The sequence below is a fragment of the Lissotriton vulgaris genome, chromosome 6 (assembly GCF_964263255.1).
Source record: "Lissotriton vulgaris chromosome 6, aLisVul1.2, whole genome shotgun sequence".
Taxonomy (NCBI): Eukaryota; Metazoa; Chordata; class Amphibia; order Caudata; family Salamandridae; genus Lissotriton; species Lissotriton vulgaris.
In genome coordinates, this window is record NC_141694.1 from 1,120,352,114 (window position 1) to 1,120,424,202 (window position 72,089).

A 72,089-nucleotide genomic window follows, 5' to 3' on the forward strand; every position below is an offset into this window, starting at 1 on the left:
GTAAATTGGTTACAACCATGGTTACATTTATGGAAATGATCGGTCAGGGGCGCGTTCTCCTTTTTGTTCTTAACCGATGACCTATGTTCCAGGAGTCTGATGCGGAGCTCCCTGCCCGTCTCCCCCACGTAGCCAAAGCCACAGGGGCAGATAGGTAGGTATACCACACTCTTACTTCTACAGTTGTTAAGTGTTTTTGATGCCAGAGTTTTACTATTGAAATTGAGTGTCTTTGTTTCTATGCAGTTTGGACAAATCGAGCAAGAGACACACTTGTAATTCCCTAAGGCTCTTTCATTGCTTAAGGTAGTTTGAATACTGCTTCCAGGATTTTTGTAAGTATTTACCAGGGCATTTTTTATTGTTTTGTTCCACCTGAATAAAAAGACCGGTTTGGATAAGGGTGTTGGTAAACCGTTGTTTAGAATTTTCCAATTTCGGTTAAGTATATTTTTAATTTTATTACTTAATCCAGAATACTGACTAACAAAAACGATCCTATCTTGGACTTTGTTGTTTTTATTTTTATTCATATCCAGAAGGTGGTCCCTGTCATAAAATCTTGCCAGTTTTAGGGACTGCTTTATCAGTTTTTGTGGATACCCTTTCTCTCTTAGGGCCAGATGTAGGTAGGACTCAGTTACCGATTCTTAATTACCGAATTTTACCGATTCGGTAATTAAGAACCGGTAAATAAGAAGGGGGGGTATCCAGATGTTCCTTTTACCGAATCGGTAAAAATCGGTATTTACCGATTCGGTAAATACCGACCGGTAATGCTCCATTCATTCCTATGGGCTTTGAAGCCCATAGGAATGAATGGGGCATTACCGGTCAGTATTTACCGAATCGGTAAATACCGATTTTGACAAGGGTGCAGGGGGGTGTCACTTTGACACCCTCTAGCACCCCCAAAAAAGGTTTGGGGGCCATGTGGCAGGCATACCTGCCCTAAGGGCAGGTCTGCCTGTCATATGGCACAGGTGTGCATGCACACATGTGCATGCACACCGGAATCGGTATTTTACCATCAAATATATTTGATGGTAAAATACCGATTCGGTAAGGGTTGTGGGACTCAGAAGAGTCCCACCTACATATCAAATTTACCGAATCGGTAAAAATACCGATTCTGTATTTTACCGAATCTGTATTTTACCGATTCGGTAAATTTACCGAATCGGTAAAATACAGGGCCCTACATCTCAGATTGCATTTACCGGTCGGTAACGGCCAAATTCGGCCGTTACTGACCGGTAAATGCCTACCTACATCTGGCCCTTAGTTTCTTATCCATGATTTCTGCATGGTGGTAGAAGTCTTTTAAGGTTGTGCAGTTGCGCCGTAACCTTAAAAATTCCCCGAAGGGGATGTTATCCTTCTGTGAGCGGGGGTGATTGCTCTGATATTGAAGGAGGGTGTTCTTGTCGGTAGGCTTTGAAAAAAGCTCAACCTGTAATGACCCCTCTGAGTTCTTAATCTTAATATCTAAAAAGTCCACACTATTGTTACTGTAGTGTGCAGTAAACTTTAAGTTATCATCTTCCAGATTTAGCCATTCTAGAAATAAAGTTAGTTCTTCACTGGCACTGTTCCATACAAAGATGATATTGTCTATGAAACGGTGCCAGTGGGACACATTTTCAAAATATGGTGCCATTTCATTATAAATATGCCTCTGTCCAAAGTGACCAACATAGAGGCATGCCAGACTGGGGGCACATGTGGCCCCCATGCTGGACCCCTTGACTTGTTTATATAGCTAATCTTTGAACAAAAATACATTATTTTTCAAGACTAACTCAATACAGCCAAGAATAAATTCTTTATGTCCGCCATTCAGATTTACTTCATCCAAAATGGAAGACATAACCCTGATTGTATCGTCTTGAGGGATAGTTGTGTACAGAGCCTCGATATCCAAGGTGACCAAAAGTTGGCTCACCTTGCCGAAGCTCTGCCCTTCGAATATCGAGATAGTGTGGGCAGTGTCCTTCAAATATGACCTCTGTTTTTGTACAATTGGTCTGAGGAAAAAGTCAGCGTATTTGCTGAGGGACTCTAAAAGTGAGCCAAACTGCTGACAATGGGCCGCATAGGTGGATTTGCTATGTCCTTATGGATTTTTGGCAATCCATAGATTGCTGGGATCATTGGGTTGTTGTTGAATAGGAACCTATAATCGTCCTCGCATATCATATTGCTTTCTCTACCATGGTTCAGGAAGCGGGCTACCTCTATTTTTAACCTATCAATCATATTAAAGGAGACAGGTATATAGTGATCAGTTACATTTAAAAGGGTCCTCATCCTATTGTCAATATCAGCACTACTAAGAAGCACCACCCCGCCCCCCTTGTCGGCGGGTTTTATGGTTATTAGATCACATTCTTGTCGTTTTTTAAGAGCCGATCTGAGGCATTTCGAGAGATTGTTTGCTTGTCCCTGGTCAAGCCCAAGGCTGGTTTTGAACTCTATTTCCACAATCCGTTCAAATAACTCGACATTTTTCTCTACCTGACTCAGGTTAGGGGTAAAGGTGGATTTAGGTTTGAAGCCTGTCGAATTGTATGTGGGTTCATATTCTCTATCTGCAAAAAACCTATTCAATCTAACCTTTCTGAAAAAGCTTTTCATATCCTTTTCAAGCTCGAATTTGTTAGGGGGGGCAGCAGGGGCAAAACTGAAGCTAAATCTTAAAACTTCCTGTTCCTCAACTGTTAGTGTTCTGTCTGAAAGGTTAATAATGGAAAACTCATCTACCTCCAATATCGTTGATTCCTGGTTTTTAGGTAGTTTGGCGTTGCCTGATTTGGAGGTGGATGGTTTCTCATTGGCTCTTCTCAAGTGTAGTTCCGATAACCTCTCAGGCCCCTATTCGGGCGTCCCCCTAAAAAATGATGGGGTTCTTGTTGGAAATTCGGGATAGATCTTCCTGCTTGTTCATTGGTGTGTTCTTCATCTTCACTGGACCCGGAGGACTCCGAGAATGTAATTCTCTTGTTGCCTCCTCTGGAATATACCTGTCTTGAGTATTGGGGTTTCTCCCATCTCTGTTCTTTTTTGGTGGTATAATAATCTTTGTGTAGAAATGGATACACAGATTCTGCACTAAATTTCTCTATATCTTTTCTAAGTTTTATTGAATTCTTATTTGTTAGATACTCCTGGTACCATTCAGTTTCTAGTGCTAGCTCTTCTAATTTCTTTTTAGCATTTTCAACCGCTGTATTTTGTTTTAATGCAGTCTCTAGTTCTTCTATTTGTTGGCGTTCCAGAATCATTACTTCTTGTGCCGTTTCTATTACATGAATCAACCAATCTCTACTGCACCGATTGGCAACGTATGTCCAGATCTCGAGAATTTTTTTATTTTCGGTAAAAATTCCATGTTCATTTCTAATACATAGTCGTAGTGGTATGACCCCGGCTCTCTTAAATACCTCATTAAAAGGATTTTGAATAATTCTTCGTGATTTCTTTTACTAGTCACAGATGTACTCCCTGTTCGTGGGTTTTGATTTAGGAGCCTGTTAAACTGATCCTCGGTAAACCCAAAAGTTTTAAAAGTATCCATTTTATATTAATTCTGATCATCGGGAAAGGTTGTATAGTTGAGCCAGAGTATGTATTAATTTTCTAGGGCCCTCTTAATATACCTCTCCAGTCCAACGGACTGTACCATAAATGCGTTATTAGTTGAGAGAGACCCCTTAACACACCAGGGGATTAGAGTACTTACAGACAGTGAAAGAAAGGGGGAAGATCCCTTGGTGGACACACTCGTATCAGCTACTTGATGTACTACTTACACCAATATTAGCCCATGTATTAGAAGTGGCCTCTAACACTATGAGATACACAATTGATGAGTTCTATGATTTCTTTTTCTTTTTTGATTAAAAACAACATCTTAGATATTACAAATTCTAAAAACAGCTTATTACAATCCCATTGAAACATGTACAATACCATCACATTTGTATCCATATATATCTCATCAATCTATTACAAACATAATATAAAAACCTTCATAGACACTATATCATCAAAAGAGAGACAAACAACAGACACTACTATTTGTCATAAGTATACACATCAGGGGAAAACCGGATTATCAAAACTAATCCTGGACACACTTAATTTTTCATGTCTGCAGAATAGGCTATGTCCCTTGATTGTGTGGATGTAGGCGTCGACGCGTTTCGATGGTTTTAAAAAGGATGGACCATCTTTGTCAAGACAATTTGATAAATCTCTCTTATAAGGGGCACTGGTTGGTTGCCACTTGCGATATTTTCCTGCAGATAAACATGTTTGTTTTTCGCATGAATGACACCTTAGTAATGTCTAATACAATACAGTTCTTTTTCTGGATACTATGGTTTTATCAAAATGCATTTGCAGGCAGATTCTTATAGCTTGTCCATTTGCTATACATTTCCTTTGTCTTAAGGCATAATCTTCTACTCATTCTCTCCCTAATTACATAGGGTCTGCTATCCTAATTTGCAAGCATCACATTTTCTAGGCATTCATTGTCTTATTTTGAATTTGGCTACTTAGACACATGCAGTTTTATTGTTCCAATTCTGATATATGAGCTCTGTCATTTTTGAATCAAAAAAGCCCCTCCCCTTGTTAACCCCTGCTTGCGAGAAAATATATATACATATATCAACCTGGCTGGCTACCATCAGGTACATACCCCTTATTCCTTTCTGGAAGCCAGGCCCAACTTCCAGAAAGAAATACAGGAGGTCACAGTCTGGATGACCAACAGCTGCCTTAAGCTCAACGCCTAAAAGACAGAAGTCCTCGTCCTCAGAACCACCCCTTCAGCATGGGACAACACCTGGTGGCCGGCAGTCCTCGGAAGCCCGCCGAGCCACTCGAACCACGCCAAAAACCTCAACACAGTACTCGATTCACCCCTCACCATGAACCGACAGATCAACGCCGTCACCTCCAGCTGCTTCAACACCCTCCACAAGACCTTCAAATGGATCCCCCCGGAGTCAAGGAAGACAGTCACCCACGCACTCATCACCAGCCGACTGGACTATGGAAACATACTATATGCGAGCCTAAACAAGTCCCTACTCCGAAAACTCCAGACGATACCGAATACCGCCCGACTCGTCCTCGGCAACCCCAACATGAACACATCAGCTCACACCTCCGAAGGCTCCACTGGCTCCCTGTGGAGAAAAGAGTCACCTTCAAAATCCTCACCCACGCCTACAAATGTCTACACAACACCGGACCCAAATACCTCAACGACAGAATCAACTTCGACGAACCCAAAAGAAACCTCCGATCTTCCAACCATGCACTGGCCAGTACCCTGCACATCCGCTGAGCCAGAGCAGGTGGATCATCCTTCTCCCACATTGTGGCCAAAACCTGGAACGAGCTCCAAGCAGACATCAGACTCGCCCCCTCCCTGAACACCTTCAGGACGGCCATTAAGACTTGGCTCTTTGGCTAACTGATCTGCGAACCCCTCAGCCCCTTGATACCCTCACGGGTGAGTAGCTTGCTTAACAACCCCCTGATTGATTGATTGATTGATTGAGCTGATTGAGCGGTCATTGTGGCAGAATGGTTGGGGAGTTGACCCTCATTGTGCCACAGTCCTCTCGTTTCTGGTGTGCTGTATACTACACAAGAAGAATAAACTATCTCCACCTTACCTGTGTGTGAGTAATTCTTCATAAGAATGGCGACAATTACAGCACATAAATATACCTGCACGTTAGCCATGAGGTAATCTTCACGCTCTGCGCTGTGCTACCCCAGCGAGGCCGTTTCCACGCTACTTGCCAGCACATTCCTCAGGTGTTGCTGGGAATTGACGAGCGTGCACCTAGTACGTCACCACCACGCAAGTTGCATTTATAGCTAGCCTCACATTTTCTGCAGCCTCCACGTAATTTTCCAGTGGAAACATCTGCACTCCCAACGCCCCCTTGTGGTCACGCCAGCATACGCACTTGCAAGCATACATTCTATTGCTTTTGCTCTAAGCTCTTCACAACATTCCTGAGCACCTTAGTGTATTATTCCAGTATTATCTGCCTAGTTCTCCCGTCATTATATCCTGTGAGAAAAGTCAATTCTCTTCAAAGTTGACTTAAAGGTTTTGTGTTTTCCAGTTGTCTACTTTTTAATTTTAACATCTCCTTGGCTTAGTGGACATTCACTTTTAGCATCACAATGTGGTTACTACCTTCCAACCTAACATTGTGTAATACACCCATGTACTATTATTTGTGATACTTTGAGGCTGGCTAAATACTTAGCCTATTTTTCAACAACATTTTCACTATGGCTTCAGCTAATATGTATAATTTATCACCACAACTGTTTTTACCCACAGCAGGAGAACCTGTATTAAAATGGGAGGTGTGGTGTGAATATTTCACTAATTACATTTCTACATTTGACAATGAGGAGGAAGACTTACCCACTGAGAAGAAAGCATTGCTTAGGAGCTGGTGGGTTCAAAGTGTATAATCGCATAAATAAGAAACTCCATACAAGTGATCAGTAAGATGTATTCATGAATGCATTGGAAGATTTAGACACTTATTATAAACCCACAGTTTGTGTGTCGGTAGAGAGATACAAATTCTATCACCGGAAGCAAGGCAAGGAAGAGTCAATAGAGGATTATGTTGCTGTCCTAAAGAATTTGGCACGCACATGTCGTTTTGGGGTACTACACGATGAACTGATAAGAGATCAGATTGTTATGCGCTCTGCTAAATCTGCCACCCAGGACTCGCTATGGGCAAAAGGTGAAAAATCCCTCCAAGAGGTAAATGACATAGTAAACAGGGCTGAGTTAACTGGTAGATGTGCCAAAGCTGTACTGGCAGAAAGCAAAGTAAAGCAAGATGAACCGTCAACCGTTGCCAAAATTAGTGTTGTGAAACCTCGCCCTCAGTCTCCGTTCAACTACAAGAATAAACACATTTGAGATTGATCACCAAAACAGCTCTAAAAGTCCATCACAAAGGAAGTGCCACAGATGTGGTAGTACCAAACATTTAGCTAATGACAAAAGATGCCCTGCACTCTCACAAAATTGTACCAGGTGTGGCATTGTAGGCCATTTCATGAAGGTTTGCCAGGGGAAAAAAAACGAACAGTGACAAATTAATTGAGCTGAATGAGGAGTATGACTCTGAGTCTTCAAATGACTCTGACATTTATATGTATGTTCTTAATGTGTTTGATGCGCAAATACTTAACATAGATACTGGAGACAAGAAAAGAAAGAAACATATATGCAATACAACCATTGGAGGGGTTAACATAGGAATTGTGGCCGTTTCAGGATCGCCATGTACATTGTCAATAAAGAGGTGTGGGATGAAAAATTCACGTATACTATGGGTCACAAATTAACCCAACCCGATGTGTCTTTAAAAACATTCACAGGTCAACCAATAGAAATGTTAGGTTATAGGAAACTGAAATTTGTTTTTAAAAATAGAGAAACAATGAGCAAGTTGTAGGTTTCTGTCACTGGTCCCTCAGTGTTGGGTTGGAGGGATCAAGGAAAGTTGGGTATCAACCTTAATCCCCACATGTCCCAAACCAATCGTATCCTCAGAATCGAACCGATGCTCAAAGGGTTCCACCTCTCGACAGCCCCAAGTCTGGATAAGAGTACACACAGACTTTAGGATGGTCAAGCTGAGGAAGGGAAGGGTGGGGACTGCGGGGAGGGAGACCTATGAACATAAAAGGAAATATTGTAATCCTCTTCCAACCTGGTGAGGTAATTATAACAACTCCCTCAAATGATATATGTACCCATCCTTTCAACAACATGTTAGGAAAGAAAATATTTTGTAACAGACAAGGGAGGTGAGCTGGTGACCTCACTGTATACTGGAAGAACAAGACAGAAAAATACATAACCTTGGTGTTCTCTATCTGTACTAAACAGCCCTGTAGTATGTGATGTAAATAACACTAGATTTCTACACCTACTCTTAATATTATTGAAAGATGACAAGAAACGTCCATAGGAAGGACCACCCACTGTTGACCACCTCTGTGGAAAGGAAAACACAAAACGTAACCTAATAGCGAATCAATGTTCACAGTAGAAAGGTTCATCGTAGTAGCAAAGCAAGCTATAACGTTTTACCCCAGCTTGGTAATGAGAAGAGTAAATTCCTTATACAATAAACCAAGATATCACATCCAGAGAATTAAGGATATGTGGTTGTATCCAGTTCTTTCATAAGCAAAATACATTACATCACATACAATGTAGCAAACAATAGTTAAGAGAGTTAGAAATCACTCTCCGTAGGCAACAAAGCAGGATTTTCAAATGAGGCAAAAACTCCCCTGTATGAGTCACTGCATTGGACTTGCCAACGGGGAAGTAAGGAAGATTGCCCCCCAAAGAGGTATTGTATTTCGTAACTAATGAGCAAAGGTTTATGCAACATCAACAAAGCTGAAATATTCCCTCTCATGAGCCTTAATAGCAAAAGGTCTCGCCAACGCAGGGAAATATGCAGATTTGAGCCAAACAGAAAAGACTCTCTGAGAAAGTTTGAATCGATAACTCCTTGGGCAAGAAATACAGAGAAAGCAAAGCGGTGCCGCAAGGTACCCTTATCTGACCAGATATTCCAAAGGACTGCTGAGAAACATGCCACAAACTGTCTGGAAACTACAAAAAAATCGGCAGCTTCTCCTGCTGGTGCTCCTCTTTTCCGTGTTGCTGTACGTCACGCACGACGATGCGTCCGACGTCCGCTGCTGCTGGGAAATGTGGTTCTCCAGAGCGCCAGCGCCGGCTCCTTCACCCGGTGCCTGGCAGTGGATGTCGTACATGTTCCCTGACACTACAGCCCTGAACCAGTTTTACTTATGCAGGCAGAAGAACATTCTGGTATTGTCATGTCAAACAAATTCCCCAAAGCTTTTAACGGAAGCATTCGTAAACTAAAAGGTTTAAACATAGAATACAACTCAATGCTAATACAAAGCCATGTATGCACAAGGTAAGAAATATTCTTTTTGCATTAAAAGATGAAGTAAGATTACAACTAGAAGCCTTTAATAAAGCAGGGGCCATAGAACCCACTGAATCCTCTGAGTGGGTTGCGCCATTAATTGTTGCAAGTAAAGCCAATGGAAAGGTGAGATTATGCATCGACTTGCGCGACCTCAATCAGAGCATCTAGGTGGACCAGCATCCCCAACCCAAGATCAATGAAATGCTGTCAAATACTAAAAACATGCAGTGGTTTTCCACCATTGACCTCACTGCAGTTTATCATCAGGTATCACTACACCCAGATAGCAGAAATGTAAGAAACTTTATAACACCTTTTGGTTGCTACAGATTTAAAAGAGTTCCCTTTGGTTTAGTGTCCGCAGCTGCCATGTGTCAAAGACTTATGCAGGTGATTTACAAGGGCTTTGAGAACCTGCTCATTTTTCAGGATGACATTTTGTTTGTGGATAAAAGCAAAGAAGAGCACGACCGAAATTTGTGTAAAGTATCAAGCAAATTTCAAGAAGAAGGTTTGACAGCTGAATACAACAAATGTAAATTCGCAAAAAAACAAGTGCCATCTTTGGGCCATGAAATCATGCAAGAGGGAATCAAACCTAAAACAGAATTGTTGGGGGCCATAAGAAATGCTCCTGTGCCTAAAAGTAAAGAAGTGCGGGCATTCTTGGGATTGGTGAAATTGTATTCCAAATTTGTGAAATGTTTTTCCACCAAAACAGATGATATCAGACAGCTGTTAAAACTCAAGAACTAATTTGAATGTACCCCGGAGTACTGAACATGTTTTGTCTCTCCAAAAGATGATATTTGCAAAGCCACCTCCTTACAAGGTTTTGATCCCAATGTACCCAGTATAGTCACCACAGATACCAGTGGAAAGGCATAGGTGCGGTGGTCACCCAGAAGAACATGTTGGGTAACGAGGGTACCATTGCTTTTGCCTCACGCTCTTTAACCCCTACTGAGGTGAAATATTCAGTAATTGAGCACAAGGCTCTGGCGTGTGTGTGGGATCTGGAGCACTGCCACCAATTTGTTTGGGGTAAGAAAGTCTTATTGTGGAGTTTTTACAATCCCCTCAATAAGGTGTTACCCACCAAAGGGTTGTATGCTGCTTCACCCAGACTGGCTCGCAGTGGTAAATAAAAAAATAAAAAATTGGGAGAATGTTTTTTCCACATTGAAGCAGAGGCACTTTCGGGTTGGAGTAAACCAAAATAAAGTAATTTTTGCCTTAAAAAATCAGGTGTTTCCTGACCCAAATCAGGTTTATTGGCATATATGCACTTAGAGATCTTTTAATCCTATGTCTGAAATACACTGCCAAGAAAAGAGGAGCTTACTTTCCCAACTAGGGCTGGCACCTAGCCTGTTTTATACCAGCATGGCCGCCATTTATATATCTGCCAGCAACAAAATAAGAAAAAAAGCCCATATTTTTCCCCTTATCAGTACATACTTTAAACAGTAAATGTTAGAAGAAACTGATTTAAGTAAACAAAGACAGATAAGGCTTTTTAAAAATGAGTACAGGGAGGCGTGGTCTCGATGAGAATGGTGTGAGACGTGCTTCGGGTGAGCTCCTGCAAGTCGCCGCTCTCAGCTGCCTGAATAGCGGGGTGCAGTGGTGACGGAGCGGCTGGGGCACCCCCTGGTGAACGGGCACGGTCTGGGGCTGACTCGACGAGGAGGTGTGGCTCTTCCTCCTCTCCTGGTTGCACTCGCCGGCTGCCGCCGCCATCTTGCCTCCCGCGGCCCCGGGCTGACTGTGCCTCTATCCGCTGCCAACCACCCTCCCTGGCCCTACCGAGGTTGCCACAGCCCTGCGGCGGACACTGGACCCTGGGTGGGGCCTCCTCTGACCGGATTTCAGGCTGCCCTGGTGAACTCTCCACCACCTTGGACCGCGCCAGCTGCCATCTTGGGCCTGCTCGTTCTCCCGGAGTGAGCACGGCAGGCTGACCTGTAGCTGTGCCCATTCATCATCGCGGCCCCTCATTGCGAGGGATAGCAGACCTTGGTGCCTGGTGGTGCCCTGGAGAGAGATTTGGTGACTTCTAGCTGCCCCTCAGCCTAGCCGGCCTGCGGTTGGGCATGGAGCTACTCTACACCCTGCCTCATTCATGCCACCTTTGTCCTTGACCCCAGAGTGGCAGACTTTTTGTGCAGGTGAGATGAGGGGACGTGGGTGTCCCTGTGCACTGTAGCCCACCTGGACTGGCTGGATTGGGCTGGGCCCTGCGCACCAACTCTTGGCCCTTGCCCCTCGCCCCCTGCATGTGTTGCCACAGCACTGGCGCTACCTGAGGCCTATCTTGAAGACATCCTAGGCCCCACTGCAGAGTGACCTCTGGGCATCTGAACACTTGATGACCTTCGGGGCGGGGGGCCCATAGTGACTGTACCACCTGCTGTTGGAGGGCTCTCCCTCAGCTCTAGCTCCCATTGGGCCGGGCTCCCCTGGGCTTCCACGCACCACTCTGCAACTTGTTGGAATCTCAGCTTGAGGGGGAGAAGCCGGGCCTGCGGGGCTCTCCTGCTGGCGACCACAGCACAGGGGAAGAACCCTCCTGCAACCCCCTTCTCCTGGAGGTCAGAACTGCCGGTGGTGGGTATCTCTGCCGCCCAGCACTATTTAGTGGCCCTGACGCTGTTGCCTTCCTGCAGTCTCACATACGGTGGCTTGTAGTGGATTCCTGACCCACGGCCGCCTTCTCTACGGCCTGCCTGCGGCGGGGATCCTGGCGGCTCCGGCCCCTGTGCTTGGGTTCGGTAAGTGGCTGGCACTCATTGTGACAAGGCCTCTGTGGTAATACCGCCTTTGGCAACATTGACTGTCGGCCTCCCCCCATAGCCTGTGGACCGCTGCTCGCAGCACCTTCTGCGTTGGATTGCACCTCATCACCTGGAGACCTCAGACAACCTTGGATGATCCTCAACGCCTTCCTCCACTCGCCTCCGCTACTTTGACGGGGCTGTCGGTGCTCGGTCCTGAGAGGCAATGACACACACTAAACCGTGAAAGGAGCCTGTGGCACAGCAGAAGGACAACCCAGTCACTGCACTCTGGAACCAAACAGGCCCCACCCCCCCTAAAGCAATGGCGTCCCCGGCCGATGACGACTTGGCGCAATCATGCAATCCTTCATGGTGAACTTCATGGCGGAGCTCAAATCTGAAATCGGCTGTCTGTGCTCAGAAGTCTACTCGTGTGTCCGGGAACTCAGAAAGGAGGTCACAGATCTTGGCGAGAGAGTTGATGGCCTTGAAAAGACAGTGGATGCTCGAACAGAGGACCAAGAGCACCTCTGGCAGAGACTGGCCACCCTGGAGGAGCAGCACATTGGCCTACAACTAAAACTGGAAGATTTGGAATACCGGAGCCGCCGCAACAAACTCCACATCAGAGGGGTTCCGGTCAGGGCCCGACATCATGACATTTGTGGCAAAACTCCTACATGACATCTGGGACGTTGACAATGCCTCCCCTCCCGCCCTCGACTGGGCGCACCGAATCTCGGGCCCCTCTGCCCGATTGGGCCTCATCCCCCACATCCTGACCCAGGTCTACTTTTTTACTGAAAAGGAGGCGATCCTCAAGGCGGCACGCACCAAACCAGAGCTCACCTATTAAGGGGCTACCATACAGATCTTCCAAGACTTTGCTCCTACCACGCTGCGCAGACGTCGCAACTTTAAGCCGGTACAGACAGGTTGTGGTGCCTCAACATCCAGTACCAATAGGGTCATCCCTTCGCGCTCTTTTTCCAGAGGGAATCTAAGCGCCGGATGGTGCACTCCCTTCAAGAAACAGCACAACTCCTACACATCTCCCTCTCACCACCATCGAGTCCGGCACGTTCATCCTCCCGTGTCCGGGAGCCGGCTAAACCGTCTTGGTCCCAGGTGCGTCGCCACAGGAGAGCATCCCACGCAGGGGGGCAATCAGCTTCCCAAGCCAAGCATTAAATCATTCAACACATCCGCTCCATGAGGAGAGGGCATCCTCAGCTGACTCCCGCCCTTCCACGCCATGACTGAACGAGCATACAACCCCACCTGCTATACCGTGACGCACCGTACATTCTTAAAGCATGGATCTGATGAGCCGTTGCCCCGCTCCAAGTCTGGCGACTTCCTGGCTCCACACTTCAAAGGTCAGTGACACAGGCTCACCCTCCTCGCCCTCACGCTCTGAGTTTGAAAGATTGCCCCCCTGCTCCAGGGAGAGTGACTTCTCCGGTATGATCTTTGCCCTTGGGCCTCGATTACCCCTAGAATGGAATAGGACACTGTGGCCCTGTTGGCCAATATTGTATTTTTTACAGTACGTTGATACTTCACCTTCTTTGCCTCTCTCTCTTCTGTTTCTGCTCCTGTATGTATCTTCGTTTTCTTTTCCTATTCTCCTTGGTGGGCGAGGGGCTCTTGGTGGCCTTTCTCCTACTCTCAGGCTCTCTTTCCCCATCATTCCTCTCTACTCCTCTATACTGTGGGCGGGGGTTCCCCCCACAACTGTCCCCCCTCTTTAATGGTAGCGACGCTCCTCTGCCCTTTTCATCCCATGCATCACACGTGTCCCTACACTGCCATGCTAGAATGCGCCTGTCCCCGTCATAGACATGCCTACTGTCTCTTACCTGAAGATCCTGTCCCTTAAAGTTAAGAGACTTAACTCCCCTAACAAATTAAGCCAGATTTGGCGCTACCTCCTGCTGCAAAACCCGGACATCATAATCCTGCAGGAAACTCACCTGTTAAAGGCTGATGTCTCCCGCATGGCTCACCCGCGCTATCCTCTCCAATTTTGGGCTACAGCCCCCACTAAAACAGCTGGAGTGGCTATACTTTGTAGGGCTGGCATTAGACAGGAGGAATACAAGGTATTTTGGGGAACTGACTGTCGCTTTATCAAGGTTGGGGTCAAGATCGGGCATCACTCCGTCACGTTGTGCAATCTATATGCGCCCAACTAGACGCAGGACCCATACATACAGGCACTCATGCGGTAACACATACCTCAGGCCGACCCTTCATTAATTTTGGGGGCGATTTTTACATGGTGTGGGACGCTGCAATGAACCACAGCAAGGCTTCGTTCCAGGGGACAGGAGCTATGTCCTCGGCCCTCAAAAGACAAATCTCGTATTTCGACCTATTAGATTCTTGGCGCTATCACTCTCCTGACTTGCGTGATTATTCTTACTATTCACATGTACACCGCTCCTACTCATGTATCGACCACATTTTTATCTACCACGCCTTGATCGGTGAATCGCTTTCGGCCTCCATGACCGACATATCTGTCTCAGATCATGCACACCTTGAACTTCTTCTATGAGATCCGGCAGTTTCCACCCCCTGGCCCCACATTGGCGTCTACCTCTGCATATCCTTTGGGATCCAATGGATGTAGAGAGCCTGCAAGATGCCATTGAGTCCTATTTTGTAACCAATGACATTCTTGAAACCTCTTTCTCTATAGTGTGGGACGCATTCAAGGCCACGATCCAAGGCCACATCACATCCCTTGCTATTACACGGGCATGAGAAGCACGTCTCCTGGAAAACAACCTATCTAGGCACATTAAGGCCCTTGAATGTCAGGACCAGGAGTGCCCCTCCCTTGCGAACAAAAGACGCCTGGCGAATCTCTGAGGCCAGCTGCGCACTCTTCGTACTAACAAAGCAGAACGGGCTCTTTTGGCGCTGAAACAACGTTACTTCGAGGGGGGAGACAAAGTGGGTACGGTCTTAGCTCGATGCTTGCGGGGGCGTGCTGCCAAAGCACACATCGCCAATGTTCAGACTGGCGAAGGAGCGCAGGCCATCACTGAAGCGGCTAAACGTGACACCTTTTATAAGTACTACTCTGCAGTGTACGACAGGGATATGCCACCTCCGGACAGGGTGCAAGCCATCATGGACAATTGCCCCAGGTCACCGATTAGTTACTCTCATGCTCAGCTGCTGGAGGAGCCCCTTACCCAAAAGGAACTTGCGGGCGCTCTGAAGAATCTACCTCTCGGGAAAGCGCCGGGCCCGGATGGCCTTCCCCTGTTTTTTATCGACCCTTTTTACCGCAGCTCCAAAAAGATTTACTGCGTCTTTTTAATTCATTCACTGACACTGAGGGACCGTCCCTCTCCATGGGAGTTGCGGAGATTGCCCTCATCCCCAGATCAGGCAAGGACCCCACACTCTGTTCTCCGTTTCGTCCCATCGCCCCTCTGAAATCAGACCTTAAAATATACATGAAAATCTTGGCTAAACGGCTTGACCCTCTCTTATCGAACCAGATCAGGTTGGTTTCATCCGCAATTGCCAGGGAGCAGATAATGTGCGCCGTGTTGCACATCTTGTGGGGAACGCCCATCACTGGAACATACCGGCATGTTTATTGTCACTCGACGCAGTAAAGCGTTTGACCGAGTGGACTGGACCTTCCTCCGAGCGGTATTGCACAAAGTCGGGTTGGATCCGCTCATGATAACTCGGATTATAGCTCCCTATATTTTCCCGCAGGCACTAGTACGGGTTAATGGTCAACTCACAAATCCCATATCTATTCGCAGGGGCATGCAGCAAGTATGTCCCATAATGATCCAACAGGCTCCCGACGTTCATGGCTTCCCTCTTGGGGGCCAACAACACAAGGTGGCTCTTTATGCTGACTGTCTGATTCTTACGCTGTCCCGTCCACACACATATCTCCAGGCATTAATCTCTCTGTTGCGATCTTCCAACTGGCGTCTGGCCTTAACATTAACCATGCGAAGTTTTGGGCCCTGAACCTTACGATTTCGAGGGAGGAGATCCCCACACTCCAATCCCTCGTTCCTTATAAGTGGGCTACCAGCTCCATTCGCTACTTGGGACTCCAAGTGACCCCTGCTCTTGCCACGTGGTCCGAAGTCAACTGGCGGGTATTCAGGCGGGCGGTTTTAGAGGACATATGCGATTGGAAACCTCTCACCCTCTCTTGGCTGGGCCGCCTGAATGCTATCAAAATGTCAGTACTACCGAAACTTTTATATCTCTTTCAATATCTTCCCACCCCATCCAGCAACTCCAGATTCAAACGCTTCAGTGAGAAATCACAAACTTTATATGGGGTGGAGGCAGACCACATTTCTCCAACAAAATCCTCATGCTCCCAAGGGACAGGGGCGGGATTGCGTGCCCCAATTTATTAGAATACTATTGGGCCTTCCACCTTTGCTTCATCTCTGATGGACAGCTTGGGAGAGTGAAAAGGTGTGGTTCCATGTGGACAGGGCGGTAACTGGGTGAACCATTTAGGACCTCTCCTGGCTCTCCTGGGTATCCTGCTCCGGCAGTGCCTATATTGCCCTTCCCACCAGGACGGTATTGGACATATGGGACAAAGTGGCTGTTTCTAAAGGACTCACTACCTTCCCATCCACCCACACCCCCTTCGCTAGAAACTCATTTTTCCTGCCGGCTGTTAATCCCCAGGTGTTTGCTGCCTGGCTGGAGGGTGGGTGCAGGACGATTCGGGATCTGTTTTTAGGCGACGTCTTTAAAAAGTTTGGCAATGCAAGGAAGAGTTCCGACTCTCAGAAGGAGCAAGACTACAGTACACGCAACTTCGTCACTGGATATTTACGCCCTCTCTCGCACAGGCCGCCACCCGTGCGTTCACTCCTTTTGAACGCTTAGTGCGCTCCTTTGATGATTCTGAGGGACTCATTTCTCAGCCGTACCAGATTCTACAGCATCCCCAACTCGTGAATCCCCATCCATACCAATGTCACTGGCAATCAACAGCTCCCTCTGACATCACCTCAGCCCAATGAAATCGCCCTTTGGCGAGACATCCTGAAGGTGTACTCCCGCGTCTCCCAACGGGAAACGGCATATAAGCTTATGACGCAGTAGTATTCCACTCCCCTTCGGCTGCACAAGATGTTTCCTCGTTCCTCCCCCTATGCTGGAGATGCTCGAGCGTCCCAGGACATTTTATTCATATATGGTGGGCCAGCCAGCTCTTGACCCTATTTTGGAAAGAAGTTCTTAGGCATATTAGGGTGGTACTTGGCTTCCCTCTGCCTGACACTCCAGTCACAATTCTCCTAGGCATCAAATCTGACAATCTGCGCGCACTCACCCGTAGTGATTGGCATATTGCTCTCCACATGCTCGGTGCTGCAAAACAGCTCATAGCCTTGTACTGGAAATAAATTGATCCCCCTTACATTGACATCTGGTTCACACGTTTGTGGCACATAGTAACTATGGAATTACTTACTGCGCACTTGCAATCTCGCGACATACACTTCACCAAAATATGGCAGCCATTGGTCACCTACCTTGGTAAAATGGAGCAAGCACGTCTTATGCCCCCGAAGCCTCGGGCTTTACACCTCCTTGAAGATGCAGTTTACCCTCCTGACTATGCCGGATCTCCCACATTATTACCGTGGTCCACTTCCTTGACCGTCACAACACTCCAAGATGGACAAGTTGAATGTACTATCCACAACATGGAAATCATCTGTTGCCTTTCTCAGCCATTCTTAACCTTTTGACTTTTGTAGATCGCCACCATACATTGTAACATTTTGAAGGAAGAAAGAGGGAGATTTTGATAAAAAAACATCAGGGGAATGTATTTTCCACATAGACTTATTTGAAGAGGAGGCAATTTCTGATGGGAGACTGTTATAACACAGCTGTGTTTTGGCTTTAAAAATCGTGGATCTGCCACCTGCTTTAGGTCTGTGGGTATGTTTGCCCTCACTGAATCACTACTGGAAGTAGGGGACCCTGGCCTGAGCAATTTCTACAATTTTAACCCCAAAACAATACACAATAATGCAGAAACAAGTATACTTCTTTCTAATACATAAAACAATAAATATTTAATTCACAAACAAAAAATAAATTGACATTGAAACTTTAATATTAATGGGAAGGCTGGATGTTTTCTAAATGTTTTACATTTTTAAAATACACAGCATTATGCTATACTTTAGCTTCTTACTTTGTCTTTTTTGCTTCTCATATCTACCTATGCACTTTTTTTGTGAGTAAATGCCAGTGCTTCAGTTGGGCCACCAATCATTTGTACTAGAGTCAGTTTGCTTTACTAGCACTTCTACACACAAATTAAGCTATGGATACCTGCATTTTTTGCTTTCATTTTAACATTCCTTCACATATACAGTGTTTTAACGATTCAAAGTTTCCATGTTGCCTTTTTATGTAAATATATTCTATTATTCTGCTAATATGGTTTAATTTTTTCGAAACTTTCTTAGACACCCTGAGTATGTTTTAAGGAATTCAAGTTTCTGGGGAACTCTTGTTAAGAACTGCTGGACTGTCTGATTTTTGGAATCTGTTAGTTTTCATGCCCTTATTATAAAAAAATCTATGGTGCTCCAGTGATTGTGAGTAGGAGAATTTGCTTGAGGTGGGTGAGACAATTAAAAGGGAGAGCCAAGCCGAGGGTCGGCTCTGGCTCGAAGAGCCCGTGCACGAGGAAACGCTTAAAAATGTTTGGCATGTAAATCGTGCACTAACAATCATGTTGAAGTATGCTAAGGTGTCTTCAATTTTTAAAAAATGTGAATTTCTTTAACACACAGAAGCGTTTTACCATGAAACGTCACAATATATATCACTGATTTGTGTAGTATTTATCAAAAGTGAAAGGTTTTAAACATGAACAAAGAAACATTTATGCTCAAGCCATGAAGACAAATATAATAATCAAACTAAGAAGCAAGTTCGGGTTCATGTGTATTCAATTCAATTCAATTTAATTCAATTTGTTTATTTTGGTTTGGAACTCCTACGGATGGCCTAAAAAACACATCAATAAATTTAAAAAAGAGACAAACTTTACACATAGAATGAACATCTTTCTTATTCATTGCTACATCCCAAGGGTAACTTTTATATCTGGCGTACTGTATAATGTGCAAATAGTACAATAAATACACAAGACAATCAAAAATTCGATCAGCTCACATAATATAACATTGGAATAAAACTACTATAAAAAATCTTTTTCCTAATAAATAGACAAAAATGTTTTTAAAAATTGATATTTCTTATGGCAAACCATTTCATTTGGGGGAGACAGAACCAGAGATCGCGCTTCCTGCGCAGAATGAATATTACATTTGAATAAAAATGGCTTTAAGAACACTCGCCTAGCACTTTGCAATTTTGTGCATACAAATAAAACATGATTTAGATCTTGAATTTGGTAATGGCACATTTCACAGATTCTTTTTTCTCTTGGTATTTTTTCCCAGATACTGTTAACTTCTTTTAGAGGCATCAAATTAAGTCTCAGTAGGATTATCAGCCTTCTAGTGCCATTAGGCATATTCCAAGATAGATAAGGCTGTGGTTTATTCCCCAAGGCACTCCCACTGACCACCTCATTACTGGGCCTGGGCAGACTTAAAGCAACATCTCTAGCCAAACTGGTGAAGGGAATAGACTTCGTTAAAAGCTGTTTCAAAACAGACTTGGGCATAGGAGAAGCAGGATTCAAACCAATACCAAGTGTTTAATTTGCAACAACATAAGAGCTAAAAAACGTTGATTGATCTTTTAATGTATCAAAAATCTCTGTTCTCAGGGTAGCCCTAAGTGTACCCTCCTCCCCCCAGGAGAGGGAATTTCCCCACCGCAGAACCCCTGCCAAGGATAAAGCAAAAGACGAAACTACACCAAATTCAACGTAGTACATATGAAGCGGACCAAAAATGTAAATGACAAATTTGACGCAAGATTCGTCCTTCTGCCTTATCAAAGGAGACGTTCAAAAAATGGGTCAGCAAGGGGTTTTGTTTGAGATTCTCAGTGTCAGCAAGTAAGGGACTCAGGTTAATTGGGTACCCACACTACTACCAGTTAGTGGCTGAATATGATTTCTCTAATACAGATCAATAATGTTACCACACTAACACAATGAAATGAAAAAATACAATACCCAGGTTTTTTAAGTCAAAAGATTGTTATTTTCTTTACGACAGAGAAATTCAATCAGTGATAAAAATAGGGTACAGAAAAATGCATTTGGGATATAAAAGGAGTGTCTTATATACTCCTATAATACATCACAAAGTAAGTCTACACTGCTAGCAAACAATAACACGATGATTTCAGATCAAATAAGTAAATGAAAATCAATGGTGATTGAGCAGAGTTAGACTTGGTAGTCAACGTTTCGGTCTTTAGGAGATTGTTTCATAAGACCATCATCAGGACATAGGCTTTGTGCATTATAATTGATGACCCTAAGAAAAAATTGAAGTTATGAAACATACACTTCCCATGAGGGTCAGTGATGCTGGTTGAGATGAATCGAAAAGCAACAAAACTCTGCCAGTTATAAGGTCAGGAGCTTCGAGGCAACAGCAATGCTTGTGCCTAAATTTCAAAAACGCAGTAGAAGAATTTCAGGTTTCAAATATGCATATGACTTCAGTAGCAGCTGGTGGAAAGTCACAATTTGTGAAGTAGAGGATACAAAGCAACAACGTTGATGACATCGGCAGTGACAGCGCATTTGTAAAACACAGCAAAGGAGAGCCAATAATTAATATCTAATACCTCGGCAGCATATATATGTGAGGAAGGGATTTTTACCTTGAAAACTGATAAAACATGGCCGAAATGGCGTCTCCCGCAAGTTTTGCAAACTCTATTTAATGCACTCGCCTGGGAGACAGCCTTACTAACACAGTGTTTAATGTGCTCCAAGTCTCGGCCTGTTTTTGAAAAAACTTTCCCTAAATAATAAGTACGAGTCAACTAATTCCAATTTTTCAAAGCCAAGCATCCATTTTAGACATCTCTTTATTCTAAGCCCCTTCTTACGAAAGACCAGAATCTTGCTCTTTGCAATATTAATTTTCAGGAAATGGGCCTCTGCATATTTACTTAGGGCATCCAGACGACATTGCAAGCCAATAGGCTTTAAATTAAATATTGCTACATCATCTGCTTATAATAGAGAGCGAACGGACACTGCGACGATTCTAGGGGCATCTCCCCTCACCGAGTTCAGGGCACAGGGGAGATCGGCAATATACAGGGAGAACAAGAGAGGTGCTAATAAGCAACCCTGCTTAAGCCCATTGTGTGTTCTAATTTTGCATGATAACCCCTGTGAACCTCCCATGTGTACACAGAGCAAATTTATAGACTACTAAAAGAAAGACTTTTTTAAACAGGCACAATTCACATTTTATTTCTGGCAGTTTTACATAGCAAACGTGGGTATCACAATGTTATTGCTCTGTCCTTAATTCTTGGATGATGAAATTAGGATGTGGAGAACAGGCATAAACCCCAATTTAATTCTGACAGTTTTACATAGTAGGGTGATTAAAATGAGGGCATCATAACAGATACAGAGTAGCTACTCATTTTTTTTTAGCCCATGGAGATTTGCCAGGATTCACACTAAGATGAGGCAGGCCTTAATCCTATTTCCTCATGTTACATGGTTGGCAGCTGTGCCCACTTGGCCACCTCAACTCCCATATAAGCCTGGCTCTTTTTGGACTCCAAAATGACATCGAGCTCAGCCTGAGCCAGGCAGCTGGCTTGAGTCAGTTTTGAGCTTTCAGTGGCTCTTCCACCTTTAAAATATGAAACTATCTAAACAGTGCACTTGTACTTTTCTTATTATTTTTGAGTTCTAATCACCATTAGGATGGACGTCAATCAGGGGTAGCAACTGCAACTCCTTCACCAACAATTGCAACCCCTACTAATTTGCTTGCCATCCCTGGCATCCCTTACTGTTTGTCAGGACACAGTTACATTTTTAGGCCCTTAATTAAAATCCTGTACATTCTGTTTACATTAGACATTTGGAGTGGAGATATTTGCTGCTTATGGTTCCAGACTTCCATTAGTATACAGCACTGGTGGCGTCATAGCAGGACAGGGCACATGCTTACAGCATGCACTTGTTTTCTGTGCATGTACTGACGTGGAATGGCGAGTCTGCACCGAGAGCATTTTCAGCTGGTACTTTGAAGTGAGCATAGAGCCTGCCTAGGCTAGTGGGCTTGACTGGCAAACTTCCAGGGGGAACAGTGGAACATTGAGCGCACCCCTAGCATAGTAGTGACGTGTCTGCCCTGACAGTGACTCTGCAGTGTCTTTTCAACCAGCCACAGAAATTCTCAGCAGTGTCATTTGCACATGGATGCCACAGTTGGTGTGCGAGCTACAGGAATCACATTGGGTGAAGGTGAGTCCTCGGTCAATGTTTTATTCAGCTATTGGCCTTTTTTCTGCAACTGATGCTGTTGTTACTAATTTTTAGAGAAACCGCATTATGGGCTTAAATGGCCACACCGGTATATTAGTTCCTATGAGTGTTTAAATCGTAATGCTCCACTTTTCGTAACCTCACTGCTATAGAAGTCACACTATACGAGCATTATCTTAAACTAAAGCAATGTCTTCTGGATTTTCTAAGGATTACTGCCTTCTATCCCTGCCGGTATCATATGAAGTCGTGCCCAAAGTACAGTCCAACTGACACAGACAGTACTTTGGGCACAACTTCATATGATACCGGCATGGATAGACGGCAATAATCCTTAGAAAATCCAGAAGACATTGGTGTGATTGGAATATCAATGCATATTTATATAGATCACTAAACATGTTTGGTGATTTACATGAACTGTTCCCAACTTGGATATATATTATCAACAAGACGTCACAAGATTCTTGGCTTTCAAGATTTCACATTCGTAGATTGCTTTGCTGATGTTCGTGATCTGATTTACATCCCTGAAGAAGACCATATATTGGATGAAAGATGTTGGCTGGGCTTTATGCTTCTGATTGGAAATGAAAATAAAGATTATACGGAGCAAAGACATTTTAAGACTCCTTGCACTTTAATTTTGTTTCAAAATGCATGAATTTGATATTGTTTATAATCTATACATGTACTACATGATTATATGCTCCTTTTCATTATTTCTTGATGCTGTGTTAAGTTGAAGCCTACCAGACAGCAGCGCTGTCTGGTTCGCCAAAGACAACTTTTGGACATTCGCACAGCTTCCCTGGGAATGCATTCTGTCCATTGGTTACAATTGGCTTCTTGCTGTGTAACTCACATCTGCTTGGTTTCTATTTACTGGCTTTATTTGTTTAGGGTGTGCAGCTTGAGGTATTTCCTCCTGTAGAACATTTTCTGTACATCCAACACAGAGGTCAAAAGTCAGGCTCTGTCTTCTGAGGGAGTTTGGTGTTTATCTTTCTTTCTCTGACTTCAAAGTGAGAGGATTCATGTGACAATCATGCTGGCTACTTTGGTAATCACCTTTCTTTCTCTGACTTCAAACTGAGAGGTTTTATCATGCTGGAGAAAATCTGTAGGACGTTCATTCCTTTTAGCACATATCAAAATGTAAATGTTTTTAAATGACCTGTGCAGATATTTAAGAATTTAACTGAATTAGGAAAACACAAATTAAGCACTTTTTTGTAATTCTGAAGTATGGTGGAAATATTGTTTGTGTGCTGTATACTTTAATCAATAAAACAATAATCCTGTGCATATATAATGATAATTTCAATTGAAGATGTGTTGTGTGTAATGGTGGTGCACTAACACACCATGCATACTACACTTTGCACCACTCCACTCTACTCTATGTCACTCCACTCCACGCCACCTCACTCTACTCTGCACCACTCCACTTTACGCCTCTCCATTCGCCGCCACTCCATTCTACGCCTCTCTATTCTACTCTGCACTGCTCTACTCAAGTCAAGTCAATCCATCTTTATTCAGCTTTATTGCCATGAAAGCATATAATAAACAACTTCCAGAAAACACACAGTTACGATTGATTAAGATGGTCATTAAAGTATTTTAAAAACAATCTGGCCCATGCATCAAGCAAAATTGACCTCGTTAAATTTGGGATTCGTTAAAATAGGGCGTTACTGAGTGCAAAACAACTTATTCCAATGCACCAAACCCAATAGCTAAAAAACTACATAATCGCAAAAAAAAGTCCCCGGTAATTTACAGAATCTCAAATTAGCGATTTGAAAATAGCGAAAACATCAACTGTGTGTGCCAATAGCGATTAGCATATAAAGAATCGCAAAGGAATGCATCAAAATTCGCAAATACTGAATTTCATCAAAATCGCAATTTAGCATGAGCAGAATAAGGAGAATCACAACCAGGAGGTAAAGTTGATGAAATAAAAAAAAATATATATATTCACAGGTGTAAACTATCTGAAACCCTTCAAAAATGGCACTGGAAACCCCGTAAGTGTTTCCTAATGGCAGCAAAGAGGATAAGAATAAGAATAAATGCAGCAGCACAGCGCAGGAGGAGGATCCAGGAGATGGTATTCAGAGTGCGCATTACATTGCTGGGCCAAAATGACGACGAAATATATGACAAGTACCGTCTGAATCGTGCCATGATAATGCGCCTAATTGCTGACCTGGAACCACTACTGCAGCACCAGACCCGTAGGACCAATGCCATTCCTGCGCACTTCCAGGTCCTATGCAGCCTGCAACTACTGGTGTCCGGAAGTTTCCAGGGGGTCGTAGCGGTAGCCGGAGGCGTCTCACAGAGCGGACTTTCACGCTTCTTCCGTAAATTCATTGATGCCATGCTGACAATGATACATACCCACATCACCTTCCCCACAACCCCACAGCAGTTGAACCAGACCAAACTGGAGTTCTACCAGGTGGCCAATTCCCCCATGTCATAAGATGCATTGACTGCACACATGTCCCCATCTGTCCCCCCCCAGCCAACGAGTACATCTTCCTTAACAGGAAGTCCTATCACTCGATCAACATCCAGGTCGTGTGCAATGCCAAGCACATCATTACGGACATAGTGGCACAATTTCCAGGGAGCACACGCAACTCATATATATTCCGGCACAGTGGCATCAACAGGCGTCTGCTCATCGGGGAATTTGGAGAGGGACACCTACTTGGTACATGTATAAACTTATTTGTAACATCATTATCCCATATGTAATTGCATTACTGCAGCTAACCCTTTGCTTCCCACCCTGTAGGTGACAGGCCATACGCCTTGCAGGAATATATCCTGACCCCCTACCTCAACCCAGCAACACCACAGAAACAGCGCTACAACGCAGCACATATAAGCACGAGAAATGGGGTCGAGATAACATTCGGGATCCTGAAAAGTCGCTTCCAGATCCTACATAAGGCAGGTGGTGCATCGTAATACAACCCAGAGACCTGCTGCAGGATTGTACCAGTATGTGCCATGCTGCACAACATTGCAACCAGAAGGGGGATACCCATTGAGATGGACAGAAATGACAACGATCGGTATGACCAACCATAGTCAGAGGAGGCGGACATACATCACACAACATCACTTCTGAGCCTGGTAAGAATGAGCCATCAAAAAATATCTGTGAATGCAAATGTTTTATTCACATGAGCACAGGTCAAAGTAAATATTCATGTTTAGGAAACATGACGGTGATTGCATTGATTGATGAAATGAAATATAATCGTTAACAGTACGGGAGTGCAATCACAATATTAAAGTTGTACATGGTTACACCACCATGGAGAAAGAGGCAGAAATGCAAGTCGAGCGCCTCTTGCCACGTCCCCCCAGCCTCCTGTTGCATGGCTCCTTGACATCACCCTGATGTGTGCCTGTGGCTGTTGAGCTGCGTGAACTGCAACTCCTGTTAGTGGTCTCCGGCACAGACACGCTACTCATACTCGATGCCTCCTCACTACCCTCCTACCCTTCCAAGTTGTTGGCACTCAATATCCCAGACTGTAGATGTTCCACAGCAGTGGTCACTTGGCCTAAGGCCTTAGCAACATTCTCGCAGAAATGTCCTAGGTCAATCTACAGGGACACGGAGTGGCGTGACAAGACAGCTGTGCTGTTGCAGAGCTTGGTGATGGCCCTAGTATTCGCAGTAAGACGAAGCATGCCCTGCCAATGCCTCCTGCGCTTAGTGATTTGTCCTGCTATAACGGCATGGGTGAGCTCCTGTAGGCTCTTGTTTATCTCCTGATTCCCCTCTGCGACAACTGTCATTGGTTACGCACACAGTCTGTTATCGTGCTCATGTTTTTGGCCAGCTTGGAGATCTGCAGGTTTATTGTGGCCATATGTCTCCCCTGCAGGCGCTGGACAGGTAGCATCTGCGACTCAACCCCAGCATAGACATTCGGAGCCTGATCTGATTCTCCCTCAATAATGCTCCTGGACCTGCGCTGTTGCCTGACTCGGCCATGTGCTGGTGTTGGAGCTGGTGAAGGAACACGTGTCTCCGAAATGATGAGGCGCTCACTGTCATCTGAGTCCACCGGAGATGCATCTGTGTGTGAAACAGTGCATTGTTATTTTAGTTTGTCTCTCTATATGTTTATCACTTAGCCTAATTTTTTACATATTAAATCACAGATTTAAACACACTGTCGGACATGTACTGCTGGTGTCTTTTCTTGCGCATTGGTGATTATCCATGCACACTTGGCTAACATGACGACAACTCCCATGATGCTATTCTAATGTGAGGGTATATGTGTAATGGACTTCTTCCTGCACACTGTGATTTGCATGGGGGATGTGCATGGGTATACAATACGCAGCGTATTGGCACAGGCATGCATCTTACCTTGTTGTGTGGTTGCTGCTGCGGAAGTGTCCATTTGGGTGGCTCCCACGACTGCCTCAGGCTCTATCGTCCCGTCAACGAGGTCCTCCAGGGCTGTGTTGGCGGGTACTCTGGATGGTCCCCCTCTTGTACCAACTGCTTCCTTCACCCTTTCTGCTATGCGCTCCTTGGCATGTTTCCTTAAGTTGTACCACCTTTTCTTCAGCTTGTCAATGCTGCGGTGCGTGACTCCCACAGCATTTACCTTCTCCTTAAAATGCGCAGCCATATTTTGTGCTACTCAGCTTCTGGAACCTTCAGGGACAGCTTGCCAAACAGCTTGTGGTGCCTGCTGCTCACCCCCTCTATCAGGTCTTCCAGTTCCCTCTCAGAGAACTTTCTCTTCCTCTTCCTGGGCGTGGCACTTGTCTGTGCAGCATTGTTATCCATCCTGTTTAGGTGTAGAGTAGCTGGATTGTGAGGGTGAAGTCTCTCAGGCCAGCTTCAGTCCTCTGCCTCCTCTGAGCTCCTCAAGGCACTAAATGAAGCATGGGCTGGATGTAATCTGCCTGCTTTTGGAGCGACCCGAGTTTTGCAATTTTGCTATTTCCGATTTCGCTATTCCCGATTTCGCTATTCCCGATTTCAGTATTACCGATTTCGCTAATACCGATTTTGCTAATACCAATAACGCAAATACAGATTTAGCTATTAGCTATTTTATTTTTTGCGAATCGCAATCGTGTATTCAGTATTTTTTAGCAATTTGTAGAGAATCGCTAAAAATTGCTGAATCTGTACATGCATCCCGAAAAGAGATTCCTTAGTTGCGATTCCTTATTTTTCGCTAATAAGGAATCGCTTTACCGAATTTTGATGCATGCGCCTCATTGACATTAATGACAATCTAAAAACTAATCTTAATAATAATTTCAAAAAAGTTCATCATAAAAACAGAGTTTTGCATAAAAACAATCATTAGAAGATTACAAGCTTGTAGTGTCTTCTGATTTGTAGCCCACTCAATATCACATTTAAACCTGCATGACATATGTCTATCGAGGATAGTTTTTGTAAAAACTCCATTGCTGTCAGGTATTACATAAACTATGCATTAATAGTACTAAAAAGGTAACTCATGGACATGAGTATAAAGGCCAGAATAATATAAAGTGGTATGTGCTCTGCTTTCTAAAATAGTTGCAGTGACATGAGTTTTATTCATGCTGCCATGTATATCATATTTGGAAGGTAACTTTAAAATGAATAAGAAGTCATCTAAAATATTTTAAATATAAACAGTAGGTTGTATTTTCGGTCCAAATCAAGTATGGTTCAACATCTTTAACCATTGGTATTTGAACATACAACTCAACAGTTTTTATTTTCAAGCCACTCCGCACTTTTTCATCTCAACAATGCTCAGCATAGCTTCGTTTCACAACGGCATTAGTGTCTGCCCGGAATTTTTTTTAACAGATTTTATTTGTTTTCATACAATGAATATTGTGGTCAGTACATCCAATTATCTGCAAGTAATATAGCAAACAACTCCCTACTCCCCCCTAGAGTCAAAACAGCATTCCTGAAGTGAAAGAATATGGAATGGCATGCATAAGGGAGGCTCCATTGCCCATGTTGAAATAAGGAAAGGTAAATACAGTTAAAAACAAAATATGAGAAAATAGTGAGGGGGCAATCAATATAGGGCGGAATATCACTAATCCAGAAAAAATCATAGCGATCTAGAAGGTGACTCCCTCGGACGTATCTGGTTGCGGGTTAGATAAGCTATTTACCAAGGTTCCCCAGGCTCTGGCCACTGAGATGATTTCAATGCCTCTCTAGGTGTCTTGTAAGAATATCCTCCCTCACAGCACACCCATTTAACTAGTTCTCTTCTCCACAGAGTGATCTGAGAGCCCCTCTGGGACTTCCAATTCCTTGTTATCTCCCATTTGGCAAGATAAGTGCGAGGTCCTGAAACCTACTTGTAACTTTTGTTCTAGGTGTATGGGGAAACCATCCCAGTAAGCAATGCCCAGGGGTGCAGAGGAACGCTCTTTCTGTAACCTCCTCTCAAGGGTGTGGATGGCCACGTCCCAGCATGTATCCAGTACGGAACACGCCCAGTACATGTGTAAGATGAGAACTCCTTCCTCTCCACATCTAGGGCATGCTGTATCAGTTACGTGAAAGTATCTGCTCACCCACTCCGGGGTTAGGTACGATCTGTGTAGAACATAGTAATTGAGGAGTGTAAAGCGTGTATTGAAATAGACCTTGAGTATCCTATCTAGGATGCAGTCCCCATCCTTAGTAGAAATAGACACACCCAAATAATCCTCCCAGCTGAATGCAGCCTTTCCAGCAGTTGTTGCAGGTCCGTCCGTGCCGCTCTATATAAATGTAAATGTAAATGTAAAGTATTTGTAGAGCGCACTGCTACCAAGCGGTTTCGTGGCGCTATTACTCATACCGCTGTGGAACCCTTCCTGGCTTTCCCTGTGAAGTGTCCACTCCTGGGCACCCCCAGGGTGAAGCCAGGCATCCTAGCGCTGTTGGGGCCGTTGTGGGGATTAAGCAAGCTATTGCCCAGAGTTGCAGCGTGGGACTCATGATTGGAATAGGCACTGAGGCGAGAATATCAGGTCCGAGGAATTTTTGAGCCCGAGACCCACCGAGGTGGGAATCGAACCCTGGTCCCGGGCCAGAGCTCTGCATCAAGGTCTGCCACTCTAACCATTGAGCCACACTTCTCCACAAGCAGGATACTGTTTTACCGACAAGGTAAATCGAATTCCGTGCGGAACTCCTCAAATGGGAGCAATTCTGTATCTCTAAAGAGGTATCCTACTTTCGTTGCCTCCACCTCAATCCATAGTTCAATATCTCGCCAGCTGCTGCTATGCGATAATGCTCTTAGGTAATCTAGAGGTAGTTCGGGGTAATAAGGAGTTTTAGTACGTATCTTCAGTGGGGCTCTACCCCAGCATTTTGCAATCACTCTAAGTTCTTGTGAGTCATTATTGGGTGATCTCCTCACCCGTAGGAACACCCTCAGTAGGTCGACTAATGGTGGTACAAAGGGACCCAGGGTCCAGTCAGGATTTTGGTGATGCCAAGCTCCTCGATCAACCATTGCAATTGGGCTGCGATATAATATGTTTCAAGGTCCGCGACTGCCAATCCTCCCACCGACATACTGCCTGGTCCTCAAATAAACCCAGTGATTAATGAGTCCAGGTCCTTAAAGAATGGTCTCTGGATCCACAGAGGGAGTAGGACAAAGAAATATAAAAGGCGGGGTAGGGCCACCATCTTCAGGAGCGCTATCCAGCATGCCACTGAGAGTGGCATTGTCCTCCAGAAATCAACAGCAGTCCACAGAGATCTCGTTTCTGTCTAGCAGGTTCGCACAATCATGATAAATCCTAACCCAAAGGTAAGTCAGGCAGCGGGGTTCCCACTGTAGCTGGGCCAGTCTCTCTGGAGGGGTCCTCGCCCTGCACCACAGGAAAGAGCCTGGACTTCTGCCAGTTAGCTCTCAAGCCAGACAACAGTCCAAACTCCTCCAGCGTGAATCAGGCCCCCCTCAGGTCTTCTCCCCTAATGTGCAGAAAGATGAGTAAGTCATCCGCATTAAGCACTATATGCTTGTGATGTCTACTGATACACAGACCTCTCCATAATCGTCCAGATTGAGCCAAAGCCGCCAAGGGCTCCGTGGCAAGGGCGAACAACCGGTGAGACAAGGGGCAACCCTGTTGCATTCCCTTTACCAATGAGCAGCTCACCGAGATGGCCCTCTGCATGCGTATTCTAGGCAAAGGCCTAGTATATAGCAACCTGGTCCAGGTTATGAAGCCCTCGGTTATTCCCATATGAGACAGTACATCATGTAGGTAATGCCATTCTAGGCTATCAAATGGTTTCTTAATGTCCACAGCAAAGAGCGTGGCCCCCTCTTGATTGGTCTTCCTAGTTTCCAAAATGGCCAGCAGACGTCTGATTTGCCCTTCGTATTATGGCCTGGTATAAATCCCACGGGTCTGAGCGGATTAACGTAGGCATTAAAGGTAGAAGGCACGCTGCTAGGATTTTGCTCAGTATTTTATAATCAATGTTAAGCATCAATAGTGGTCAGTAGTCTAATCATTCATAAGCAGGTTTACCCTGTTTTAGGATAGGGACTATTACTGCTTCTTTGCTGGTGTCCGATAGGGACCCCGTTGCTCTGGCCTCCATGTATAAATCAACCAATCTAGGTATTAGTTCCGCAGAAGACGTGGCATAAAATTTCACCAGGAGCCCATCGGTCCCCGGGTTTCAATTATGGACGTTTGATGCAGTGCTTATTTCCTGAGGGGTAATGTCGCTGCCAAGAGCTCTCACCTCATTGTCTCCAAGCTGCGGCAAGGGCAAGCCTTCCAAATATGTTTGTGTCGCTGTACTGTTTTGTTAAGTGGAACTAGAATATAGGTTTGAATAATATCTGGTAAATATGTTATTAATTCCTTCCTGCGCAAATATTCTGTTACCTCCCTGTTGTGGGGTAAGTGAATGCTCGAGGCAAATAATTATAATGCAGGGGTGTTTTATTCAATTTATACAAGTCCCGAAATGTACACAACAAAAATCCAATGGTTGACAGTCTTGCACTTTTCTTTGGGGAACAAGCTCTTTGCTTCTTCTGGGGTCGCGTTGTCTCTCATGGACTCTCCAAGCAGCGGTATGCAGGAGGGAAGGAAAAGAAAAGAAAACACAGCCTTACTATCAGACTAAATTCTTTTATGAGGGAGGGGGAAGTGAGGGAGCACCAGCATGGCCGGAACGTGAGGGCAAGAGGGAACCAGCACCAGGATCTGTGGATGACCCGATACGCAAGGGTACGGATCTCGCCCGTATTAGTTGTGTTGCAGCCCAGTAACTAAAATTCTTTATAAATGATGACACAATCCACTATCACACTTACCAATCAATACCAGGCCCATAAAACATAGAGAGTGAGGTGAATGGATCAGTATGTTGTATGACTTTAAGCAAATAAACTATCTACAATAAGCAAGGCCAGCTTGTCATTTTGAAAAGTTTCTTTTCAAAAATTCATAATTAAAAAATCTTTATTAACTCTCTTTATTAAAATCAAGCATTTAGTTTTATTAATTCAAATCACATAATCATTGGCACAATGTAAGCTGTCAAGTTAGAATTGATCAAAATGATGAACTTAAGAAATCAAAACATTTTCTCTAAGTTAGTTTTCTAACCTGAAAGAGAAACAAATAATGAACAGTTGAATGCTTACAATAATCCCAAGGCAATCCGGCAGCGCTTCGCCCCTCTGGAAAAGACAGTCCCAAACCCTTCAAGAGAGCCACTTTTATATCATTTTTCGCTCTCAAAAATAACTAAATGTAATATTTTAGAAAAGTTCAGCACTGTGATTGGATAATAGCTGTCAGGCCACCTCAGCTACCAGTCCAGAGAATATGCGTGTCACCATGCCATTGTCCATAGAGTGACATCAGCTTCCGAGGTTTTGCAACAAAAAGTTGCCAATCTGACTTCCACCAAAAGCTCGGCAGAATCATGCCTGTCACTTCCTCTGCCTTGAATAAGAACACCCAGAGCAGTCCATGAAAACAAGCTCCATTGTTAGAGCCTCTTTTTTTTAAAAAGTCAGAGCCACAAGAAGTAAGTTCAATAAACTCTTGTATGGAAAGATTCCAAACGTGTACACTTGGCTCCAGCTTCTGCTCAGTTCAGGCCGACCAACTTTTCTCCAAAAGCAAAGACTAGGCCTCATCTCACTCTTGAGCTAATATTTAAACAAACACAAAAAGAGTGATTAATTCAGGAAAGGCAAACCCTTCTGTACCACCCAGTCCCTTGCTAATTATTAATTAACCCACTAATAAAAAGACATTTAGCAAAAGCAAACATTTAAAGCAGCACATAAAATATCTACCATTCTTCATGTAATCCAGCTTTATGTTTCTGAAAGAATAAAAGATAATTAAATGATACACAGACAGACAAACACAACATAGGACATACATGTAAGCACATATAAAAAGCACATGCCATAAATGATCAGCTGCATATTAATAGTGACAAAGACAATAGGACAGACATAACAAACAGGACAATATTAATAATGTATTACAAAAACAGACTTGCAAATGCAACAAGAGCACATGTAATTAGTTTCCCGCGTGTGTATGTGTGGTGCAAACTTAATCTAGGTTGTGTTAATTAAGCAAATCATGCAACAGCTCATTAATTGCTTTAGTTCATGTTATGGGGAATTGAATTCACAAGTCAGAATAAAATATTTTCTGAAGCCCGCTTCATCAGTTGCCACCCGGGGAGGAGAAAACTGCCCGTCTCCCTGACCCCCGGAGCCGATGACGCACCTGTTGGAGCTTCGAACCACCTGGTCCGTGGCCGGGCGCTAAGCGGGGAAAGCCTCTTGGCTCCTTGCTATCCGGTCCGAAGTCGGGATGCGGTTCCGCAGCAGCCATCCTTCTTCCTTTGAGTTCTGCTCCTCTCAGAGTCACCTGTACGGCGTCGTTCTCACTGTTCTCTTCCACTTCCTGATTGGAGGTCCAGCCTTTTGAAAGGGACGAATCCTTTCCTGCGCCGTCTTCAGGGGCGGGGCCTTGCTGCAGGCTGGCTTCATTGTTTAAGGGCCAGAAGCCCAGGATGTCTGACATCCGCAGGTCGCTAATGGCAACCTTCGTGTCCAGGAGCTGAAAACGAGAAGAGGAGATTACAAGAGGTGAGACCCCAGAGTGTTCCATGGGGCCGGGAAGAGGCAAATCTTGACCCACCCCTCCCCATGAGAAGTCCAGCTCGGAGACACACGGGATTCGGGAGAGGAAGTCCGCTTTAGAGTTATCGGAACCCTTTCCATGGCAGACATCAAAAGCAAAAGGTTGTAGTGAAAGTAACCAGCGCATAAATTGTGCGTTATTGCCTTTATTCCTGCTCATCCATACTAGAGGGGCATGGTTGTGTACAACTGAAAACGTTTGCCTTCCAGGTAATACCGTCTTTTTTCTATGGCCCATTTTTCCGCCAAACACTTATCGATAACTGGATCATTTTGTTCTCGGGGAAATAGTTTCAGGCTAACGAAAAGGATGGGTCTCTGTACCATCTGGTGTTATTTGGGACAAAACAGCCCCTATGCCGAGCTCAGAGGCGTCTGTCTGCAGAACGAATGTAAATGTAAATGTTGTAGTGCTTATATAGCGCACAATCACCCCAAGGGGTATCACGGCGCTGTACACATACCGCTCTGGAACCCCTCCTGGTCTTTCCATGTGAAGTGCCCACTCCTGGGCGCCCCAAGGTGAGGCCAGGCATCCTGGCGCTGTTGGGACCGTTGTGGAGATTAAGCAAGCTATTGCCCAGAGTTGCAGTGTGGGACCCATGTTTAGAATAGTCACCGAGGCGAGAATTGTCAGGTCCGGGCAAATTTAGCCCAAGACACGCCTGAGGCGGGAATTGAGCCCTGGTCCGGGCCAGACCTCTGCATTAGGGTCTGCCGCTCTAACCATTGAGCCACACTTCTCCACACTAATGGTAGGTCGAAGTTAGGAGACACCAGAACAGGCCCACTAGTGATCACTTTTTTCAGTCTAATTATGGCTTCTAAGACTTGAGGAGAGGGGTGTAGTAATGCGTCCTTGGGAGTGGATTTTTTTAGGAGATCTGTCAATGGTGCCGCTATCTCGGAGTAGTATGGGAAAAAGCGTCTCTAGTATCCTAGGAGACCCAAAAAGGCACGAAAGTCTTTCTTGGTAGTAGGGACTGGTGTTTCAGTGATAGCCTTGACCTTCTCTTTCTGAGGTTCAATAGATCCGTTCCCTAGCAGGTACCTGAGGTATTTTACACGGTGAAACCCTACACAAGACTTTCCGGCGTTGATGTGAAGGCCTGCGACTTGTAACTCCTCCACTACCAGACGACAGTATTTGAGGTGTTTTTCCCAAGTGGGACTGAAGATCACTATATCCTCGCGGTAGGCAGAGGAGTATGCCTGATGGGACCGTAGGACCTTATCATCAATCGCTGAGAGGTCGCGGGGGCACCGTGCAATCCAAAAGGTAAAACAGTGAATTCGAACAGGCCGTCAGTGGTGGAAAAGGAGGTCTTTTCTTGATCACTGCTTTGCAGGGGTACCTGCCAGTATCCCTTGGCCAAATCCAGAGTGGTGAAATACCGGGCATTTCCTAGTTTATCAGTCAACTCATTCTACCCGAGGCAAGGGATAAGCGTCCAATTTAGAGATGGCATTAACCCTCTTAAAATCAATACAAAACCAAATGGAACCGTCTGGCTTGGGAACTAAGATGATGGGGGATGACTATTCGCTCTGTGATGGTCTAATTACACCCATCTGCAGCATTTTGCGTATTTTGTCTGAAACGGCTGCCCGACGGTCCGCTGGGATTCTGTAAGGTTTTTTGTTACCACCTCCTCTGGGTTTGTGTCTATGTGGTGTTCCACTAGGCTGGTTCTCCCGGGACTGTTGAAAAATAGATTTCTGTAAGAAAAAGGTCTATTACCTCTGTGAGTTTCTCATTGGAAACGTCCTAATTTACTACTAGTTTTTCCAGGGTACAGGGATATCCTTCGTCAGGGAGAGACAAATGGATGGTTTGCGGAGGGGCCCCTAACCACTTCTTTAGGAGGTTGATGTGATAGGACTGGGTTTTATGAGGTGTTATCTGCAGACGGTATGTGGTCCGTCCTATGGTCGCTAACACTTTATAGGGGCCCTTCCATTCGCTTTTCACCTTGGACAAAGAGGATGGTAACAGAACCAAGGCTCAATCGTTTATCTATAAAGAACACAATCTTTTTCCTTTATGTTACTGGTGTCTTTGTTTCTCCTGACTTTTTTCTAGGTTTTCGTGAGCCAGGTCTTGTAGTTTACCGATCCTAGACCGTAAATGTAGGGAGTATTCTAGAAGGCTCTTAGTGTTGTTTTCTTCCTTTTCCAGGTCTCCTTCATCATCTCTAACAGAGTCCGAGGCTGTCTACCATAGAGGAGTTCGAATGAAGAGCACCCCAAACTGCTCTGAGTCTGCCTTCAGATGACAAGGAGAGCCAAGGGAGGGAGACGGTCCCAGTCCTTCCCTTCACTCGTCAACATTTTCTTTAGGGTCAGTTTTAAGGAGCCGCTATATCTCTCAACCAAACCATCTGTCTGTGGGTGGTAAACTAAGGTTTTGATGTGTCTAACATCCAGCAGTTTACACACTTGAGACATTAGTTTTGAGACAAACAGGGTTCCTTGGTCTGTCAGTATCTGTTGGGGAAAACCAACCCGGTAGAAATACTCCAGCAGCTTTTCCGCAATACCAGGGTTGTGGGGGTCCTACTGGGAAAGGCCTCAGGGAAATGGGTGCAATAATCCACTAATACCAGGACGTATTGATACCGTTTTGAGGATTGGGGAAGGGGACCTATAAGATCCATGTCTATGAGTTCAAAGGGCGGGCCTAATATGGGCATGGGTTCTAAGGGAACCAGTGGTGGACGATAGGGGTTCTTCAATTGACAGATGGAACACTCCTGGCAGTATTACTTTATCTGTGCATAGATACCAGGCCAATAGAAGTATCTCATGATGTTTTCTGTTGTTTTCTGGCCTCCCACATGACCGGCTAACAAGTGGGAATAGGCAAAGAAGGGTACCTGTTCCCTAAATTCCCTGGGTACTAGGAGTTGGGGAGACATTGTAGGGCTAGCGATTCTGTATAGGAGACCGTTCTGTATCGTAAAAACGGGATAGGTTAGGTTATGGCCAGGTGGAAGGTTCCTGGCCTCTTGCCAGGCATGGGAAAGGGTGGCATCATTTGTTTGAACCCAGTGGAAGTTCGTGTCTATTTTCCAAGGCTCCTGAGTCAAAAAGGCAGGGGTGCTGTCTTTATTGGCTGTAGTCCGCATGGTGTTCCAGAAGAGGAAAAAAAAGTCTGGGTTGTTGGTACCTAGTATTATGTCCTCAGGGAGGTTAGACATAAGGCTTACAGTGACAAGTGATGGGCCCTCTTTCCCTTGACAGTGAATGGGTACCCTGGCTGTGGGATAGATACGAACGTCTCCATGGACTCACCGTATTGCTACCTGTCCCCCTGGAATCCTCTGTTCTCGTGTGATCAAGTGGCTTCTGATCATTGATTGTCGACACCCTAAATCTAACAGTGCAGTAACAGAGTGAGTGTTGATGGTAACACTGACGTAAAAACAGGTTCCCCATTTGAGCTGTGTACATAAGATTGCATGTTAGGTCCATAAAAGCCATATGCTATGCATGGTGCCCTTCTTAGCAATTGTGTATTTCCCGACCCCAAGCTGCAGGTTAACACATTGATTGAGCGTCCCTTTGCCGTGCCTAAAACCATACGGTAGGTCAGAAATGACATTAAAATTATCTACACAAACAAATGATGGACGGAATGCTGAATAAATCATACATTCACCCCCAGTCAAGAGATCTGGGTTAAATCCATTGTTCTTTTGCTTACCATGCCACCCCAGTTTAGACCCAGTCATATGCAAATCAGTCTTGACCCTATCCCTCATGGGAACAGTCCAGACCGAACTGCCAAGCCAGGTCCTCCCTGGACGGGAAATAAGCATCCTGGGACCGGGTTCTGTGTATTAACCTTCATCAGCCAGGCTAGCTTGAATCCAGTGGCACAGTGAGCAAGGGACCCACGTCTGGGCATACCCATTCCACTTAGGATGAAAAGTGCAATGCAAACAAATGATGGACGGAATGCCGAATTAATCATACATTCACCCCCAGTCAAGAGAGCTGGGTTAAATCCATCGTTCTTTTGCTCACCAAACTGGAATGGCATGGTGAGCAAAAAAACTATGGATTTAGGCCCAGATCTCTGTACTGGGGTGAATGTATGACATTGTTCTGCATTATGTCCATCAATTGTTGTTTTTGCATTTGTCACCCTGAGTGTGACGGGTATGCCCAGACATGGGTCCCGTGCTCTCCATGTCACTGGAGTCAAGCTATCCTGGCTAATGAGGGCTGAAAGCCCAAAACGGGGCCTAGGATGCTTGTTTCCAGCCCAGGGAGGACCTGGCTTGGCAGTTTGGGCTACACTGTTCCCATTGGGTGCAGGGTCAAGATTGATTTGCATATGGCTGGGTCCAAACTGGAATGGCATGGTGAGCAAAAAAAACGATGGATTTAGGCCAAGATCTCTGTACTGGGGTGAATGTATGACAATGTTCTGCATTCTGTCCATCAATTGTTGTTTTTGCATTTGTCACCCTGAGTGGGACAGGTATGCCCAGACGTGGGTCCCGTCCTCTCCATGCCACTGGAGTCAAGCTATCCTGGCTGAAGAGGGGTGAAAGCCCGAAACAGGTCGTAGGATGCTTGTTTCCAGTCCAGGGAGGACCTTGCCTGGCAGATTTGGCTGGACTGTTCCCATTGGGCGCAGGGTCAAGATTGATTTGCATATGGCTGGTTCCAAACTGGGGTCGCATGGTAAGCAAAAGAACAATGGATTTAGGCCAAGATCTCTGTACTGGGGTGAATGTATGACATTGTTCTGCATTCTGTCCATCAATTGTTATTGTTGCATTTGTCACCCCGAGTGGGTCGGTTATGCCCAGACGTGGGTCCTGTGCTCTCCATGCCACTGCAGTCAAGCTATTCTGGCTGATGAGGGCTGAAAGCCCGAAACCGGTCCTAGGATGCTTGTTTTCAGTCTAGGGAGGACATGGCCTGGCAGTTAGGGCTGGAGTGCTCTCTTTGGGCGCAGGGTTAAGACTGATTTGCATAAAACTGGGTCCAACCTGGAATGGCATGGGGAGCAAAAAGAAATTATGGATTTAGGCCCAGATCTCTGTACTGGGGGGAATTTATGATATTGTTCTACATTCTGTCCATCAATTGTTGTTTTTGCATTAAATTATCAAGCCACAGTGATAGTCGATCCAAAATCACTTTCCCCATGATTTTGGCAACCGAGTCTAAAAGGGAAATAGGTCGACCCAGGAAGGAGTAAAACCACACGTACAGGCCACATTAAAAACCTGTGCCAATATCCTCGCCTAGACCACAGGGTCTGCCTTATGCATGTCCAAAGGGACCCTATCTGGGCCCGGCGCTTACCCCAGATGTGACCTGTATAGATTTGTAAACCTCGGTTGTACTGAAGTGAAGTGGTGAGCTAGCTGAGCCGGGATCCCATTGTACCTCAGCCCCTTCTAAGTCATCACCACTGTACATACCTTCAAAATGCTGAACCCATTGCCCTGCAGCTATGGTGCCGTCTGTGCTAAAATTAGCTGTATCAGAAGAAAAGGGGCTATTAACCACGGTCAAAAATGTTGTGCTATCTGACATTATGCTTGCATGTCCAAGAGCCTCCCAGGCCTGTTCCCCAAAGAGCTTCTTCCTCTGTAGGGTATTTTATTTATTTATTTAATGAGTTTTCTATAGTGCTGGCTAGACCCAGAGGTATCGGAGCGCTTCACATGAGGTTCCACAAAGTTACAAAATTACATCAGGAAACAGGTTACATCAGTTGCTAGAAAAACATTTAGAAAATTGGATAAATGGAGCGAAGAAGGGTAAGGTGGTAGGGTGAAGGGGTAGGAGGGAGATACGACGGCGAGATGAAGGAAAGTCTGCCCCAAGTCCGACTGGGTAGGTGACAGCCTAAAGGGAAGTCCACGGCCCATCTCCTCTTTAGCTATCAGGTAGCTCCAATGGGCATCGGCCAAATAGCACGGTCTCGGCTGAAAAACATTTAAAGAGCATATGGAGATGAGATAAATAGAGTGTAGAAGGATAGGGGGGAAGGGTAAAGGGGTAGGGGAGAGATACAACAGAGAGACGAAGGAAAGTCTGTCCAAAGTCCAGCTGGGTAGGTGATGGCCGAGGGGGAAGTCCACAACCCATCTCCTCTTTAGCTAACAGGTTGCTCTACCGAGCATCGGTCAGCTAGCTAGGTCTCAACAGTCGGAGGAAGATCACATATTTATGTCATGATAGGAGAGCCATGTGCGGGAGGATGGTGGGGGAGCACCCCTAGCTTTGCTGGTGTAAGCTCCAAGAGACAGTCCATGGAGTCTGGTGTGGTTGGAGGGGCTTCTCTATTTGCTGCAGACCAGTGGAGCGAGAAAGAGGTGTGTGGTGTAAGGGCTTCAAGAGTGAGGAATAGTAGGCAGGAGCCTAGTTGTTTAGTCCATTTGGGTGGTGGCCATGACCAGGTCAGGCACCCAGGTATTCTGAGATTCCTCATCCGCTGCATCCTGGTGATTGGGGTTCGCATGGCCGCCATGTTGGAGTCAGGCATGCTACTCCATGAGTGTATTCTCACCTGACCCCCTTCGCCCCCACACGGTTTCACCGAGGGGTCAGGGACTGGGAGGAGGGGTCCTGGTGTAGACAGCAGCCCTCTGTTGCCCCCTGATGCCGTCCTGAATGCACCGCACAGCTAAGACGAAGCGGAGGGACCTCTCACCTCTGCTTTCAGTTACCAGTGTTTCTGGATTCCTGAGAACATGTCCGGTATTCACGCTGAGGCCGCAGGCTTCTTTTTACATGCAGCGGCCGGGCCTCACAAGCGGATGGAGGCTCCTGTACGCCTGGATCGGGTTGGTTGCAGTTCGAATGTTCAGGGCTGCACCATCAACAGACCTGTATGCCCTCCTACAAGTCCTTATCAATGAAAGGGTTTGGCTACTACGCAGCAAGGCCACAACACTATGACAATAAACAACTACAATTGCCAGTACTGCCACTTGTTTTACTGCTTCAGAACGAGGAAAAAGAATAAAACCAGTCCCTCTTAACCACTCTTTCAGTTCGAGTTAATCAAAGAATTTTTTCAAATTATCAAGAAACATTTTTTCCAAATACAATTCCTTACAAAATTTCCATACACAATACAACCTATACAAAATTCCCCATAGAAAATATCACACTTTTTGGAACCTAATTAGTGTCCCTTTTTCAACAAACTTCCATCAACATCCTCTCCTTCATACTCACATGTAGTGTCGCATTCATACTTGTGTTCAGACTCATTAACACATTAATACATACATTCTTCTTTCAATCACTCTAAACCCACCCTGGGGTACAAACAGCAAATCTTTTTCAATACAAAAGTGACTAAATTATTCAAAAATACAAACAACGGACGATAAATTTCAAATTTCAACAATAGGCCATCCGTAATTCAACATAATCGTATAATTCTTGAAATGATGACTTGATGGGCCTAAAATACATGGTCGACGCGTTTTGAATCCCTTTGTTCAAAGGATTCTCCTCAGGACCAAATGTCTCTCATCAACCATTCGGCATAATTTAGTATTATTAGGTGAATAATTTAGTTGAGTGCCAACAATAATTGCCTATAGGCCTTTGAACAGGTACCGTCAAACCACCTTTTACCCCTGGGACCTTTGGCCCTGCTCAATGTAGTTGAACAAGCGGCTATCTGTTTGGTTAGTTTGTCAAAAGCATCTAAGACAGCTCTGTCCTGAATGATAGTGTCCACGCATACTGAGATCTCTGTGGCACACTCAACATACAAACTACCCAGGAAACTTCCAGTATCACCTTCTCCCACTCCAGCCTACGTGCTTGATCTTTAGAGCCAATGTCCATGTTTGGGATGCTCCTGCCTCCTTCTCCATATAAGGTGGATGAATAGACAAGTTCAAGCATGAAGAGGTTGTGATCACTATCTAATAGTGCAGAGAGCATTATGAAATCAATAATACTGGAACAACCCCTGCCTATGAATGTGGGGACAGGGGTATTTGCTCCCCGTTGCTCTAAACAGCATAGGTTGTTGGGTGAGAATAGCCCTTCTATGTGAAAACCTGATTCTGAGTGCTCAAAGTGTGTTTGCCATTGATAAGAAATCCCCATGGTCCTTTGTGATAATGCAGTTGAGGTGGCATTGCATTGATGGATGTTAAAATTTCGCCCAGAATTGTAATCTCATAATAGGAGTGTTTCCTCTCCCCATAATGTTCAAGAAACCCCTCTAGGGCTGCTAAATGTTTGGTTTCAAAACTTCTAGTAAAGGAATTCTGAAAATGTACTACTAGCGGAGGGGTGATTCTTAAATAGCAACTCCACTGCTAGCAAATGGGGTGACAGACACTATACTAGTCTAGTTTTGCATACTAGTTCAAGTGAGACCAATAGATGGAGACTCCCCTGGCTCTGCCCACAGTTGAATAAATTGCACGCTTAAAAACGCAATAAATCTATGAAAAAAAAGTGGTATCCCAAGTTTCCTCTAAAGCATGTAAATTGCAGCTAAAAAGGGACCTCTGCAAAAGCACATCATCTCTTTTCAACCTTAAGCCAGCAATATTCCAGGACAGTAACTTCATACAAGGGGTCCCAGGAATGATAGGTGCTAGCTTAGGTGAGGGAGCAGATACTAACTTGAGGGGTGAAGAGGATGTTTTAATAGCAGGGTCCATGGGCCTTATGCCCTGCTGCTCGGCCTGAACGGATATTAGTCAGTCTATTCCAGTCTAGCCCCTGTGGGCTTAACAAGGGTTCAAATCTGTTAGCCAGAGGGAGAACGAATCTAGTATTGCTGCCCCGGGCAATCTCAGATGGTCTTAGCATGGACTGCCAGGGATCATTTGAGAAAAACTGTTTGGAGGGCTAAAAATACTGAAGGGGGATGATCCTAATCAATCTGAAAATGCGATTTTCTGTGAATCTCACTTTCGGAATCGCAAAACGGGATGTAGATAAAAAATCGCTATTAAATAGCGATTACCAAAAAATCGGAGAATCATTGTGCGATTACTCAAATAGCGATTCTTTATTAGTGAATTCGCTAATAAAGTGTACAGCAGGTACTGGGCACACGTAAGGTATAAACAACTTGATAAGTGATTTAGTCGATTGAGACAAAACAAGAGACACCGGTTTGTATGATGAAGACAATATATTAAACTTTATATACGTCTTCTTTCTTTTGAGTGTTTACAGAACGCCAGCCGACAAGTGTTTCATGAACAGGGCAGTGCCTGTGACTCATCAGGGCTGTGAGAGGCGCTTGTGTTCAGAGATCTCCTGAATACTTTCTGCCCGACTGGACGTTTAGCGACATCGGTCTTCCGAAGGAGACAACGCGACAGTCACACACGACTGTGCGGTTACTTACCAGTCACACTTGTGGCCATTGCCCTCAACTTTCAACCTGTGATTTCGACCTCCACCATTTTTCACACCGCCCTGAACACAAGCGCCACTCACAGCCCTGATGAGTCACAGGCACTGCCCTGTTGATGAAACATGTGTCGGCTGGCGTTCTGTAAACACACTCAAAAGAAAGAAGACGTATATAAAGTTTAATATATTGTCTTCACCATACAAACCGGTGTCTCTTGTTTTGTCTCAATCGACTAAATCACTTATCAAGTTGTTTATACCTTACATGTGCCCAGTACCTGTTGTACATTTTGTGTGGTGTTCTGGCTTCTGATGCCAGACCGCCCCTGAGAGGCTTCAGGGTTTTCCTCTTTACTGGCAGCACCGTCCTACGTCTGTTCTTTGTGTCCATCACTACCTACCCTCACTGCACTGTTTGAGCAACCTTGCTGTACAATCCAAACCCTCAGTAGAACTTCCCAATTCGCTAATAAAGAATCGCAAAAATGGGAAAAAGCAATTCAGGGGCAGAATGATGACATCACAACCAGGAAGTGTGACTGCCCATGCTGCACCTGATTGCATGCACCTGTTCCTGAGTCAGTTGCTGCCTGAGAGACAGTAAGGAGGGAGTGTGTTTTTGTCTTTGCAACTAATAGTAGCTGAAATGGAATCCCAGGGTGGGGACAAGCAGGCTGAGGAACTTAGCAGGAAGAGGAAGCAAACGTTCTCAGAGAGGGAGCTTGAGGTATTGACTGAGAAGGTAGTGAGGCAACTTGACCTCTTGTTTGGGAAAGCCTCACTCCGTGTTCCTGAGGCCAGGAAGAGAAAAATATGGACTGACATCCAAGAGAAGGTAAATGCCATAGGCGTAACCCACCGTACCACTGAGGACTTAAGGAAGAGGTGGTACGGCATGAGGCAGAGATCAAAGGAGAGGGTGGCCACCAGATTAGCAGAGGCAAAGGCAACTGGAGGTGGGACCTCCACTGCACCAGATCCGACGCCCCTGGAGGAGTTGGTGGAGGGCACACTCATTCCTGAGGCAGTGACAGGCGTGGCTGACCTTGACAGCTTCGACAACAGAGACACCAGAGAAGGTAAGAGACATATCAATATCCCCAAAACATACCCATCCCACTCATACCCCAAAATACCCATGCATGAATAGGAATCTGGTCCATGTTTTGAGGGTCACCCAGTATTGCATTATGGGAAATGTAGTCCAATGCACTGTAACTTCGTCCTGTGACACATACAAAGTGTACATAGGGAACAGTCATATTTTGCTATGTGCAAAATAGACAAGTAGTCATGTCATTTGTAGTATCAAGAGCTTTATTGTCATGAAAAAAAAATGACACACAACTTATGTGCTCTTTTTTTTCAGCTGGACCTACAACACAGGACACAGTGGTTGCAGTGGGGGAGACAGCACAGCAACAGAGGAGGAGCGGGCAGGGCAGGAGAGGCAGGGTGCCACACATGACACACCATCAGCACAACCAAACGGCGCAGAATTGTTCCTGCACTAACACCAATGGCATCCAAGTCTATGGATGTTGTAGAGGACACACAGGCTGCAGAAACACAAAATCCAAGGCAGGGCACAACACAATCCTGAGCACCAAACACAACTGGCAGTGGTGCAAGACAGAGGGCATGGGCAAACACCAGCAATGCCTCCTTGGGTACAGACTCCGTCTTCGCAGGGCTGGAGGGTAACATGTTGCGTGTTCAGCGCCTTCAAAGTAAAGGAATTATGTCAATCCAGCGCCAGCTAGCACAACACAACCGCCACATGTCGGAGCTAAGACTTTGGGTGACAGCAATTGCACAAGCTTCGGAGGAAAATCTGAGGGAAAACAGAAGGGATAGGCAGGCCCGGCGCAGGGAACATCGGCTACACACCCGCCTGGGCCAGTTCACTAGGGCTGTCAGCCGGCAATCCACAGCAATATCCATGCTAGCACGGAGAAGCATAAGCATGCAACATGAGATGACACACTGCTGCCAGGACGTTGCCAGGGGCCTGGTGCAGGTGACACATGCACTAGACCAACTGCGGGCTGTTGTCACTGGGGGAATAGGAACACCAGGGAGCCTGGACTCAGATGGGCAATCCAGCAAGAGCACACCAACTCCACCTATTCCTGCAGAAAGGCGTAGGAGTGGGCGTCAGGGCAGAGCTGTGGATGACAACAGCGAGGCAAGTGCACAGGCTGAAGGAGGGGCATCAGGGCATGCAGGTCGGAGGTGAAGGGGCGGCATGCATCAATGGCATGTTGTGAGGCAACACATGATATGAGGACTACCTAACTCACTATCATGATGGCACTGTGAGGACAATAACATGTGCTACCAACAAAGTTACAGTCACACTGTGTGACTTTTCACACCCTGCAGTTAAGGGAATACACCTATTTTCTTTTCATAACATTGGTCATTGTGGTCTATTTTCTCACCTAGAAGTAGTTCTTTGTGATTTAATCACGTCTCAGGCGCCCAGCATCTGCCCCGGCTCCACCTGCACGTCTGCGTTGGGGAGCTGGATCCTCCTCATCTGTGTCTGAATCTGTGAGATCCACTGGGGTGCCCTTCTTGGTAGCGATGTTGTGTAGCATTGCGCAGGCCACCACAATCTTGCAACACATCTCCGGGCTGTACTGTAGGGTACCTCCACTCTTATGGAGGCACCGGAAACGGCTTTTAAGGATTCCAAAGGTCCGCTCAATGGTGGCTCTTGGGGCTCTGTGGGCTGTTTTGCATCTCCGCTCAGCAGCTGTGGATTGATTGGGGTAGGGTGTGAGGATGTAGTCCCGCACAGCATATGCACTGTCTCCTGCAGGGATAAAGTATGTTGATGTTTAGTGAGATACTGCAAGTTCAGACATTTCATACTACTGTTTGTGTGTGCCATACAATTACCTAGCAGGTATCCCGGAATGTATGTGGTTGATCGGATCTCATGGGGTGGGGGCTTTGATCAACTCGTGGATCCTTTGATGGGGGAAGCTTCCTACTGTACAGGGGGGGGGGGGCAATAAACAGTATCCGCAGGGCCAGGTGGCGGCCTGGGAACGAGTAGGACAAACGGGCTCACAGGAAAAAGGGGGTGTTATCAAAGGATCCGGGGCCATGAAAGGAATGGAGGGAGGTGTCGCGCTGGGAACAGGATGGGGTTCCAGGGCAGAGCTGCGCTGAAGAGGGGTTTATGACCCAAGGCATGCGAGAGCGGGGGCTGTCAGCGTGCGGGGGATGCTTTGCGAGGTCAGGAGAGAGAGAGAGAGACACGCTGGTTATCAGCAATGGGCAGAGAGGCCATGGTACTCAAAATGGTTGCCGCTTACGCACACAAATGGGCTCGAGAAGGGGGCAAGATGGCACCGATAATGTTGATGCTGCAGCCTAAGTTTTAATAGTGGGTCTGATACTGCTCGAAGAGCAAGGTCTTGAGCTGTTTCCTGAAGGCAAGGTGGTCCTGGGTCAGGCGGAGGTGGGTCGGGAGGGAGTTCCAAGTCTTGGCAGCCAGGTAGGAGAAGGACCTTCCTCCTGTGGTGGCTCTTCGGATGTGGGGGACGGCGGCGAGGGCGTGGCCGGTCGATCGAAGCTGGCGTGTGGGAGTGTAGAAGTTGAGGCGGCTGTTGAGGTATCCTGGGCCTTGGTTGTGTAGGGCTTTGTGTGCGTGGGTGAGGAGACGGAAGGTGATTCTCTTGTTGACCGGGAGCCAGTGCAGATCTCTCAGGTGTCCGGAGATGTGGCTGCGACGGGGGATGTCCAGGATGAGTCGTGCTGAGGCATTCTGAATCCGCTGGAGTGTCTTCTGGAGTTTGGCGGTGGTTCCGGCGTAGAGGGAGTTGCCGTAGTCCAGACGGCTGGTGACGAGGGCCTGGGTGACCGTCTTCCTGGTCTCGGTGGGGATCCACCGGAAGATCTTATGTAGCATGCGCAGGATGTTGAAGCCCGATGAGGAGACGGCGTTGACTTGTCTGGTCATGAAGAGGGATGAGTCCAGGATGAAGCCCAGGTTGCGTGCGTGGTCTGTTGGTTTGGGTGCGCTGCCCAGGGCGGGGCGCCACCAGGAGTCATCCCAGGCGGAGGGTGAGGATCCCAGGATGAGGACTTCCGTCTTATCCGAGTTCAGTTTCAGGCGGCTGTTCATCATCACTTGGCTACGTCTGTCATCCCTTCGTGTAGGTTGGCTCTGGCGGTGGCGGGGTCGTTGGTGAGGGAGAGGATCAGCTGGGTGTTATCGGCGTAGGAGATGATGTTGAGGTTGTGTTGGCGTGCGATGGCTGCGAGGGGGCTCATGTAGACGTTGAAGAGGGTTGGGCTGAGTGAGGAACCCTGAGGAACACCGCAGATGACTTCGGTGGCTTCTGATCTGAACGGGGGGAGGCGGACTCTCTGTGTCCTTCCGGCGAGGAACGAGATGATCCATTCCAGTGCCTTCTCCTGGATTCCGACGTTGCTGGGGTACTGCACTAGGGTACGGTGGCAGACAGTGTCGAAGGCCGCGGAGAGGTCTAGGAGGATGAGGGCCGCTGTTTCTCCGTTGTCGAGCAGGGCTCGGATGTCATCGGTGGCTGCGATCAGGGCGGTCACGGTGCTGTGGTTGGCCCGGAAGCCAGACTGCGAGAGGTCGAGGGATCCGTTCGACTCGAGGAAGGCGGCCAGCTGCTTGTTGACGGTCTTCTCGATGACTTTTGCAGGATACGGGAGCAGGGAGATGGGGCGGTAGTTCTTGAGGTCGGTGGGGTCGGCTGATGGCTTCTTTAGTAGAGCGCTGAGTTCAGCGTGCTTCCAGCTCTCCGGGAAGGTAGCGGTGTCGAAGGAGGTGTTGATGATGTCCCGCAGGTGGGGTGCGATGACAGCGTCGGCCTTGTTGAAGACGTGGTGGGGGCAGGGGTCGGTCGGAGATCCGGAGTGGATGGAGTTCATTGTGCGGACGGTGTCTTCGGTGCTGACCGGGGTCCAGGTGCGGAGGGTGGTGGTGGGGGGCGGTGGTTCAGTCGTGGCGTGATCGGTTGAGTGCTGAAGCTGTTCTGTATGTCCGCGATCTTGTTGTGGAAGTAGGAGGCGAGTGAGTTGCAGAGGTCTTGTGAAGGGGTGATGTCGTTGTTTCCGGCGTTGGGGTTGGAGAGCTCTTTAACGATGTTGAAGAGTTCCTTGCTGTTGTGTGTGTTGTTGTCCAGTCGTTCCTTGAATGCAGTTTTCTTGGTGGCATGGATCAGTTGCTGGTGTTTTCGGGTGGCGAGTTTGAGGGCAGTCATGTTGTTCGGTGTTGGGTCTCTGCGCCAGGCTTTCTCGAGGGCTCAGCAGTTCTTCTTGGAGCTCTTGAGTTCGTCGGTGAACCATGGGGCTTTCCTGCTGCCGGGTCTGCTAGGCGGGGTCTTCAGAGGGGCGAGGTCATCTGCGCAGTTGCTGATTCACTTTGCGAGGTTGGTGGCCCCCTGGCTTGGGTACGTTGCGCTGGTGGGAGGGTTCATGTTCAGGGAAGTCGCGAGCTGGTCGGCTGTGATCTTGTTCCAGCTTCTGCGTGCAACCTGTTGCTGGTGGTGGTGGATTGTGGTCCTTTTGAAGCTGAAGTGGACGCAGCTGTGGTCCGTCCAGTGGAGTCCGGTGGCATGGCTGAAGGAGATGTCCTTGCTGGAGGAGAAGACAGGGTCAAGCGTGTGGCCGGCGTAGTGGGTGGAGGTGGTCACCAGTTTCTTAAGTCTGAGGTTGGCGAGGTTGTCCAGCAGGGTGGTGGTGTTGCGGTCGTTGTTGTTCTCCAGGTGGAAGTTGAGGTCCCCGAGGAGGATGTAGTCAGCGGAGAGGAGGGCGTGCGGGCTGATGAAGTCGGCGATGTCTTCGCTGAATTGTGTGCGTGATCCTGGGGGTCTGTAGATGAGGGTGCCTCTGAGGGTGGTCTTGGGGTTGGTGTGAATCTGGAAGTGCAGGTGTTCGGCGGGTGCGAGTGTGTCGTCGGTGTTGGTCGTGATGCGGATGGAGTTCCTGTGGATGATGGTGATGCCTCCTCCTGTCTGGTTGACGCTGTCCCTCCGGATGATCTTGTAGCCGTCCGGGATGGCGATTGCGATGTCGGGCGCTAAGGAGGCGTTCATCCAGGTTTCGGTGAGGAAGGCGACGTCTGGGGTTGTGGTGTCGAGCAGGCTCCAGAGCTCGACGGCGTGTCTGTGGATGGAGCGGGCGTTGAGCAGGATGCACTTGAGGTGGTTGCTGCTGGTGCTCGGCTTGGTTGGTGCTGGTGTAGTGCAGGTCCGGATGCAGGTGAACTTGCAGGAGTGGCAGCAGAAGGGTCCGTGGGTGCGTCTCGGGGTGGCTTGATAGCAGGCCGGGAATCGGCCGGCATTGAGTGCGTAGAGTTCGGTGGCGTTGTAGGTCCTGCAGGTGGGCTGGTATTGGCGGGAGCCAGGGGTCCTGGCACTGGGCGCGGTCCAGGCGCGGACGGGCGCAGACGGGCTTACCTTTGGCGCGCCTTCGGCGCACAATCGGCGCGCCCGCTGCGCGTCAACGCTGCGCATGCGCACGGTCGCCATTTATGGCCAAGTGCAGGGTGGGAGGAGCAGCTGGGAGGCGGGAGCGGGGAGGGCACCGAAGGGAAGGGGGCGTGTCCACACTCCCGGCGGCGGGAAGCGGAGAGCGGGGCGGGTGGGCACAGGGGAGACTGCACAGGGGGGATAGCAGACACAATCAAGGGTACAGAAATAAGCAATGGGATTACATACAATTACAGTACAATTGACAGCAAAGAGAATGCGGGAGAATACGAGCGAGGCCGGGGGGCGTGGCCAGAGGCAACGAAGGCTCAGCGAGGCTGAGAGCAGCGGCAGGCGGGGGGCACAGGCGACAGCTGGTGGCCGTGCGGCGCAGGGGTGTCCTAGGAATAGGTCACACTCACCTGTGCCGCACGGTCGCCATTTATGGCCAAGTGCAGGGTGGGAGGAGCAGCTGGGAGGCGGGAGCGGGGAGGGCATCGAAGGTAAGGGGGCGTGTCCACACTCCTGGCGGCGGGAAGCGGAGAGCGGGGCGGGTGAGCGCGGGGGAGACTGCACAGGGGGGGATAGCAGACACAATCAAGGGTACAGAAATAATAAATGAGATTACATACAATTACAGTACAATTGACAGCAAAGAGAATTGGGGAGAATACGAGCGAGGCCGGGGGGCATGGCCAGAGGCAACGAAGGCTCAGCGAGGCTGAGAGCAGCGGCAGGCGGGGGGCACACGCGACAGCTGGTGGCCGTGCGGCGCAGGGGTGTCCTAGGAATAGGTCACACTAACCTGTGCCGCATGGTCGCCAGTTATGGCCAATTGCAGGGTGGGAGGAGCAGCTGGGAGGCGGGAGCGGGGAGGGCACCGAAGGGAAGGGGGCGTGTCCACACTCCCGGCGGCGGGAAGCGGAGAGCGGGGCGGGTGGGCGCAGGGGAGACTGCACGGGGGGGATAGCAGACACAATCAAGGGTACAGAAATAAGAAATGGGATTAAATACAAATGGGATTACATACAATTACTGTTGCATTATGGGCCAGTTTAAATAGGTTGCACCTGATTACCACCTGGTAAGAGTTGGTGGTAGTAGAGAAGTGCAAAAAAGCTAATTTCGTAAAATCGCTATTTGCGATTTTTACCTACATAGCAAATTGCGAATTCGCATTTTTGCGTGACAGTGTTTGCGATTTTCGCAATTATTGGGACGCAGCTTGCGTATTCGCAATTTTATTCGCAGAATCCATTACACGCTAAATTGGTAATTGCAAATTTTGCATTGCACATTACTTACTTACATCGAATCACACGCTTTTGCGATCGCAAACACCCAGGATTCTACGAATTTCTGGGTTTGCGATCGCAAAACACCTACCTACATATGGCCCTAAATGAGCGCTTCGGTTTGTGCTGGCTGTCTCACATTAACTATGACGCAGTCCCCCCCATATTTTTTCCTATCCTACGACCTATCCATCCCACTCTTAGCTATAACGATGTCCTGGGATAGGTGTTGACCATTAACAACATTAGTATTATACCAGTGAGTGACCTTATGCATGAGATCCAATGTGGATTCCTTTGAGTCTTGTGAGATTGGTTAAACTCCCAACAAGATTACAGTTAAGAGTGCTCATTCAGGAGAGCTTTGCAGCATATTATGAGGGACTGTACGCGCTTCTGGAGTGCCTACCGGCCGAGACTTGTCAGCGGTTCATCGACGATCTCCCCCGCGGTCGGTCTCTGATGAGGTTCGAGATCTGTTAGACAGGCCCTTCACAGATGAGGAGCTGGGCTCTGCCGTGGGCGAGCTCAACCCGGGTAAGGCGCCGGGCCCCAATGGGTTCCCCCGAAAAATTTTTTAAATGATTTCATGTGCAGCTGGGCCCCCGCCTGCGCCCGGTGATCGAGGAGGTGAGGGAAAGTGGAGTGCTCCCACCGGATTGGAGGCACGCCGAGGTGGTGGTTTTTCTGAAGCCGGGACGGCCTCTGGAGAGCCAAGCATCCTACCGCCCGATATCGCTGATCAATACGGAGGCCAAGGTCATGGCCAAGGCCCTAGCCAACAGGCTTAAGCCCTATATTACAGACCTGGTCCACCCTGACCAGGCGGGCTTCATGCCCCGGAGGGCAACCCGACACAATATCAGGCGTGCCCAGGTGGCGGTCTCGGCCTGGAGGAATCTGGATGAGCGGGCTGCCTTGTTCCTGCCGGACATGGACCGTGCTTTTGATTCCCTAAGTTGGACCTACCTGTTTGCCCTGCTACGCCGCCTTAACATGGGTCCTCGCTTTCTGGACTACGTGCAGCTGTCATTCACCGGCCTCACGGCCTCCATGCGCGTTGGTGGGGCTGTGTCTCAGCCCTTTCCGGTTCAGAGGGGTACGCGACAGGGGTGTCCCCTCTCCCCATACCTATTCGCGCAGGCCATGGAGCCTTTAGCCGCGTGGGTGCACATAGACGCCCAGCTCAAGGGCTTTCGCTGGTCCCCGGGTCTTATGGACAAAATAGCACTATACGCTGACGACGTACTGTTCTTCCTTACGGATCTTCGGGGAGTCCTCCGGCCTTTATGTGAACCCGGGTAAATCCACCTTGTGGGTGCCGGGTGGTGGGCGATCGGTAGGTGACTGGGCAGCTGGCTTACAGTTGGCTTCCGGGGGAATGAAGTACCTGGGAGTCTTTCTGTCCGAAGACGCAGGCGTCTCCCGTGCTCGTAACCTTGCTCCGATTTGGGATCGCATGCGGGAGGATCTGAAGGTGTGGGGTCGCATGCACTTGTCCATTTTTGGGAGGTCGGCCATATTCAAAATGGTGCCGCTCCCACAACTTATGTATCAGCTACAGAATCATCCCTACCCTATTCCGCCTTGCTGGTTTCAACAAGTTAATTCTGCACTGGGCGGGTTCCTGTGGGAGGGTGGGACCGTCAGGGTTGCGCTACGGACATGCTTTCGGTCCACATACGTGGGGGGCCTCGCTACATCTGATATACTCTCGTACTATTAAGCCGCGCATCTTTTAGTCCTCAATGATTGGTGGTACGGGGACAGGGGGGATCCAACATATGCTGTTGAGCGCCACCTTATGGGCTCGTTGTCCATCCATGCCCTACTGTACTCGGCACTGCTTCGGCGGAGTCTTCCATCTGCCACGCAAGTGGCCTTCTCCATCTGGCGGCAGGCGCTGCGCAGGATGGGATGGTGGAATGTTCTTACTCGGGAGACCCCTCTTTGGCACAATGGTCGCTTGCCCCAATTGCTGACCTTCAGGGGTTTCGACGGGTGGGACGCAATAGGTGTCTCCTCTCTTGGAGACGTGATGTCGGGCGATACCCTGAAGTCGTTCCAAGATCTGCAGAATGACTTTGGGATGCCCCGTTCTCATTTCTTTCGCTTTCTCCAACTTCGACATGCACTGACACCTTACCTGACGGGCATAGACTCCCTTCCAGATTTTAGCCCACTTAAAGCCCAGCTGTTTATGGGGGAATTGCCAGACAAAAAACTGTCCCATATATACCAGTCCCTGGTGCGACATTGTTTCCCTGACCTACAGAAGTTGCGGGAGGCGTGGGTGGGGGATGTTGGGGAATTATAGGAAGAAGACTGGATAGAGGCCCTGGCGAGTCCAAGGGGGGGTGGCGATTTCCACATGACTGAGACTTATACATGTATTGTATGAAAATGTCTGACCCTGCGGTGCTCGTTCCATTGCTGTGTGCAACAGAACCCGGGGATCGGGGCTTTGCATTTATATTTGTTCAGACTAATAAAATGTGTTTTGAAAAAAAATGAGTGCTCATTCTGGAAGCAGGTCTAGGATACTCTGGCTTTCGTCTTGTGTCATAGCAAATCTATTTGAAGAGGGTGTGTCAGTTGAGTTCCTAGGGGTACTCGTACTCCTTGTGTTTGCGCCACCTGTACTACAATGTCCAAATTAATAAACGCGTGGGGATTGCTATGCCCATGAATCACCCCCTGGCTCGCGGGCATAGAATTTAGTGTCTCCTGTGTTGCCTGGTGCAGTCTTTTGATCGCAGCAGGAGATGCACCTGTGCCAGACAACCGTGCAGTAATGGGCCTGGCAATACGAAAAATCTCCTCCCCCCGCAGGCTCCGTCCCAATAGAATGACAAGGTGCTATTAAAGAGAGTGTCATGCCTCACCTCTATACCCTCCAGCTTTTGCCGTATAGGCACTATGAGTGTGTTAAACATAGTCTCTAGCCTAGGTAAGATAATATCTAAAAGTGGTTCAAAGTCAGTACTAGCTGGTGGTTTTGTATTTTTTAATGTTGTGATCTGAGGGGCTCTTTTACAGCCAGTCCTCTTCCTCTTAATAGGGTGGCTATCCAGGACTGAGTTATATTCCTCCATAATCAGGGCAGCCTCAGCATTAGAAACCCCAATTGTTGAAATGGCAGGTGGCGATAAAACTAGGACGGAGTTACCCCTACAGCTCCATAGTTCTCAACTGCGGTTAAATCCTGGGCGATTTTCCAAGTCACTGATGAGATCCTCCTTTCAGTCAGGGCTATCTCCTTCGATATAACATTAGCTGCCCTAGTTAGAAAGGAGTCAATGGTAGCCACAGTAGTGCCCTCTGTGTTACACTCTAATGCCTCAGCAGCCACTTTCCTTTTAACCATAGTTATTATATCTTGGGTCACAGGTCAGAATATCCAAGCTCCTTAGATGGTCCAGTGAGGGCAAGGCATTGGCTCACTCAGCAGTGATGAACTGCGACAAAGTGCTTATAAAGTAATTAAAAAGCAAAGCAGATCAAAGGAAGAGTATCTTAGCCTTTGTGTCGATCCGAGAGACCAAGGGATCTGGCTCAGCCCAGCCTCTGCTTACCGCTGACAGGTGCAGACGGGACTGCTCCTGGCCTAGTCTTTACCCAGGCTCGCCCCGCGCAGCAGGGGCCCCAAGCGTCTGAAATACACACCTCCTGGCCTGAGAATGCGGCATGGAAAGTGGCAGACACTGCTGCGATAAAGGCTGGTACTTGCAGTCATGTTCCCGATGTAAAAATGGGCTCTTTAATGTTAAATGGTTTATTTAATGAAGCTACAAGTCTCTAGTATATGGTACAAAATGTACGAATGGCCTGTAATTTAAATGTCACTACAAGACAGCAGCAACCTTTAAGCCCTACACTGCAGTGACAGTGTGAAACATGGCTTCAGGCCTATCGTTGTAGCCTGAATCTTGTAGTTAAACAGTGCTATTAGACCTGTCAAAATAAACCCTTTTGAAGGGTCAACGCATCCCTTTTAAATAATAATGTCACCATTATGTAGATCTTGTCACTCACAAGGCAGTGTTTGTGGTATTTAAAAGTAGAGCATGTAGAAATGTAATGTTAACATGCCCTTATAGTGACTAGCACCCAAAAGCTTTTTCCCTGTGGCAGGCCTAGCTATCTTATGAAGAAAACTAGAATACAGTTTAAAAATTCTGATACTGTTTCTCTGGAATGAGACTAGACTGAAAAATAATTAAACACCTATTTTAAATAGTTATTAAACATCCAATTCAATTGTGAAGTCTTTTTTAACAAATATTAAGGAAAAGTATATTTTAGAAAGTTACCTTTTCCCTGCACGAAGTTCCTGGAGGCTAATTTGCATTTGCTCTCAAAGTTCTCCTTGCCACTGATTAGCATTTAAATAGGCGTGAAATGCTTCACAGGAGCAAACAATAGGCTGACCTGAATGGGCAGAGATGACTCATCAGAACCCCACTAAATATGCAGAATGGGGGCTGTGAGCACCCTTTTTTCAATTACTGTGCCAAAGCCTGTTTGACAAGTCTGCTGGGTTTACACATAACACTTTAGAAGCAGTGGCTGCTGCTGTCAGAGAAAAGTAGTGGAGCAGCATGGGGGACAATAAAAAAAAAATATATATATATATAACTTACCTGCCACTCACCGCTCAGTGCTCTTCTGCTCCTCTGCTGGTGCACAGGTTCTCCTGCGGTAATCCAGATGCTGCTCTCATGCTGGTAATACTATTTCCCAGCATGAAAGAATCGCCAGGATTGGTTTGAGCAGGCAGTTATTTTGCTCCCACTGGGACTGGGAGCCTGTGCCTGCTGTTCTCCACCCGACTGTGCAACACAGCTTGGGTTAGAGTCTGGAGAAATCTACGTGCATATGTAGATTTGTCTGTTCTAAGACAGGCGGTCAAACTGACATGCACACTTGCAGTTCCCGCCACACCTCCTCCATGCTTGCTGCTGTCATTAGTATGGCCCCACCGCCAAGACTCGGCTCTGACTCTGTGATGGAAAATAAAATGATAACATTGTTTTCTTAGCAGTTTATTTTCATTTGCAGGCTCAAGCAGTGGGGCAACATTCCTCCAACATAATGGAGGAGCCGCCGCTTTTTGGAAGGCACTTGATATTTCTTGAATATCCACTTTCTGATTGCTGGAAGACTTGCTTAGTCCCACCAGACTTCTATCTCTGTATCTTAATATAACATAGGGGGCACACTTGAGAGGAAGGGAAATAAGATGCCAAAACGATTCTTGTGTATCCACAGTCTGGTTGCTGGAAAACCCTACTTTTGTTCTACCAGACGTCTGTCTCTGGGCATGTAAGCGGGGTGGTAGGGAGAGGCAAGAGACGTGTCTTAGTTACCACTGGTATATGTTTTATTTTAGACAAGAGCTGGTCTGTACTTTTGAGTCTGACACTAGATTTCCTCGGAGAGCGACTTCTCTCGGTCCGGCTCTTGGAAAGGACTCCTTCTGTCCTTCTTTTCTTTAGAGTCCTCCTTCGGTCTCCAGCGTCTGGCTCCGTCGTGTCGTCCTCCCAGTCGGTGGTTATGCAAAGAAATCAGGAAACGCACGTTAATATCACGGCCTTTCTGATAAGTGCCCACATCACCCGGGGGGGGAAGTGCAGTAAGGTTCGACGAGTGCTCCCAACAAAAGGTAATGACAGACAGTGATTCTGTGCACTAGAAGGAGAAGTGAACACCCAGCACAATCCCCTTCACCAAATACAGGGATGAAGAGCTCTAGCGCCTCACCCTTCTCCCTATCCAACCCGCTATACGGGAACGTACCTCGCGAAGCCACGCCCCTCCGGGGGAGTGGCTGGGCGAATCGCGATGCCGGTGGCCTCCTGGCTCCGCTGCTGCCTCCTGTCTCCCTCTGTCAGCTTCAGGCTGTCTTTCGCCGCAGCTTTCCTCCGCTCGCTCCTCACAGACGTCGGCCCCGTCCTCTCCGTAACCTCCCTCTGGCCTCGCCTGCGGTCTCTCTTCTCCAGGTGTGCTGTCCCACGAGCTCCGGTCCTGCTCCGCGTCGGATTCACGCCTGCCTTCCGGGTGTGCCGCCTGTCTCAGAGGATCTTCCCGCATCCGCTGAAATCCCTGGATAGTCTCCTCTTCCTCCGTTCTCTCGCCCTGGGGGGTCCGTCGCTGAAGTCTCCAGTCAGGCGAATCGTCCTCCCACCACTCGCCGTCTTCTTCGTCCTTGCTCCACGCCGCACCGCTCCTTCCACAAACCGCTCCTCCGGTGTAAAGACACACCTGGTCTGGCGCACCCTCCTCTTTTCTAGTTGAGTCCGGCCACTCCCCCTCAGAACCAGGTATCCACTTAAAGGGGCCACCGTCCAGATCCTCCTCCTCGCAGCTATAACGTTCCTCCACTCGGTGCCACGATGGAAGCTCCAGGCTGGGCTGTGGAAACATAAAGGGGGGTTCACAGGTTACTTGGACACCAGGGGGCCCCTCGGGCACCCCTTTACACACCTCCCCCCCTGAACTCTTCCGTTCGGGAAGGGGATAGCGAGAAAGAAAGTCAGCCCCAACATTGTCGGTTCCACGTTTATGTACCACAGTAAAGGCGTAGGGCTGTAGGGCCAGGAACCAGCGCATCACCCTGGCGTTATTCGCTTTGTTCCGGGCCATCCACTGTAGTGGAGCATGGTCAGTATACAGGGTAAACGGTCTGCCCTCCAGGTAATAAGAGAGTTTGTCAACCCCCCACCGAATTGCCAGACACTCCTTCTCTACCGTAGCATACTTCATCTCCCTGGGGAACAGTTTTCTACTAACGTATAGTATAGGGTGGTCTGTCCCCTCCTTTGACCTTTGGGATAGCACCGCCCCTATCCCATATTCCGAGGCATCCGTGTGCAAAAAAAAAGGCTGTGAGAAATTTGGGGATGACAAGACCGGAGTGGAGGTGATACACCTTTTCAAGGCAGTGAATGCCTCTTCCATCTCGATCGTTGGATGTAGTAGAGTTTTCTCTGGGGTCCTACTTCTCAACGCGTCAGAAAGGGGGGCCGATATCTGTGAAAACAAGGGTATAAACCTACGGTAATAACCTATCAACCCCAAAAATGCTCTCATATCTTTTTTTGTTTTGGGAAACGGGGTCTCTGCGATGGCTCGAACTTTTTCTATCTGTGGCTCTATCATCCCGTGACCTAAGACATAGCCCAGATACTTTACTTTTTGATAGGCCATTCTCGATTTCTTGGCATTGATTTTTAAGCCTGCTTCTCGCAGAGTATCTAACACTCTCTGAAGATGAGTTAAGTGGGTTTCCCAGTCCGGACTGAAGACGACAATGTCGTCTAGATATGCTGATGTAAAAGAGGACAACTCTTTCAATACAGTGTTCATCAATCTCTGGAAAGTGGCTGGGGCACCGTGTAGTCCGAATGGTAGAACTGTAAACTCATAATGACCGTCGTCTGTAGAGAAGGCTGTTTTATGTCGGTCGTCCTCATGGAGAGGTACCTGCCAGTATCCCTTGGTCAGATCGATGGTACTGATGTATTTGGCCTCTCCTAATTTCTCGATCAACTCATCAATATGGGGGATCGGGTAGGCGTCAAACGAGGAAATTTCGTTGAGTGCTCGAAAGTCCATGCAGAATCTTCTTGTTCCATCTGGTTTAGGGATCAATACTATCGGACTAGACCAGTTGCTCTTTGAGGGGCGAATTACGCCCAGTTTCAACATATCCTGAATTTCCTGTTTGATCCCTTGTCTTCGGATCTCGGGGACTCTGTAAGGCTTTATCTTCACGGTTTTTCCTGGCTCTGTACGTATCCGATGAGTTGCTAACGTGGTTCTTCCGGGTATATCAGAGAACACCCCTGCGTTTTTCTGTAAGGTGTACATCAGCTCTTTTCTATCTTTGTCCATCAGGTCTTCATTCACTACTAGTTGGTCTATAGTACTAGGGGACTTGAGGGGGAGATCTTCCGTCAAGTGTACCCCTGTGGGAGGGGGTCCTAGCCATTTCTTTAGTAGGTTGATATGAAAGACTTGGGCCTTCCTTTGTGAGAGTTGCAGTTTATAGCTCGTTTTTCCGATAGTGCTTATGATTCGAAAAGGACCTCCCCATTCTGCCTTAAACTTTTGAGTGGAGGAGGGTAGGAGTACCAGAGCCCAATCCCCTACCATCATCCTTCTCCATTTTTTCCCTTTATCGTAAAACATCTTTTGACGTTGTTGGCTTTTTTCAAGATTAGCATAGGCTAGTTCTCTCAGTTTTCCTATTTTGGATCTGAGATTTCTGGCGTATTCTAGGGTCTTCAGCGTCTCTTCTGGGGTCTCCTTCTCCCAAGCTTCTTTGGTCGTTTCTAAGAGGGATCTGGGTTGCCGACCATACAACAATTCGAATGACGAGAACCCCAAACTGCTTTGTTTCTGACCCCGGATGACATACAAAGCCAGAGGCAGTACTTGATCCCACTCTGCTCCGTTGATCTCCAGCATTTTCCGCAGGGTTGTTTTCAGGGTTCTGTTATAGCGTTCCACTAGTCTGTCCGTTTGGGGGTGGTATACAGCAGTTCGGATTTGTTGTATGTGTAGGAGCTGGCAAACCTCCTTCATTAGACGCGATACAAAGGGCGTTCCCTGATCTGTGACGATCTCTTTCGGAAACCCCACTCGAGAAAACATTTCCAGCATCCTGTCGGCTATTTGTTTGGTAGTGGTGACAGTCAAAGGATAGGCTTCTGGGAAGCGGGTGGCGTAGTCCACTACTACTAATACGTACTGGTAACCCTTCCGGGTTTTTGGTAAGGGTCCTATCAGATCCATCCCGATCCGCTCGAAAGGAGTCCCTATAATGGGCAGGGGTTGTAGAGGTACCGCAGGTGGTCGGGTCATGTTCTTTTTTTGACATACCTCGCACTCCTGACAATATTTTACAGTATCTTTATAAATTCCAGGCCAATAGAAGTGTCGGAGCAGATTTTGCGTAGTTTTTTCTGCTCCGGTGTGTCCGGCAACCAAATGGGCGTGGGAGTAGAACAACACCTGCTCATGGAAAGACACGGGTACTAGTAGTTGTTCGGGATCATCCCTTTGGACCTGGCGATAGAGCAAGTCGTTTTTCACCAGAAATCTGGGATATTGAAGGGGATGTTGGTCCTTGTCTCTCTCTGCCGCCTCCCAAGCGTTGGAGAGGGTAGCGTCATTGCATTGAGAGAAATGAAAACTATGGTCGAGCACCCATGGCTCTGCAGTCACTAAGGCCGGGACGTTTCCCTCACTCTTTTTTGTTTCTGAGGGGGGGCCTCCCTTGTATAGGCTATGACTAAACATACTTATAAAACCTGGGTTGTCAGTCCCTATTATGAGGTCCTCGGGGAGAGTGGCCAATACCCCCACCCTTATCGTGTGGGGGCTCCCACCCAGAGGTTCTATGGGCAACATCGCCACCGGATAGGCCCTAACATCTCCATGTACACAGCGTATATTCACCTGATTCTGTCTTACTATCTGGGAGGGTCTTACGAGCCGTGCGTGTACCACTGACTGGCGACAGCCAGAGTCTAACAGGGCCTGGAGGGAGGTGCCGTTTACCCCAACACTTACTCTGAAAGCTTGACCCATTTCACTGGAGAACATCACCGCCCTTGGAAGATATCCGACTTCCATTGGTTCTTCCTGCTGCTTCCGTCGGGGACACAGGCGGGCTATATGTCCCCACGTGCCACAGTCAAAACATTGCGGCCCGGCAGGCAGGGGCCCCTCCGTTCTCCATGTTCTTGTCCTCGTGGTCTCTGGAGGTTTCACCGGCTTCCTTTCCGTTTTTCCTAGTGGTTTGTGTTTCTCGCTCTCCCAGGCCTGGGAGACCCTAGGTTGAACCCTTGAAAACGTGGTCGCCATATCCACGGCTTTTTCGGTTGTGAGATGGTGGTGCTGTCATAACCACCTCTGCGTGGCGTAGGGCAAGGCCTCCAGGAATTGTTCTAGATATACTCTGTCCATGATCTCTTCCTTAGTACTGACACTAGGGGTCAGCCACTTGTCGGCTGCCATCTTTAGTCTCACAAACAAGGTCTTTGGGGACTCGCCGGGTACTCCTCTCTCTTTTCGAAACCTGAGTCTGTAAGCTTCTTGGTCTAGACCTAAGTGGTCTAGGATTATCCGTTTCACCTCGGCATACGCTGTATCACCCGTGGGGTTAGCCACCTGATAGGCCGCCTGGGCCTCTCCTACTAGAAGTGGCGCCAGAAAAAATGGCCACTTGGGCACCGGCCACCCACAAGCTCGGGCCGCCCTCTCAAAGTTAAGAAGGAAGGCGTCCGGATCCTCACCCGGCTGGTACTTTTGCAGGGACACCCCGCTGATATGTGGGCTAGATATGGAAGCTGTGACCGGTCCGGTCATAACCGGATTTTCCATTACCCTGGCGGTCACTGCATTCTTCATTGCTTCTCTGTCCGCAGCCGCTGTGATAATCTGTTGCTGAATAGCCCATTCAAGTCTCTCCTGCCCCTTGACCAGTGATTGTACCACCTCATCCATCTTGGGGTTACAGATGGTCACACTGCCCGCATTCTCCACCAGTGTAAGCGGGGTGGTAGGGAGAGGCAAGAGACGTGTCTTAGTTACCACTGGTATAGGTTTTATTTTAGACAAGAGCTGGTCTGTACTTTTGAGTCTGACACTAGATTTCCTCGGAGAGCGACTTCTCTCGGTCCGGCTCTTGGAAAGGACTCCTTCTGTCCTTCTTTTCTTTAGAGTCCTCCTTCGGTCTCCAGCGTCTGGCTCCGTCGTGTCGTCCTCCCAGTCGGTGGTTATGCAAAGAAATCAGGAAACGCACGTTAATATCACGGCCTTTCTGATAAGTGCCCACATCACCCGGGGGGGGAAGTGCAGTAAGGTTCGACGAGTGCTCCCAACAAAAGGTAATGACAGACAGTGATTCTGTGCACTAGAAGGAGAAGTGAACACCCAGCACAATCCCCTTCACCAAATACAGGGATGAAGAGCTCTAGCGCCTCACCCTTCTCCCTATCCAACCCGCTATACGGGAACGTACCTCGCGAAGCCACGCCCCTCCGGGGGAGTGGCTGGGCGAATCGCGATGCCGGTGGCCTCCTGGCTCTGCTGCTGCCTCCTGTCTCCCTCTGTCAGCTTCAGGCTGTCTTTCGCCGCAGCTTTCCTCCGCTCGCTCCTCACAGACGTCGGCCCCGTCCTCTCCGTAACCTCCCTCTGGCCTCGCCTGCGGTCTCTCTTCTCCAGGTGTGCTGTCCCACGAGCTCCGGTCCTGCTCCGCGTCGGATTCGCGCCTGCCTTCCGGGTGTGCCGCCTGTCTCAGAGGATCTTCCCGCATCCGCTGAAATCCCTGGATAGTCTCCTCTTCCTCCGTTCTCTCGCCCTGGGGGGTCCGTCGCTGAAGTCTCCAGTCAGGCGAATCGTCCTCCCACCACTCGCCGTCTTCTTCGTCCTTGCTCCACGCCGCACCGCTCCTTCCACAAACCGCTCCTCCGGTGTAAAGACACACCTGGTCTGGCGCACCCTCCTCTTTTCTAGTTGAGTCCGGCCACTCCCCCTCAGAACCAGGTATCCACTTAAAGGGGCCACCGTCCAGATCCTCCTCCTCGCAGCTATAACGTTCCTCCACTCGGTGCCACGATGGAAGCTCCAGGCTGGGCTGTGGAAACATAAAGGGGGGTTCACAGGTTACTTGGACACCAGGGGGCCCCTCGGGCACCCCTTTACAGGGCATTTTGTTGATTTTTGCAATTTTTATGCCATTTTGTTTATAACATTTTGTTCTATCTTTCTAATCCAGTTTGGGTTTTTTATTTTTTTGCAGTTTGACTTTATTACTTTTTTTGGTACTGCATAAATACTTTACACATTGCCCTAAGCCTGTCCGCATTGTGTTATAGTTAATAGGGGGTTGAGCTCAGGTTAATTTAGGGTTTGTCCTGACAAGGGCTGTGATTCCTCCATGAGTTTAGTAATCGCCCACCCTATTTCCTAATCCAATTTCTTGCAATGTGCAATATTTAATTCTCTGACAATATGTAAAAACCTGCATACGAGAATAAAAAACATATATTAGCATATGAGGCACACTCTATAAATATTGCATGAGAAATAAAATATAGAGAGACTAGTACAGAACAAACATTTACAATGCAATAGTCTCGGCATTATTAAAGGTAGAGCTATTGGCATTGCTCATGACATTTTTTTTTGTTGGTGTTTTTAAAAAAAAATCATAAATAAATGGCATTGTCATTTATATTGCCAATAACGTAATCGTTAAATAAATGGCATTGTCATTTACAATGCCAATAGCTTAATCGCTCGCAAATGCATGACCTATTGCATTTGCACCGAGCTACACACACAAAGCCACCCACACATACATACAGACCCACCCACACAGAGTTCATCACATAGAGCCACCCACGCACACCAGGGCTCTAAGTAGAAGTGTTTTCAATAATATACAAGCCATAGTTGCTGCTTATTTATCTTATGCAACTAACAACCATTGACAAAGCCAATAGTCCTGACTTGGTGTAGGTATTAAGTTACTTGGTGTATCATATATATGGATGCAATGACAGAAACAGCAAAATACAAGTTGGGTGGCACACTATGCTAAGCACAGATTATTAGCTTTCGTGTTTTTAAGCCACACCCTTAATTACATTGGCCACACCCCTTTGAGAGCCCCTCGAGTTTCTTCATCCCACATAAAGCCCTGCTCAAGGGACATAAGTCACAGAGACACTGTCACGTTTGAGTTCAATTCATGTGCCGAAATGGCTCTGTATGAGAAGGACGTTCACTTTCCGTGCACGTGGACCCGTCGGTAACATTATTCTATTTGGGAGTGATGCTTGGGTAAAATCTCTGTTATTTCTCCCATTTACCGGGCACAAGGGATTTTGCGGTGGAGCCAACCGTTCCAACCGCAACTGGTTACAGGACAAGCCAACCATTTTACAGAATATTTTACTCTTGAACTGACCACCTGTAAAGAAAATATACACATTATGCATAGTATTCAGACAGTGTTACAAAAGAGTACAGCTGCAATTAACATCCAAGTTTAGGTGACAGAGGATTGAACCTAGCTCCCAAAAATAAGTAATAATATTTGCAAACTGCACTGCCCAAAAAAAGTTTGAGCTATTGACATTGCAAATAACAATGCCTTTTATATTTATTTTTGTTTTTAAAACATAAATAAAAGGCATTGTCATTTACAATGTCAATACCTTTAACTCGTGTAACTGCGAGACCTAATGCATTGCAAATACTTGTTTGATTGAATGTGTCACTGAGAAATGCGCTTTCATCTCGAATGTTATGAACATCTTTGTAATATATATACATATATATTTTTACCCAGTAAAAGCGCTTCCCTCAGGACTTTCGCAGTACATATTGACTGTACTATTTTGAAATGCTTTCAGGGGTGTCGTTTGGCATTGTGTCCTTTTGTGGGTAGAAATACGTCAGCTTCATTTTAACATTCGAGATAAAAGTGTGTCTTCGCACCCTGCTGCCCTTGGAAAGGTTTTCGGACATTATTCATGTCCGTTCCAGGTTACTTATGATTTCAACCTTTGAAACGCACCCTTGCCTTGGCTCTGGACTCCAGGGAGAAGCTGAGGACATGGGCACAATCGGATTGGTCATTTTGTATAAATGATGTCATCAGCGATGTCAGTTACCTGCATGAAGCAATGGTGGCTAAAATAAACACTATTGTGATGTAACAGCGATAGCATATTTTATTTATTTGTCCTGGAAATGGCATATGTTGTCTAACCATGTTCTTATTTCACACTTAAGATGTAAAATAGGCAAAGCGAACCCTCTCTTTATATGCAAAAAACTGGCAGCGCAGTGAACAGCTGCTCTCACGGGACGAACAGTAATTAATGTTGCTGAATTTACAAGGATCCGAGTAGGTCCTTCGGAGTATCACGCTCGCCAACGGAACAGTTTTAAGAACAGAAATGGAGCAACGCTTTCAACTTAACTGCCCGCTGTTTAGAATCTGCCAAATACATTTTTCCATTCCCATATGCTGACAACTACAGTAACAATCTACTTTTTGAAAGCAATGTGTCCTTCGTATAGTTGTTACTAGACTATAGAGAAAGCGCTGCGCTGAGCTCTGAAGTTAACAAAAACTATTCCCAGGCTTAATAGGTTCGCGTCATCTCGTGGGAGTCCTATACACTCACGCATGCTTTTTGCTGAACAAGGTAAGAACGACTGTCCTCAGAAAAGACGTGTGTCAAACAGGAAATGAGATGCTGTGACACAAGTTCGCTTACACCTCCTTCTAATTAAGCCTTCTTTGTAGAAAATTCATAATGAAGTAGAGATGCCGTTGTCTGATTTATTTACATTGATCGGGTTCGTCTTTGAATAGCGCTTCATGCCAGAGCAGGCTACTTCCAGGGGCTCGCCACCGGACAGTTCCCATCAGACGCGAATCACCCTTCTTAGGCTGCTTGGGCTCACTCTGCATTTGCTCACCGGCGGGCACTCGTCCTGAACTTTTCCACCTCACCACCTTTAAATGTCCCCAGTATTTATTATTTTCATTATTTGCACACAAAAAGATGGACGACTCGGAATTAGGCTGCCAGGGGTTATTTAGAGGAGAGAAGTAACAGAACATCCACTGCAAAATGTGAACTGTGTCACCCGACACCCGAACCACATCCACTTTCTAACTTACACGTTGGGAGCTGGTTTTCTAACAGCGAAGTAGAGACCAACTCTGCCTTCATTTCTTAAATGTTCCGGTTGTGCCGCTTCTAAATCGGGCTGATAGGCAGAGTACTTTTCGCCATGAACCTCACAATAAAGGCTCCAATGAAAGCAGGTACGCACACATAGCTGCGCTTATGGGCTGATTTTTGACATTTTAGAATGATTTCGGGTTGCACCGCAACCCCCTTTTGTAATACAAGCCACGGGGAGAGAGCTGCGGCGGAGGGGGGGAGGCGAGAGCGCGACGGAGGAGGGCAGAGGGAAGGGGGGAGGCGAGAGGGAGAGGAGAGGGAGAGGGAGGGTGTAACGCCCACCACTAGAAAAGGGGCGGGGCTTAAAAAAAGAGAGAAAAACGCCCCCGAATCGCGTCAAGGCGGGCCCTGAACTGAGTGACGCTCCTCTCCTCCAATGGCTGGCCAGCATTTACGAGGCCAGCCAATGGAGAAGAGGGGCGTGTTCAGGCCCCCATACTACACAACATAAGATTTCGTCTCCGCCCACTGCTTACGCAGTGCGACGGTAGCCTCAACCGAAAAACGACTTCCTTTTGCATCATTTGTGAGATATCGAGAACCCAAAAAGGTCCACTGACTGCTGCCTGGAAGAACAGCATGGCAATCACTTGGTACTTTGGTCAACAGCCATTGGAAAATGTGTAAAATCCTGGATTGGGCGAGGAGACGGGACTATGATCTAGTCATGAAAACACAACATTGAGCAGCTATCAAGAGCTACATACTTTGATGATAAAATCAGAAACAGGAGCAATCCTGCAAAATGTGTATTTGCCTCGCCTAAAGATTTGAAATCTTCAGAGCAATCTACAGCTTCTTTCCTTTCCTCTAATCAGCAATGTTAGGCCCTTGCCACCTTCTTTATTAAGAAGCTTGATGACATCTATAAAACTTTCCCCCACACCCTGATTAGTACAGGTTCTCCCCCTCGGCCCAGTGGTGCCCCTATACTTTCTGTCTTCCAGACACTCTCTCAAGAAGCAATGTGCACCATCTGCAATAAACTTAAATCAGGATCCCCAGCAGACCCTCTCAAACCTGAGCTCTTTCAGAAATTTCTACCCCAGCTTCTCTCTCCTTTCTGCAATCTCATTAATCTATCTATGTCCTCTGTGGTGGTCCCCCTGGCCTGGAAACATGCCAAGATAGTTCCTTTGCTAAAAGAAAACCTATGCTGGATGCTTCTAAACCGGAGAATTTTCACCCCATTTCTCTCCTCTCGTTGGTATCTAAAATCACTGAAGCCTACATTCATTTCATCCTCACTACATTCATCAGAGATAACAATCTGTTGGACCCCTCTTAAAACGGCTTCTGTCCACGCCATAGCACTGAAACTACCCTCCTAGCTCTAACAGAACATCTCAGGTGCTCTTTGGATGTTGGACGGACCTCACCTACGATCCTATTGGATCTCAGCGCTGCATTTGATACAGTATCCCCTCAGATCTTACTGCAGCGCCTGGAGGATATTGGCATTGGCGGCCCTGCCCTGGGCTGGCTCACTTCCTGTTTATCTGAGAGGTCCTTCCAAGTATATGTCCCCCTTCTGCTGTCAGGTGCATGCTGTACGCCAGGGGGTTCCCCAGGGCTCTGTCCTGAGCCCAACTTTATTTAACATCTACATCAAACCTCAGGCATCAGTAGCCAGGAACAGAGGATTAACTGTGGTATCCTATGCGGATGACACACAGTTGGTGGTCGCACAATCTGACGACCCGGGCTGGATTTTCTTAAATTCAATGATGATTTAACAGCTATCACTGACTGGATGACCGCCAACTGTCTCCAACTTAACACCAGTAGATCTGAGATCTTGTTGGTGGGTAAAGATGCTCATCTGTGGAGTGAGCTTTGGTAACTTCCACGCTGAGCCTCCCACCTGTCCCAAAGCAAACAGTTAAAAATCTTGGAGTATGGGTAGACACCGCCCTAACCTTTCAGGCTCAAACAAAAGCGGTTGGCGGGGTCTGTTTTGGGCTCTTACATGGTCTTAAACCCTTGCTGGGCATCCTTGATCCTAATATCGGACAGGTGATAATCCAGACCACCATTCTATCCATGTTGGATTATGCAAGCTCCCTTTATCTTGGGGCAAACAGAGTAGAGGTACTCCGCCTTCAAAGAGCACAAAATGCTGTGGTTCGGATGCTCTTGGGTTTGCCAAGAACATGCTCTACCTCTGATTCCATCTGCAGATTACATTGGCTCCCGGTGAGGAAACGCATCCAGTTTAAAACTCTCTACCTCACGCACAGAATTATGAACTCTCAAGAATACTCAGAAGTATTCAACGCTACGCATCTTTCCGCAAATCCATAAAAACCTACCTTTTCTCCATATTATTGTCTGTTTATACGTTCACCTGGTCTGCCTTTGACACTTGTGTCTAGCGATTGGACGCCCCTTTGCTGGGGCAGCTGTGCGCTTTATAAAATTTAAAACATAACATATGCAAGTGTCTTCTAAGTGTTGGAGACACAGCATTAAATATCTAAAATATGGCTTAAATTCCTTCGAGAACATTGCAGACTTATAGAATAACATTGAAACATTATGGAAAAAAGCGCAGGAATAATAGAAGGAATTAATCAAGAAGAGTCTAAAGATGTGCGTTTCTAGGTCATTTCAGAAAGCAAGTCAATCAGGGTTTTGACTGATGTGCTCAGGGCACGATGTGCCCCAGAGAAAGTAGTTTGATGGGAAAAATCTATTGCCCAGATGGGCTAGGGAAAACCAAAGCTGAGACACCTTCTTGATAATAGATTGTATTAAGGTTCTTTCAAATTCATGGGTTTTAAGCTTATAATAGGGCCAGCTATCATATTCCTGTTTTCTCCCCACTGGGTGTGCAACAAGTGGTGCACTTGTAGACACTGCAGGCATGCTTGCTCTGTTGGTGTGTTCCCACAACACTTTTTTTTGTTTTTTTAATGTTTTTATTAAGGAAAAAAGAAAAACAGGTGCGTAATAGACAATAATCACATTGGCAAATAGATTGAGACAGCATAGTTTCAGGCAATCAAATGGTACATATGATAGTAGGTTCTATGATCATGCAGGTCCAGATAATTTGAAAATGCTCAAGACAGGCTGTACATCATGCATTACAGTTTGAAATCAACAATTTTCTTTCAACGCGCGCATAATTATTCCTCTATATCTTCCTCCTCTGAACTACCCACATCGTTTTCCGGCAGTAAACTGCATATTTCCCCCCTGTATGTGTTCCAAAGCGCCCAGATTTTGTTCCATTTGCGTGGGCTTCCCCTGGTTTCATAGACCGTGCGTTCCGGCACCATGAGTAGATCCATATTTCTACACCATAATGCCAGCTACTCCCCATTTCTGCGCTATATCTCTCTTAGCCACTATAAAACCGAGTGTAGCCCAGGTCTGTCCCTGTCGGGTGAGATCTGTGAGGTCCCATATATTCAGGATGCATTTTCGGGGTTCAGGCAGAAGGGAGATTCCCAGTGTTTGTGACATAGTGCGCAGAATCTGGTACCAGTATTTGACTATGACTGGACAGTCCCACAGGGTGTGAAAAAGTGTGCCCTCTTCCCCGCATCCCCGGAGGCAGAAGGGATGTGCCGCCCGGTGCATCCAGTGGAGGGTGGTTCTGGTGTAATACACTCTATGGACTATTTTAAGTTGCACCAGACGGAACTTAGTCGATATGCCCACCTCCTTAGGGGATGCTAGAGCCATCAGCCAGTCCGTATCGTCCATTTCTCCTATTTTTTCCATCCATTTTTCCCGAAGTTTAAGTGTGGGGTCGGACATGTTATTAAGTAACTTCTTATATGTGAGGGATGTTGCTCGCTGTGGCATGAAATCTGTGAGTAGGCGATCTTCCAGTGGTGAGGCTGCTGGAACGTCCGTGTCAGGTGGGAGTGCTTTCTGCAACGCTTGGCGAATCTGTACGTCTGTACATCTGAGTCTGACCCAGGTCATATTGTTGCTGGAGTTGTGTAAAGGGGATCACTGTCCCTTTATCCCACATGTCACCTACCGTGGAGATCCCAATGTTGTCCCATTGCGTAAAGCCCTTGCTGTTCCTTAAGTGTCCCAGTGCCTTGGTGTCTCACAGAGGGGTATGTTTGGTGATAGTATTTTTCCAACCCAATTTTGCCTGCGCTGTGTGCCATACGGCAACTGTCTGTTTTGTAGGCCCTATTAATTTTGCGCCAGACTTTTATTGTACAGTGCCGCCAGCAAGTTATTCGTACCCAACTGCCACCTATCTGTTCTATATGCTGGGTCGTCTTGGGGAGCGTGAATCCAGCTATTGATGGTTTTGAGTTGTGCCACCCAGTAATAAAATTGCAGATTTGGCAATGCAATACCACCATCATACCAGCTCTTATTTAACTTAGTTTGGGCAATACGCGCAGGTAGGTTGCCCCACATAAGGGTTGAAACTTGAGCTGCAACTTGTTTAAAATAACGTGGCGGTATCGGGTAAGGCGTGTTGTCAAGAGCATAGAGGAACCGTGGTAGGGCCATCATTTTGTAAAGTGCGGCCCTTCCCAACAGGGTTAGGGGCAGGGATGCCCAGTGTTTGACATCGCGCTTCAGGCGCATCAGGGGAGGAGTTAGATTCTTTTCAAAGAAGTCTGCAGCATTTCTAGTTATGTGTATACCTAAGTATTTGAAGGAGTCTTTGGCAATGATGATCGGGCAATCGACCGGAAGCAATGGATCTGGACCTTTCAGAATATATAGCACCGATTTGGGCCGGTTTATCGTGTACCCTGATGTTGCCCATTGTTCATTACAAATGTTAAGGAGTTTAGGAATGCTACTTTCAGGGTCTTGAAGGTATAATAACATATCATCTGCGTAGAGGGAGCCTCGGTCTTCCCAACCCGCCGCCCAGCTAATAACTTTCAGCAATGGTGTTTTTCTAAGTAGGGTTGCCAATGGCTCCAACGCCAATGCGAATAGCAACGGTGACAGCGGACAACCTTGGCGTGTTCCTCTTACCAGTTTTTTGTATGGGATATGTGGCCGTTGGCTGTGATCTGAGCCACTGGGGCAGTATACAAGAGCCGTATCCAGGCCTGGAATTGGGGGCCAAAGCCCATATGGGTCAGGACTGCGAAAAGGTAGTGCCACTCCACTAAGTCAAAGGCCATTTTAGCACCTAGCGACATTATTACTGTTGGACCCACAACATTTTTAGAGGGTGAGTGCACCATGTATGCAGCATGCAGGGTCATGCATTTGGCAGCCAGCTGGAATCTATTTATTTATTTGAAAGGTTTTATATAGTGCTGGTTAGACCCGGAGGTATCAGAGCGCTTTACATGAGTATCAGACCATAGTTGCAGGTTACATCGTTACAAAGGTTACACAGTTAGTAGAGTATAGCTATATAGTTACATGTTAGGTCGAGACAAACAATAAGAACATATGCGTAAGGGAAAAAAGCAGGCACAGGAAGAGATTCAGGGAAAAAGGGGGAAGGAGCAGGAGAAGTAGACAGCGAATTAAGGAGGGAAAGAGGAGGGGGAGGGTGAGAGACACACCATGAACGAAGAGGGGGAGGGTGACAGGGGTACAAACCGGTAGACGAGTAATAGCTGCGTCCAAAGTCCAGTAAGCTGTGATCCCAGGGAAAGTGGTATCATGCCCCCAACTCCATTGCGAGAAGCTCCCTTTACGCAGTGAACTCTGTCAGAGGGGTCTCTGAGACTCCAAGGCCAATTTACTGGATCCTTCCCCAAAAAGGGGAGAGGGAGTGCTTTGGCAAGGGGTGCCATACCATACCTCAACTGTGAGTGGCTCCCTTGGCGCTGTGGACTCTCTCAGAGGGATCACTGAGACTCCAGAGTATAAGTAATTGGATCTTTCCCCAACAAGGGGAGAAGGAGTGCTTAGTTAAATGGCACAAGAGACAGGGGCTAGGAGGCTTAGCAGGCAAGGGGAGAGATTAAGGGGGGAGGGGTTAGGAGCAAAGGAATTAGACAAAGAATGAAAGAGGTAAAGCGGTAGGGGAGGGTGAGAGAGAGCATGAAAGAGGGGGAGGGTGAAGGGGGCACAAACCGGTAAGTGGCTAAAAACCTCGTCCAAGGTCCGGTAAGCTGTGATCCCTGGGGAAGTGGTATCATTCCCACATCGCCGCTGTGTGAGGCTCCCTTTATGCAGTTGACTCTCTCAGAGGGGTCTCTGAGACTCCAAGGCCTACCTACTTGATCCTTCCCCAAAAAGGGGAGAGGGAGTGCGTTCGCAAGGGGCGCCATACCATACCTCAACTGTGAGTGGCTCCCTTGGCGCTGTGGACTCTCTCAGAGGGATCACTGAGACTCCAGAGTTTAAGTAATTGGATCTTTCCCCAACAAGGGGAGAAGGAGTGCTTAGTTAAAGGGCACAAGGGACAGGGGGCTAGGAGGCGTAGCAGGCAAGGGGAGAGACTAAATGATTATATATTACTTTTCAACGGAGAAATAAGATATCCAAGGGGGAAGAGAGAGGGAGAAGAGGGAGATGAGATGAAATAGGTGATAGGAGAGAAGGGGGCCAAGGGGGGGAGAAAGAGATAAGTCCTTCCAGCCAAGAAGCAATGTCTGAGGGTCGGCAGGGTGAAGTCCAACGGACTGGGGGAGAGTACAAGAAACAACAAAAT